This window comes from Sinohyriopsis cumingii, chromosome 11, assembly GCF_028554795.1.
Source record: "Sinohyriopsis cumingii isolate HCF-2022 chromosome 11, ASM2855479v2, whole genome shotgun sequence".
In the NCBI taxonomy this organism is placed as follows: domain Eukaryota; kingdom Metazoa; phylum Mollusca; class Bivalvia; order Unionida; family Unionidae; genus Sinohyriopsis; species Sinohyriopsis cumingii.
In genome coordinates this window covers 80,361,476-80,426,542 of record NC_142971.1, presented here as the reverse complement: position 1 = coordinate 80,426,542, position 65,067 = coordinate 80,361,476, and the positions used below count along the sequence as shown (strand labels likewise).

The 65,067-nt window shown below is 35.9% G+C and overlaps 1 protein-coding gene across 1 annotated transcript; it reads left to right on the top strand.

The window, feature by feature from the left end:
- The first annotated feature begins 5,510 nt into the window (after window positions 1-5,510).
- LOC149788825 (uncharacterized) lies at window positions 5,511-30,935 on the top strand. Its single transcript, XM_089975787.1, has 4 exons — window positions 5,511-5,671; window positions 20,930-21,059; window positions 25,139-25,335; window positions 29,362-30,935. The coding sequence occupies exons 1-4, from the start codon at window positions 5,629-5,631 to the stop codon at window positions 29,529-29,531; spliced, it is 540 nt and encodes a 179-aa protein (XP_089831913.1). The 5' UTR covers window positions 5,511-5,628; the 3' UTR covers window positions 29,532-30,935.
- Window positions 30,936-65,067: the final 34,132 nt, after the last annotated feature.

Here is a 65,067-nt window from a genome sequence, read left to right as displayed (position 1 = left end):
AAATCAAGCAACGCCTGCTAAATCAACAATTCAGCAAGAAAATTGTGCAGTTGGGGTCATTAGGGTAGTGCTCCTTTTTACTTTCAAGCAACGAATGTCAAACGCAAAACAGCATTAAACATAAACGTATCTTTAATGCTCGCAACGTCGAGAAGGAAGACCAAACTTCATTTCATGAATGGACAGTGTCATTTCGCCATCGAAGAATTCCACGATTCTAAGAAAAATTAAAGGAATAACCATAATGATCGCTAAACACATTTTTATGTTTGAGTCTTTTCTAGTAAAATGATATTCAAAATAAATAAGAAGGTAGTTTAAATGAAATCCAACATCTCGTCAGTCAGGTCTCCTTCGAGCTAATAAGACTGCCACATAATATGTTCCTGGTCAATGAATTTTTTCTTCTTCTGTTCATTGAATTAAGTCATGGTTTGGCTTAGGATGAGGAAGTTCATTGTAACACACACTACTGGATTCCAGGTAGATATGTATGAGGTGATGGATAGGGAGCAATAAAATACCCAATCAATGATTTTCACAGTTAACAATAAGAATAGCTTCGCCTTATTGTTTTGTTCAAGGATGTTTATCAACACAGATGTTGGACGTGAAACCTGTGTACTCTGCTGCAAGAACGCATTTCCTCTATAAAGGTGTCATTGGAAAGCTTAAACGGTCATTCACGTCGTTATATCACTCTTTCAAGATTTTTGTATCTGATACAAGATTGCAAATGTCTCCCAGATACATTTAACAAGCTTTTTAGTTAACTTATCATCATATATTAATGGTGTTGCTTTTGATTAGAACGATAGATTTGGTCAATCATAGTAATGTTCTCTGATCAGGAGTGTGAAACTTTTAATGGCATGGTGAAAACACAATAGACTCTATGATTGTCTTGTTCTATCCAACGTGACGCATGTGTCTTCTATCTCTTGTTCTTATACTGTTGGTAGAGTTTATGTCTTCTGCAGTTCATTCTAATCGATGTTCATGACGTTGTTTCTTATGTATATATATAATAGTGTAGAATACTTTCTCTTAGTATGTAGGGCCCCGATTGGCCGATTGGTCTAAAGCGCTCTCCGTTACGGATCACTGCCATCTCACATCTGTCTGCGTGGGTTCGAGTCTCGAATTTGACCAATGTGGGTATGTGAGAAAGCTCGCCAGTAGCTTCGCGAGGATTGGTGGTTCTTTCCGGGGGTTTCCCGGGTTCTTCCTTTACCATTAATACTGGCCCCCATGTATAGCCTATCGTGTGCTGCAAAATGGCGTTAAACACAACAACAACAACTTTTCTTAGTTTGTTAGTTTTCTGAGTATATTGGATTCAAGATACACGAATACGTTCACAACTTTATTGACAGAGGTAGGTTCACCGTCTAGTAAATTGTATTAAGGGGGAAATTCAACATCTCACATACGAGTTTACTACAATAATAAAAAGATATCTTGTAGCCACTCATAGCAAAGAACACTGTATATATAGATACATTAGGTTACTAATAACAGCGCAAACATGAATGTGTAAAAAGAGAAATTGGTAACGTTTCATTAAAATATTCTTTCTGAAATTGAAATGTATTATTTACTGCATTTCATAACAGTGGTTAAAAATAACAATGAACACAGTAACCTCTACTTACATCTTGATTTGCATGATCTAAATGTTAGTTTTTTCGTTGACATCATTATACCTCTTTCCTGACGCTGACATGAGTCAGAGAGGTAAAAGTGTATTCATTGATTGTAGTATTGGCATAATATATTGTTACGTATGTTTTATTAATATTGTTTGTTGGATTTCTAGACGATTATATGTTACGCACATCAGTATTTTTGCTATTGGCCCTTACCAGAAACTTGCTAAATGTATATCGACTACTGATATTTATTTTGTAAACAACATAATACATATTTAATATTTCGTGAATATTATAGGTTACATATTCAGATAATTATATTCGCAGATAAACATGTTTGCTTGAATGAAAATCTAGGACACTATCTTTACGTTTGGAAATTCCAAAACTTGTTGACAACTTCTGCATGTTTTAGAGGAGTGAATGAAATACATCATTGGTTTATTTTTGTGTTTTGCCTTATATATATATATATATATATATATATATATATATATATATATATATATATATATATATATATATATATATATATATATATATGACATGGTTTACCTGAAAAATGACTCATTCATAGTATTTTTCGATTTAGTCTCTCATTTGGGTGAAAGTATTTATTCCAATTCAAATAAACTGGAATCCCAGAGTCTTCCATCACGTGTTAGCACATAGCCATGCTCCAAATCAATGACACTATATAACGTTCGAGGCTACATACACGTCAACATATTCAATATTGAAACCTATTTATTCTCATTTGGACACAATGGAAAGTAGAGTACTTAGAAACAAATGTTGCGAATATAGCATAATTCATTGTGATATCATTCTATATGCCCATTCGATAGTCACAGTCAATATAGTTGGGGTACCCCAGCCCGGTGTTGATTTGAGTTGTCAGTAGGCATTGTTATATTTGATACGCACAAACATCATAGCATCAATATTACAATGTCACAGGTTGAACCTTATTTTATACATGAAATCTCCCTGCACCGTCACATAAAATCACCAGAAGGAAATAGATTACCGACATGTTCAGTTGTTAGTATTTCTGCCTGTTTTTGTTTATCCGTCCGATGAGTGAATAATTATCATCATATTTTTCCCAGGGGTACCCTGGATATCCGTAATACATGCATTTTCTTTCTGCTATCTCGCCATCTCATTCAAGTTCATGGATATTTTTCGAATTTGTTTAAATCTTATTATATTTCTGAAGATGCACACAAAAAGACGTTAACATTTATATTTCCCTTTCACGCTTTTGTAAAAGGGGATGAGTGTGTGTATTTTATAATGTAGTAATAGAGGTAAGGAATTTTGGTGTGGTCGCAAGTTTTTAAAGTAAAGCATTTTCTTATATTAATCTTATGTTTGCAAAGTCTAGAGGACAGACGTTATTTCCTGAGAACAGGTTGACGTTGCAAACTGCGTCAGATAGTTTGAATTCTTTAGTATGTGTATTATAAAAACCACCATTATTCCCTTTTGGAAACGTTATGAGAGCTAAGTGCCTGCATTAAAGTTCAGTGAGAATTTTCAGTTATGAATAGTGGTATATGGACATACTTTACTTGTTTGCGGCAATCAAAGTGTAATGTTATTAGACATGTCAGGAAATACGATTTTCTATAGACTTGTTTAAGATATAAAAGCCAAGTGGACAGGAATCTCAATTAAATATAGTTATGAATCGGGAAGTTGCGTTAATTGAACACAAACACAGTCGGAATATAACAAAAATGCTTAAAAAATGTTAGTAATTAATAGCCGATGGATGTAGCTTGGGTTGGGTATACAGCTATATGTAACGTCAATAAGAAAACATTAACTTAAGACAACCATTAAGTGCTTTAACTGCCACACTACCGAAGATCTACACCACGTATTCAATATATTTCCCCAAAATATCAACCCACTAGGAAAATATTTATCAAAAACCAAAAAGAGATTGGATCACAACACACATACCCAGAGTTACTTATGGACTCTAATAAAAATAAACAATCAGCATATAAAAACATAAAGAAATTCATAGACTCAGCAGGACTTAGGAACAAAATATAGTTAATATCCCCACAAAACCAAAAGACCCAGTAACTATATAAATACATTTAGAAGCCCCCACATAAAAACCCATAACATATCCGCAAAATCGGATGTCCTAGATGTCAGCTAGGACTCCGGTCCTAGATGTCCTTAGCGAACCGTATAATCGGCTAGGACTCCGGTTTCTTTTCAAATAAAGTATAAATAACATTCAGTCTCTAAAAAAAGTAATAAATAAATAACTTAAAGAGGCCATATCTAAAAACTTATAAATAACATAACGTAGAAAGCATACCCTAAACACCTCGACTAGTAATACCATGATAACCTTGAAAATATCTCTTCATACATGAGTTCTACTAACAACCTCTATAAACAGCATAGAGCACTCCCCCTTTTTGGAACATTTAGAGAAAGAGAAGAAAAAAAAGAAAGACCCCCCCCCCAAGAAAACCAGGCAAATGCATCAAGAAACCAGCGATGTGAATCTACCAGGACTGTTCCCGAGCTCTCCTTCCCACTAATGAGAGCCAACCATTCAACTCTAAGGGACCTTTATTGACCCACAGATTGAGGCCAAACTATTAGGGTTCCTTGAACCCATAAAGGCCTGGGGGAGGTGGCATCATTCCCTTCTCCAGGAACAACTAGCAGGCTGCGGTACAGTCAGAAAAAAGTGGCACATGCACAATTGTGCGCACGCCACTATAATCAAACTCAACACCAACAAGAAGACACTTATTAAAAGAAACGGTCCTTTAACAGTGAGAGAAATAATGATGTTGATATGAAGGTATAACAAAGCATAAAGTTAAAATACTTCGATATTGAAATGCTTCATAAGTATCTAGACATTTCCATAATTACCATTTCACAGAAAGATTCCTAACAAAGTGGTATTCCATATAAAAACGCCGGAAATGTTCTAAAATAGTAACACAACAACTTAGAAATATTCGCTGAGGCATGGTACAATTTTAAATTGTATAGTCGGTTTCATGTTATATATATATATATATATATATATATATATATATATATATATATATATATAACCACAACATATGATCATGGCTATGTGCATATTAGGACAAGAAACGTAATCGTTATAATGTAACCTCAGAGGATATTTGTACCTTCAATCTCAGCAGCCAAGACATTACGTGATTAATGTTGTATTTCAATTGCAGGGCAGAGCTGATGCAAGGAAGGATAATGATTTGTGATGCCATAATCAGAGAAATGTATAATTCGACATGTTGAAAATTGTCGCCAGTCGGTGAGTACCAATATCACCTTTGCGGATAATATAAATATTTGATGTGCAAGATTAAAGACAACGAAATAAAGGAACATGACTCGTTCAGTGCATAAACGTCCTGACAATTTAAGCATACAACCTATATTTTTACTTTTCTCTCTCATAATAGTTCTACTCTGACCTTATTCCTTTTAAATAATTCAATAAATGTGATAGGTAATGTTCCTTGGACTAGTTCAGGTTAATCTTCGAGTACATCGTAGCGGTCATTGTATCAGCTGTATGCCGTAGGCCGTCTATGATCTCAATAATGCACAGTTTCAGTTGTATTATTTAAAAGTTGCACAAAGGTATGCCAATAATCTCTCCATTGTGCATCTTGTCAATGTAAACAACCTCACATTATTCGTATATTTTTTGAACGGGGAAATTATTGTAGTTTCACCTAAGATACAAAACTCTTTTGTTACAAACGCTGAAAATCATTTGACAATTTGAAACTTTTGTAATTACGTCAAATGTCCCGTATTTTCGTCCTGTTACCCAGTGTGAAACTTGGACGAGAAGGAAAGCAGTCATATATACTTCAGCACATCCGAGGGAGGAAACTCAGATAAGGAACGAGGCAGTCATATAGACTTCAATACATCCGAGGGACGAAAAATGTTTGTTTACGCTTTTTTGAAGATGATTCTCCTACTTCAAGGTAAGCAATTTATGACAGTATAACATTATTCTCTCTCTACCTTTGTCTCTATCTCTTGATTCATCATATCTTGGTTTAAAATATATATATATATATATATATATATATATATATATATATATATATATATATATATATATATTTATATTTATATATATATGTGTGTGTGTGTGTGTGTGTTGTTTAGACGATGTATGCGAGGGGAATATGTCGCAAGGTGGGACAACCTACAAAGAAGGATATGGTGAATAAATCGAGGACATTATAGCGTTATTCTCTTCCGCTTTCATCATTTATCACATTATAAAATTGTTGATTTACAGCAGTTTTCGTTCCATAATGGTGTGGTCACCTCCTTATCTCTATATCCAGCCTCCACTCTAGCAGCAGAGAGGGCTAACAGACTCTAATTAACTTATATCTCAAATCGCAAAATACGCAAAAATGAAAATCTCAGAAACTCTAATTGGCTCACTCTCTAATTACAAGAAATAAGCCTTCCTGAAAATCGCAAAAAAGAGTTTGCGGTCACTGGTTGTCGATTATGAGATTTCGCCTTCGTTGCTGATGCTAATCACAAAGTGTATCAAGACCGACTCAGTATATCGACCTTGGGTCATGTAAGTCTATTGTTATAAATCCGTACGGGGTTGACTGAGCCTGACTAAATTACTTTCTAAACTTAATTATATCTATATCTCCGCTACACCAAGTCTGATGAATATTTCACAACGTATGTGCATCAGCTCCGTTAATCACAGCAAGAATATTACCGTTATCCCTGAACACGTTAGGAATTTTTGTGTACCGTTGAGTAACATAAATTACATCTGTCTTTTATGTCTACCGTGTGAAAATATTCAAGCTGAATTTGATTGCTTATCCAGCATTAAGTCGTCGTATACAACTAAATTATTAATAAACCCATCAATATCATCTACAGATGGCGTGTTATCGATATTAGTAATAAATTCAATAACATCATCACCGTTTTCATTTAACAAATTTGAACGTTCGTTAAAGTCTTTTAACACTTCGTATCATCGCTGAACATCTACAGATGGAGCAACTAAATACGACTTACCCCATTTCAACCACCTCATTATCCAATTAAGCAGTTGCGTTTTGCCACTCCCAGATGGACCTATGTTAATTATTCGGATAGAATTTGGTAAAGCAGTATGATGCTTGACCAGCTCTTGTTTTCTTGTTGCTCAAAAATCAATTACATTCATGTTGTAGAAATATAATAAATAATATGGATTTATATTGTGTGAAATGAAGGGCGCGTACTCACACAAGTGGACTAACAACTATTACAACACGAAATAACAGAATTAAGTGTGAACAATGTGGTACAAAGAAATTTAAATTTAATTCACGCGCTAAATTCCATGAAAAATAAATGTTTCAAAGAATAATTAACTAATTGGCTGGTGAGTGTTGGAATGTAGGGTAAGCTAGCATTGAGAAAAGGAGTTTCATGAGCTGGTAATTAATCAACATATTATTATCATAAAGAAATCGATTTATTATAGCCCAAGCTGACACTGGAGAGGTTAATAAACTCGCTGAAGCAGTAGGTGTCGTAAGTTCTACTGCTGAAAAATGGTCAGCACGACAGGCAATATGGGAAATTTATCTAAAACAATATAGTACCCGCATTTTGATTATTAGTGTACCAAATAAAGTTCATCAGGCGGATAGTTTTTGTTCTACCTCATGATACTATTAAAATATGAAAACGTCAATCAACTGTCGTTGATGTTACAAGTGGATACGAAGAAGCAGAGCCGTTACAAACAAAGACAGCTACTGAAGTAACTTCTGCATTTGAGCGAATTTATCTACAAGGATCTGGACTACAACGTGGTCTAAGATGACCACAGCTGCTACAGGTTGATCCTGGCAGAGAATTTTAAGGTTTAGTATCATCGCTGATGAAAAAACATAATGTCAAAATAAGACTAGGACATACTGCAATTTATCGTGATCAGGCAATTGTTGAACGATTTAATCGAACGCTTGCTGAGCGGTTATTTGGATATCAATACGCGAAGTAAATAATTCAAGACAAAAGATCACGCGAATGGGTTGCAAGATTACTAAGTGTGCTAGCTGCGTTAAGTAATGAAATTACTCGAATAACTGCAATGAAACCTATTAGTGTGATCACAAAAAACATATATCAGTACAACGACATGATGTTTCAAAACAAACAGTGCTGGGAAATGTGAATGTAAGATATTTATATGAACCCGGTGAACTTGTAGGTGGTAACAAAATAGCGACTGATCCTATCTGGAGTATTACCACACACACACTTTCCAGTGTGGTTACATCTACAGGTAGAACTGCAATATACAGACTAGATTCAACTGCTCCTCAACGGGGATTTGTGCGCGAGCAATTACAAGTAATTCCTGAATACACACAATTACCACCGTAATCACTTTTGTAAACTAGCGCCATTACGTCGATTACACTCAAGACAGGTCTGCATCACATTTACGCGCAAATGACCAAGACAAGTATATTTTCTATTAAAGGTAAATTGTCTTGGATTATTACTCGAGTACTGCCACAACATTATACAAATACAGCTTGCACAATGATTATTCTACTGCTGCTTCAACGCTATGACAAATTTAACATGTAGATCAAAGCCGCGTTTTATTGTAGTCAAAGTGTTTATAACCAGATATTTTTTTCTTACTACAACGCTGTCAATAACATCACTGATGGTTTTTTTAACGTCTATGACATTTCTCCGGAGCCGAGATATTCTTCTGACTGTAGATACTGCGAGAAAATGTTTCTTAATGTTATCATGAAGCTATTCTTTACGATACATTTCGTCGTTTGGTCGAATAAATTGATCATATTTTGCATCATCTGAACTTTTAAACAGAAATACTGATACAGGATCGTTTGTGCTTATTTTTTTCAATACAATCAAACATACCTCCTTGGTAAAATCTTGCAGTCCAATCTAGTGGAAATATTGTGACTACGCTGGTCCAGACATGAGGATTGTGATCATTAATTTAAATTGGAGATCCTCTCGATTTATGTTTTGCTTCGTATAAAATCTCACCTGTTATCGTTGCTACCTTTTTGGAAATTTTAATTTATATCCCAACTCGGCTACATCGGTTATTGTAGCTCATAGGATATGCTCGAGAGCGTAATATGGTCTATCAGTTTTAGTCAGCATTCCTGGCTTGGAATTTTTACTTAGCACAGCGGTTTCTCCATTAGCATGGACAGAGTCACGTTTGCCACGAATAATCCACCCATCAAAATCTGTTTCTGATAATACAATACACTGTATTCTGAAAACATGTTTTTGATCATTGCGATAATCGATAACCGTTTTAGCCCGCTCATCGTTCATTGTAGCATCAATGATTTCGTCTACACCATTGTCATCGCGTATAATTATAAATGTCGACCACGTGTTAGATGCCCCATCATTACAAAATTCTTTTTTAGCATCCCGAAAATTATCAATCAGATTATTCGTTGGATCCGCCAGAGATCGCATCCGCAAGTATGAGGTTCTTTTGACAAGATCGAAGTCGGATTTAGGAAACGAAGTTACCCAAGGCTTGACTGTAGATAATCTCAAACACTTCTATATTATATTTTAGACAAGTATTTAAATAATAATTATTACATATATGATGACTCAGATAAGAAATCAGTTCAAGTGGTTGGTGGTAGGGTCTTCAACTCCTTGTAACAAATCCCGCGCAAATTAAGTCTGCGGACAGCATTTGCAAAGCGTACAAAGTGGGAGTCTTGGTCCAAAAGCCTGTTTACGGTGTGGTGTTGGAGTTAGAGGGAAACGCATTTGTGTGCGCAACGTGGTGGTAAAATATATAGAGAATTAAATCGGTATTATGATAAAAAATAACAACGTTGACTCTGTCAAAGTTATAAGAAAGCATGGAGATTATATAGCTAGATTTATAAAGACAAATTATAATTTAGACAAATAATATTATATATAAATGGAGCAAAAAGAAATTTTCAGACATCCTATCAAGAATTATGAAGCATCTCTTCATGGTATAATCAAACACTGTCAGCGAAAAAAAAACAGTTGGTTTTGTTGATAATGCTGGTTATCTTAGAGTCAACGACGAAGGGAAGTGTTATCTTTCTCATAGGTTCATATTCGAGTGTTAGCTTGGGGTGATCAAAGATGGTCCTCTGATCCATCATATTGGCTCGGATAAAACAACAATTCTTTGGATAACCTGCAAGCTATTACACAGAGCGATAATTATGCACGTGGGAATACAGGCAAGTGTAGGACTATTGCATATCTTTCAATATTGGAACCGGTAAAGAAATAATATTTCAGTCTATGACCGCGGCTGGCAAGTATTTCGGTATTAACCCACGTGGGGTACAACGTGTTGCAGATAAAAAAAAACAAAAATTAGCGTTTTCTCACAGGTATGAAAAATGGATTTTATTTCTTATGTTCCAATTGTGTTAGATACAGACAATGAAGAGAGTTAAAACTGCTGCGGATATGTAACGCGTTTCATTTATTCCCCTTGACACTGTCCCTGATTTTATCATTTACTCTGTCAACGGAAATAAATTTCAAAATATTTGTAAATAAATATTTTTTGTGGTTAATTCTCACCTAAGAGTCCCTTACTGAAGTTACACTCACGGGGTCATGTATTCCTAAAGTCACGAAATCTAACATTTGAAGAAAAAAAATATGTAATAATGTAATGTTAATTTGACAAACGCGGAAGTAAATAACTACGGTCTGTCGAGCCTGTGTGTTACACCAGGAAGCGCTGGCATTTGTCTCCGTTGTTTTATATCAAGAACTGTCAGAACAGGTAAGTGCAATGGTTTATTTAAGATAAATGGAGGTTTTTTAAAGAAACAATAGACTCGTTTTGCTCAATCTTTCCGGGTTCCTGGTTCATCTGTATTTTTACAGCGATTGTATTTAATAAAAACAAACATCGAGCAGTCACACCATTTCCTGAATTATTTTTAGGTATATTTTATATCCAGAAAGTAACTAACTTTTTAAATTTGAATATGTTAAGTAAAAATACTTTTATATAACGTATTTCTTGTGAATTTGTGTATTCAGAAATAAATACAAGTTGTATCTTGCAATCCAACAGAGGTAACTTTATAATAATTTCTGAAACATATATCTGTCAGATGTCTCCGTAGCTCATTGCTAAAGCACAGAACTCTGATACTCGAAGTCTGGCGATCGAATTCCCGTGACGAATAGTGTCGACAGTTGAGAATATTTCTCGATTTCATATATATAATTTGAGGCCCAGCCTCCAACTCGAAACTCAACCGGAATAAAACACACTTCCACATGTCACTACGTGGTGTTTTGCCCTTTTCTTCTCTCTCGGGGTTGATTGTAGACAATGGCTTCCGTATATGTTGTGCTGTCCTTGTATATACTACATATATTTACCGTCCTTACTGTAAATACTATATATACTGTGCTGTCCTCCTTAGAATTAAGGTTTACTGTATCATTCCTGACTTGCTAGAATGCCATATGACACACTATGTGTTCAAGTAAGTTGATTGTGACGTCCGTATAATTAAGTTAATTAGGATTGATTTACTGTGCCGTCCATACTGGAAACAGGCCATATTCAGCCTGCTAGACTGTTGTTTGACAGGCTAGGGGTTCACATTGGTGGTTAGGTCGTCCACATAATTAAGGTATTTAAGATTTATGTACTATGTCGTCTTCCACTAAATACACCCTCTTGAGCATTATTAGACTGTTTTTGACAGGCTAGTGGTTCACATAGGAGTTGTGTTTGGTGTGCCCCTGAACCTGCTAGGATGTCATTTGGCACACCATACATTTTCATGGGTATTGTCGTCCAAGGTGTAAAAGAAGACACCCTTCTGGACTTGCTAGGATGTCATATGGCACCCTAGGATTTCACATAAATTTGAAAAACATTTTTCTTTTCAGCGTATAATATAAAGACTTACGAAAATATCAATCATATTATTTCTGCTATTAAACAATTAGAAAAATTAGAAAAAGACTGCATAAATATATTTGATGAACTAAATCCTGGAGTAAAAAAAATATTTCTGAATTTGAAACATTACAAGAACGTAAAGAGGAGGGGGATATACGATACTATCAGAATATCTACCCGTAAAAAATTCAAACGGCGATGTTTTAATCGCTGGCAGCTGTACAAGAAAATGACGCGAGGGAATTCGTCTCTCTTTCTCATGCAGTCGAAAAAATTAGATCAGAACTATTTTATGAAACGTAGCAAAAAAGACAGTTAATACTCGTTTAAGACAACTAAGAAAAATAATGTCAGAAACTGTTAGTGTTAAATAAAGTGAAAGTTAGACTCATTCGTGGAAAATGAAAGTGAAAGTGAGTCAGATTTAAGTCCATTGTCAGTAAATAAAATATCCCCGCGTTGATTTTATCAAGGAGGATAATTATTTTTTCTGCTGTTTTTAATGTGTATCAAGTGTTAGTGACTTTTTTTAAAGTATATCATTGTTCCCTTGTCCTTGATAAAATTAAGGGAGAGATTACACTCTACGTGGAAATCCTCGAAAATCGTATAAATTCAGATTTAAAACCTCACGAAGGTCAATAAAATTATTGCTTCGGTCAGTTAGTTAGAAATATATTCTATATAATAGCGGATTTTGATGTCTTAGATACACCAGGTTTTTAATTGGTTCCTGCGCAATGAGAGATGCAGGTGGGACTTGCGGGGTAAAGGTATAAAGATAATATCCTTGCTGTGCCTGTGCCTGCGCTGATATTTCTGTGTTTGTCTTATAGCTTCCATCAATTACATCACATAGAAGATTGACCACGATGGTTGAAGTTATATTTACAATATTTACAAATGTGACGTCCCTGTCCGTGTGGCTCTTGTTGTATTTGAGAACAGTGTTTTTCTCCACTGTTCAAGTTTTTAGAAAAAACTCATCAATTATATCATTTACTGATTTTTTTTAACTAAGGTGCGTTATACCCGGGAAATTGAAAATTCTGTAGATCTGCCTCTGTTATCGAATATGCATGAATTGTTGTTTAAAGCGATTTATGTCGTTAGTATACTTAATTGTTGTCTGAATTTCTCGCTTATTGATATATTCCATGTCGGATACAAGCTGATTTAATATTTCTATTTGTTTATTGATTTCCTTGCGTGAACATGTAATATCAAAATAATATTCAGTGAAACTTTGCCGTAGGTTTTCTAGTTGTGTTTTATGTTATCGATAATGATTTCAAAATATCCAATATTTGACTTAGGTGAATGCTAATAGATGCACTTCCTCCTCTAGAGTATTTTTCAATAATAAAATTCCACCACATATAATCCTTACCGCCGAAGCCAAAATCACTCCCCAACGTTGCGCTTTTTATATCAAGTAAATGTTCTCTGTATGATGAGGTAATTTCCCAATATGATTGTTCGTCTGAAGTAAAATCAGCTTGTCTTGGTTCAGGTATCGGTTGTGGTGGCTCCGTGGCAACTTCAGGCCATCCTAACACTGATCTGATCGATGACTCATGTATATTACCGGATAATTATTTCCAGCTCGTTTTCCTCCTATGAGAACTTGTAGTCGTTGCACGTCATTGATGGCATTGTCAGGACAAGCAACAAGACCACTTCCCGTAAAACCACTTCCAGTAGGTGTATCGTAAAACTCCCTTGGAAATTGTGGTCGAGTATTTTGTTGATGCCTCGCGTTGTTTACACACAGTTTACATTTCTTAAACTCTGGACCTTTTATATTAACCCGTGAATGTTGGGAGGCAAAATATAATGCAAGAATCCAACTTACAGGACCTACGTTTTCAACATAATCAGATTTTAAATAATCTTTTCTGGAATTATCTTCATGCGCAGCAATATTAATTAATTTAATTAATTAATTAATTTATCCCGATCAGAAAAAGTATTAAGAGCTTCACTGGTAAATATTACTGCAGGTTGTGGGGGTAACCCAGTAGACTTAGGTGTAGGCTGAGGTTCTGGTTGTGGTTTTTATTGTTCTGTTTGTTGCAGATGTGGAGAAAGATGATAGGATGGCTCTTGCTCAAGAGGTTGTGGTGGCGGCGAATAGGGATTGCATTTACCTCACAAATCCATTAAATTTTGGATCATCATTTCTGGCTTGTTTTTTGCTTGATATATACAATAGATCCACCTGATGAAAGTATCATTGTTTACGGTGGTAAATTTTGGTTTTAAAATTTTGTCTTTTTGAGCAATACTTTCCAATGTCATAGTATGTAAATATTGTTATTCAATTTCTTTAAGCTCCTTAATAACACCTTCGTTAAATTTTGCAATCAGTTCAATATGTTCTTCTGTTGATTTAGGTTTAGGTGCAAGTTTTTCTCTTAGGGAGGCGAATTCAGCACGAATTTTGCCAATACCCTCAAGTATTTCTTCGTCAACAGGCGGAGGTTGTGCGGCAGCTATATCAATTGCAAGTCTTCGTAATATCCTTTTTATTTGTTTAGCTCTTGCCACTATTTTTTCAGTTTGCTCACCGGTTTGTTTGACTGATGGAAGAAGACCTTCAGGAGCCGTTGCGACTCTTTTAGTAACTTTTGTAACGGATTTAAATAATTGTTCTGCACCTTAAGCAAATTCAACTTGGGCTTCTTGTCACGCTTGTAGTTTTTGTTTAACAGCATCTCGCAACGGATTATATTTAGTAATTGTTCTCGAGCTAATCGAATTGTATAAGCTTCTCCGATGTTTGCCATTATCTTATATAATTTTATTTAATTAATAGCAGCAACGAGGACGAAGTCTCATAATCGGCACCAAGTCACCGCAATACCTTTCTTTGCGATTTTCAGGAAGGCTTATTTTTGCAATTCGAGAGTGAGTCATTTAGAGTTTTTGCGATTTTCAGAGAAGACTTATTTTGCAATTTGACAGATAAGTCAATCAGAGTATGTTCGCCCTCTCTGTTGCGACCCTTGTGCTATTAAATTTCTCTTTCCATGCGCCTCTCGTCAGTTTTCGCTTGGCATATGCTTCCTGTTTTTTTTATAACGTTGCGTGATTTTATCAACATAACTTCCATATATAGAGAATATGTTATTTTCCAAACTTATTACGTGAAATGTACGCTCTCAGGTTAATCAAATCATGTTTGATTCCACACCATGGATTATATCCGGTGTTTAATTAGGACAGGAACACATTTGTATTATATACTTGCTTGCAATGTTTAGCTGAATATTTGGCACAGTACGCTCGTAAAAAAACAAACAAACTTACTCTTGGAAACTCATCATATAAACGTACGTGACTGAAGAGAGCAATATGATTGTTTTGGCCTAATCTGTAGATTATGTTTTGGACATTTTTTTAATATTTTAGCCCTATCTGAAAACAAAGCTAGGCCAACTTATTGATGCATCACCGCGTGTGTCTTTGTTATCGTCGAAGTAAGGGAAGCTAACTTCAGCAAGAAGCGAAAGATATTGTGCTAAATATTTGTTTTAATTTTCTTGTCTGAAATGTAAAGCAGTTTCTATTTCTTTGTCCTAGCTCAATAAGTAGGAGTTGTATACACTGCAGGTACAACGTTTTAGTTAAACAAAATCAATAGGCACAAGACAAGAGGAACAGTTCACAACTTCTCATGTAAAAATTTGAGGATATAATGGGACTATAATTCATCTAAATATATATATATATATATATATATATATATATATATATATATAGATAGATATATGTCTATTTACTTATAAAGATATATATCGAAATTAGAATATACATATATATGTGACTTTGCTGCTCGTAATTAATACACACACATATATCTATATATATATCTATACATACATACATATATATATATATATATATATATATATATATATATATATATATATATATATATATATATATGTCAGCGCGCCTGTCACCATCTGGCACCAGAGGCCTCGAATATAAATTTTCTCAAGACTTTAATACATAATGGGGAGGGGACTTGTGTCTGACATCTACTTCATATTCGATGATACGACATGTAAGCCATCGTTTGGCACTTTGGACATATAATTATCATTTTATTTAATTGAAATCCTACTTGAAACTTTAAAAAACTTGACAAGGTAATGTAATAATTACATTTTAACTTTGTATCGTAACGATCTTCTTTATTTTTTCTGATAGAAACGTTCGTCGAATCCCTTTAGATTGCTAAGACTTTGTTCAGATTCCTGTAAGTTATCATATTCCATCATCGGTGTAACATATGTCTTATATAGTTTAGATGCAGTTTGCCTGTTAAGTCTATATTTCAGTTTTTGGTTCAAATATAATCTAGATAATGCCGTTTTAAAATGCTCTCAATGTGATAAAACCATTTGATATCTGATTTACAAAATCATAGAAGTCGTCGATGAGAATTCACACAATAAATATTATCTTTTAAAAGCAAGATGATGACTACATTTTACATTCTTGTCCGTAAACAAAGCCTTGCTAGTAATGTAGGATGACATAATATGGTCTTTTCGAAGTTTTAATTGCACATATCGTTTCTACATGGTAACTGGGAATTTGAAATTATAACGAAACTTAAAGGAATTTGACTTGAGGGATTTATCTGAACTGTCGAAAAAAATTCTAATTTTGGACGTGGTCACTGGGTGGATCTAGGAGTCTAACATCCCTCTTCATCTTTTCAAAAAATGACTTGCTTTTGTAAATGACATAACTAGTGAGTGTATGATACCTAATTAAATGTATGTGTATGATATCAAATTGAAGGAAGTTTAATAGTAAGAACTACGAATTCTAAAACAATTGCTCATGGACATACAGGTTGAAGTTGTGCATGACCCATTCATTGCGACGGATACAGGAATTGCTATATAGCACGGGGATGCCACGCATATTAGGAGTAGCTGTGAGGTACTCATACACACTCCTTATTCAATTGAAAAGACAAAAAATGGACCACTAAAGCAACTCCTTTGCTTATATGCTAGCCCGAACTGCAAGGCAATTCCAGAAACTTCCTTGCTGGAAACTGTTTCGGCAGACTTGCTGCGGCTGATGGGATCATCCATAGTCAGAACAGACTTGAAAGTATGCCTCTCATCCCTATCGCATATTATAAACATATCGCATAAATGTGCCGCATGACATGCTTTACCAATCATATTTTGAGGTCGTTTGGAAAAATGTTTCCGTGGCGAGAATTTTAACATTCGCCGTCTTGTTCAAGTAACCTCTAAGAAACTAGAAGACATATTTAAGATCTCTCCGCATTCCGCGAACCCGATCTTCAACGCATCTGTAACGAGCTTGCAGATCTGCTGAATGATATAGAATGGCCTGTGAAAATTTGAAATAATTTGTCGTGTCCAGTACTGACATAAAAAGACTTCGAAAATGCTAATCTATATATGGGGGACGTGGAAGTCTTGCATGTGGAGAGGCGGACGAAATACGAAAGGTTCCAGGTCAATGGTGGCTTTGAAGTGGTCATCTGCATAAGGCAAAGAAAATAAACAGTCCAGAAACGCCATAGGTATCACAGGAGAAAACTGCCGTATATGTGGCGGGATATTTCATAGCAACGACAAATGCCGAACTAGGTCATCACAATGTAGAGATGTGGGTTGTAACTTTATTTACAAATCGGGAAATGGGATGAAAACGGGTTGATCTCCCAAACTTTCTGGACAACGTTCTTGTAACTTTGAAACTTCGACAAGGCGTAGTGGACATGGAAGCTATATGTTCTGTTTGTTAACAAAGATACTGATGATAGTGAAGATACTGAATATCAAGGTTTTGTATGCAAATTGAAAAACATTACACAGGCAGCGTGTATAAAGCCGGAATGGCTAAGCTCGACGGATGGCAGAACTACATAGCTCTTAGGATGGCCAGTCTTCCAACCCCAGAGTGCCAGCATTGCTTTGAATGTTATGGCCTAGCCACCCGCTGGCCATTCCGCTGACCTCTCTCCATTATGTGAATAAAATAAAGGCGACATGATGCAATGATAAATCTTTATACACAGAAGTGCTTCAGGTGCTGAGTTACTGTCTAGCGGGCTGCTTCATATGACAATTGCTCTGAAAATGGCATCGAAGGGTTTACAGGAGAAGACGAAGAAAACAGTGGGAAAGCTTGCAGCAACTGTGTTGGAGCCTCAGCCCCAACCGACCTCGGTTTATTATACGACAAAAAGAAAAACCTGAAAAGCTCTTGCGTGGAGCTCGTCTCCCTGCCTACTTACTAAATCAGAGTGGAGGCGCAAGGCATTATCACAGACCTGCAGGCCAATGTTGGAGAAACTTTACTTTGCACATGACACTTTTTCCAATGATGTCTATAAGCAAAGACGTTGAGCGTAAAGACTCTGTTTTCTGCAGCTAGAAAACAAACGTATGTGCATATTCTCTCTAAAAAAAAGGTGGCAATGGAGAGGTTAAACGGTTGTTCAAAATTGTTATACGACTCTTTTAAGATCTTACCCCCTGAGACGAGATGCGTACATTCTCCCAGATACCATTGTAAGTTTTCATTTTGATTAATCATCAAAAATTGTTGCTTTTGACTAGAATGACAGTTTGTCAACCATAATAGTGTTATCTGGTCAGAAGAAAGATCTTGTTAGTGACAGTGTGAAAAAACAGAAGACTAAATGTTTGTCATGTTACATGTAATAGTCTGGAAACAGTTATTGTAGACTAATAGTTTTCTGAGTATTTTTGGATTCTACATGGACAATTTTGTTCAGTGCATGTTCGAAGACAAGGGAAAAATAAAATTGTACACAGGGTTCACCTGGTACTGAATATTTAATATGTTTATCAATGCAATCTTCATCGGAGTTTAATCAATCGTCACAAACCAAGCCCAGCTGCAAAGCGGTGGTATGAAATTCTGTCGAAACGTTTATTTCACAACTGTCCTGTAATTAAAATCAGACAAAATAAGATTTTAAGTAAATCATGTGGGCAATGCTATGATACTTAGATGCAGTTATGGGCAGTGATTCATTGCTGTCCATGCTAGACTAAAAGTGTCGTCTCCATCGTGCCTACAACATCGACTCAAATTTCGCTGCAAAGAAAGACCCTTTCAGCAGGGTCCGCCAATCTGTGCAGAGGAAACTGCATGAGATACAGTACACTTGGCTGAACCGATAGGTTGATGATATTCAATCCTTTGCCGACTTTCACGACATGAATAATACATATATTGCTTTTCGAGATGTTTATGACCAAATGACACCAGGGACAACCCTACTATTGAACTCTGATTGCAGTACTCCCTTAACCGAGAAGTAAAAGATACTGGATCGCTGGGTGGAACGCTTTGACGGTGTCCTCAGCAGACTCTCCCATCAATGATGAAACGGTAAACCTTATACCCCTGGTGGAGATTAACGAGAGAATGGCTGACCCTCCAACAGTGCTGGAAACTCATAAGTCGAATGAATTTCTGTCTAGTGTGAAAGCTCAATGAGCAGAAAACATCATGAATGGGGGCACAACACCCAAATCCACAAACTGCATAACCATTTTCGGGATGGTGACTATTAATAATAATATAAACTACTAATGTTCGTTTATATTAATAATATTTGCATCCCTAAATATCTTCATATTCATATAATTATACAATTATTATTATGTAAACGCTGTAAATATTTTTGAAGGATGATTTGCTGGCCGTTTTATCGATTTTTATTTATTTTAGATAGGTTGCAACTTAGTGTCATATCTGCAAAGTATGTATGTATGTATATGTATGTATGTATGTATGTATGTATGTATGTATGTATGTTCGTACGTACGTACGTAGGTACGCACGTACGCACGTACGGTATTTATGTATGTATGTATGTATGCATGTATGTATGCACGTGTAAATGTATGCAAAGAGAGAAAAATAAAGAATCGTATTATCTTGCACCAGTGTATATTAAGTTACAGATGAATCGAAGTAGAACTGCAGCTTATTTTGACCGCACATAATATATTTTTTTCTTCTATCAAACGTTTATTTTAATTCTATTAAATTGGGAAGAATGGCAGATGTGATTCTATTTTGCACATAATATACTAGTATATGCAATAATATGTGTATATAGTAAGAGATTGATATATGGCTGTCAATATATCTGAAGAAAAAAATTAAATGACCTGTTAAGTTACCATTTTAATGTCTGCTTCATAATGACTGACTCATTTATCTCTCAAATATACATAGGGAACTGACCTGGACTAAAATAGCATCCAGTTAATTTTAGTTTCATATAATATCTGGTATATAACAAGTAATTAAGAGACGCCCCTTTATATGCACTGCCAATGGACGTAAAAAAGAAAACAATGTTTCTGATTTCAAAACGGTAATGAGGAAAATTATACCGCAAAAAGTAAGAAAGAAGACATGTACCTATCCACAACGGGCTGATGCCAAAACGATATAGCTAAACCGATGTACATACAAGTTAGAACATCTACAGAAGATGAACACTGCAACACAAATACAACTTCTTTTTACACGTCTCCCGCCCACATTCTCTCTCACTCTCTATCTCTCTCTCTCTCTCTCTCTCTCTCTCTCTCTCCGCAAAGACGACTCGATGTGTATAAGACACCTATATGTATCTTTGTGCCAATTTTGTATTATGTGTGATAAAGGGGACACGTATATGGTCCATTGTTGCTGTAGAATATATATATAAGTGCACTGACAGCAACATTTTACTTAAGAAAGGTCGATTACAAAAGTTGCCTCAGATGTACGTTGCGTACGTTCGTGAAACCGAATAAATGAGCTATGCATTTATAGTGTAATTTATGGTTACAGTGTAATTTATGGTTCTTCTTCCACAACTACAGTTCTATCATCAATCTTCACAATCTTCACAATCTTGTTCTTGCTGATCTCTCTCTGTCTGTCTCTGCATGTCTGTCTGTATGTTTCTCTCTTTCTGTCTCCCTTTCTCTCTCTCTCTTTCTCTCTCTGTATATATATATATGTATATATATATATATATATGTATATATATATGTATGTATATATATATATGTATATATTATATATATATATATATATATATATATATATATATATATATATATATATATATATATATACAGAGAGAGAGAGAGAGAGATAGAAAGGGAGAGAGAGAGAAATGATGTTAATGTTTCTATTTCAGCCATGCGGGTGGAAGCTGGCGCATCCTGTCAGTACGGTGACGACTACTACACATATTCCTACAAAACGAGATACTGTGAGTATGGCTGTTGTGGCACAAAATACAGCGAATACAGTGAAATTTGTTGCTCGTAAGTAATACACACACACACACACACACACACACACACACACACACACACACATAACTATATGCGTGTGCCTTGGTATTATTGGTACTTATGCCTTGTCCACACGTAGGGCACAATCTCAGGAGTTGACAAACACATTTCTGCTGTGAACCTTGTGTCTTTAGATGCTTTTGGTAACATTCATGGCTGACAAACGTGCCCTGACAAGCATGACAATGCACTCGTTCTTGTCCTTTGTCCAGACAGGGCTGATATGCCAAACATCCTGAGCATTTCGATCCACAATATTTGTGTTGTTCTCGATTTTTGTAGCCATAGTCACATTTCTAACAATAATAACTGTATCCCAGGAATCCAGTGATACTGATAATGGTATCGAAATGTTCATCGTGATGATAGACGTGAATGTATTTTCCATCTTTAACGTCTTGGCCTCGAAACAACACAGGTCCACGCATTTCTAGAGAGTGCACGTTGAAGGTGTAGCGTGGAGCTAGGGCATCTTGCAATTTTTGCATTTCAGGAATACCACAGGGTGTGTCTTTGGACAGGCCGGCTTGTTGTAACAGGAGTTCTGCTTCATTTCGTTATTTGGCTCGGTCAAATTTTCGAATGTTCTCCCAGGCTCTTTTCCATTCTACCGTGTCGTTCTTGTTGGCATACGTTCGTCCCACCACGATAGCTCTGGCTAAGCACATCTGATCTTGAGGGTTGTTAATTTGGACGAGGCTACGCTTAATGGGGAGGAGAGACGTAGGTCATGGACAGTGTCGCTTTTCCATCGGTGATGTCTAATTTGTAATTAGATTGTTGAACGTGTTGAATCTTGTCCATGACTTTGGAAGGAGTCAATTCTGCAGGGCTGCTAAACTCGATCCAAACAGGAGATTTCAAGCCGTCGTGTTGTATGGAAAGTCTCAAGCGATCGTCTTCTTTGGCCATTTCAGTGTGGTGAGCAAAGAATCCCACACCTCGGTGATGAAGCCTTCTCCTTTCTCCAACGTTACGTCGAACTTCACTGTGTAAGTGTAAGCCGTGGTTCTAAACTTTCTAGAGGAGCAATTTTCCGTCTCTCGAATGTGATAGTACTTTTCAGGGTTGAATAAGGGTGATACATTTTTGTTAGGTAGAGCACTCATGTCCTCTTCAAAATCACTGGCATGAATTTGTGCCAAGACTTCAGCTCTGGTACGAGGCGATAGATCACGTTTCTGCCACTTACGTTCTTCTTCTTCTTCCTTCCCGAATGGACTGGATCATTTTATCTTGACATCAAAAAGTCAAATGACTAAAGTTTAAACACTATGGGTCACTTTATATCCATGACAGGCCAGCGTATATATAAATGGTGTGTGTCTTGTCCTTCCACTATTCATTTCACTCTCAAACTGAGCAGAACAATGGACGAGACTACACAGATCGAACTTTTCATCAGAGGTTTGCAAGGGGTCGTCAGAAAAGTTTCTTCAGACAAGCCAACGGACTACTCACCCTTCTTTAGAGATAAAAGTCAAGATACTTGCTATATCTGTAAGAAGAAAGGACATTGGTCTTCAGAGTGTCCAGACCGTCAAAACAAAAATAAACAAAAACGGGTTAGAAGAGACAAAAGTCAAGATACATGTTATCATTGTCAAGAAAAAGGACATTGGTCTCCAGATTGCCCTAAGAAACAACATGAGCAAGAAGAAGAAGAGGGGAGTTATGGAGAGGAAGAAGAGGAAGAAAGACAGGTGAAGAAACAGAAACAAGAGAAAAAAGATGAAGGGAAGAAGTGAGGATGAAGAGGAGGAAAAACTGAAGACATTTAAAAAAGGAGAGAGTGAAGACGGACAAAGAAGAAGCCTATGAAGTTTTTAAAGTGCTATGTTGTGTTGTGAATTGGATTGTAAAATTTGTACCAGAACAGACAGTTTATAAAAAATAAGTGTCTCTTGGTTTTGAATTTTAGAATAAGAATCTACACTCAGGCACTCAACCATTCACACGTACTATATGGGTACAAAGGGGGTTTTGAGTTTTAATTGATGTTGGCAATTGAAATATCTCTTTTCGAGTGAAATAGGCGGCCCTGAATAGGGCCTTTGGGTATTTGTTGGTTTTAAGCAACAAACTTAGGAAGCAATCAACTTTATCTGCCTTAAGCCTTTGCCACGGCCAAGGCCTACTTCTACACTGCCTACTGTCGATGATGATTTGGTAGAAATCAGTAAGGGTGGTATGGTAGGTGTTGTCACAGAGTTGGGTTGTTTAGCTCGGGTAGGTCTTTTTCTCTTCGGTCGTAATAAAGAAGTCTGATACATTTGTTTCAGACTTCTTAACTCCGCTTAAATGTCTAACAGCATCTTAACCGTTTGACTTTCACGCTCTTGTTTCTTTGCTGCTTCTTCTTGTTGTTTCTTTCTTACCTCTTCTTCTTGCTGTTGTAGGAGAGAAGCTTGTTCTGCTTCCTTTTGCTGTTGTATAAATTTCTCCAATTAGTATGTCTGTCTCTGTTTAAAATTGTCCACGTGTGGTAAATAAGGAGAAGGTGGCGAAGGTAATGGTTCCATAACAAATTCTTACGAAAGAAAATCCACAAAATCCCAAATCACCTCTTCTGAACTTAAGTACCGTTTCACTTGGGTAGTCTCCACGGCCGGTGAACCCCAATTCATTGTCTTCTGAGTTTGCGTCATGTTTGTACTAACTGTTGTCCTATGGATTGACTGCGCACAAACGCTAGCGACTCTATACAGGGAATGTGACGTCACGGACTGCTCTCTTCCGATTGGACAAATGGTGACTGAATTTTGTAACGTGTGGTTGGATTGGTCAACCAACTTAATATGTTTCGATCCTCCCTTCCCCTATAAATAACTGCAGTTCGCTGCATTCCTTCACCTGTTCTTGACACCAAAATGTGGACCGACGTGGTATCATCTACTCTCGTCTCTTCAATGCAGTTCCGGTCGGACTTACCGATGTATGTCCGATCCTCGTGGACTATTGTCAAGATGACGGATACATATGTGTGGCAAAGAAGAATCTACGTAGAAAGACAAGGTTGTTTAAAGAGGGTTTTGATTTACGGACCAGAAGTGAGACAGAATTTAAGGAAAAGTAGGAGACCTAAGCGGTGCCCTCTATGTTAACAGTAGTGTATGTTAACATAAAACAAAAGGCCTTTTTCAGGGCCAATCATATGCCTCGAAAAGATATTAACTTTAATGCCTTATTTTTTTTTTAAACAAAAAAATGTCTGTTGTCTATTGTCTGTGTTCTATCCATGTCCCATGTTCAATTTCCCCATGTTCAATTCCCCTTGTCCCTAAAGTGCCGGGCCTGTATTCCCCATGTTAAATTCTCCTTGTCCCTAAAGTGTCGGGGCTGTATTCCCATGTTAAATTTATATTGTCCCTATAGTACCGCGACCCTATTTAAACATTAAAGTCCCCTAGTCCCTATAGTGCCCCATTATACTACTTATGTCTATATATATATGTATGTATGTATGTATGTATGTATGTATGTATGTATGTATGTATATATATATATATATATATATATATATATATATATATATATATATATATATATATATATATATATATATATATATATATATAAATGAACTGGTTCCACTGGCGTGGGAAAACGTTTAGTCAATCGTTAAAGTATCAGATCAATTAATTTTGTGTTTAATAAACTCTAGCAAATTGAACAGATATCGTTTGCCAACAAAATTAAGAGATATCGTTTGTATATTAGAGAGAATCCGAAACTTGCTGAGTCTGCGTTTGTATCAGTTTAGTTCGGCATTACATGCTATAGACGGAAACCATGACAAATATCCACACCTTTTTCAAGTCTAATCATCATCACGAAGACCACTACACCAACAACAGTAACAAGGATAAGAAATTTGTATGGTCGTCAACTCATCGTCCTGAAAACATCACCAGATGTTGAGTCACTCTCTTTTAATAAAATTGCTTACTCAACACGAGGGACTCAGGCATAATAATCTATATAGGTAGTTGGAACCTATTAGCCAATTGTGAAATTATTCCCTATAGATATGCCTCTACATTCCACAGTTACAGTTACACGAGTTACGACAGTTCCAGTTCAGCAGTTCCAATCGGTACCATTGTTGGGTCTGTGATTGGAAGTCTGGTTGGGCTCACTGTCCTGAGTATCCTCATCAAATGCTGCTGTGCTGCCTTAAACAATCCTAGCAGACGCTCAGGGATCGTTTTACAACCGACAAACACGAACATGCCAACTTTAGTCGGTAAGCAATCGAATAATGTGGCGATTACAAGTTATAAATGTAACGAGTATATTAATACAACCAATAAGTCGTTGAATTGAAATCAGATATTATGAAAACGAAGACTGCACTCTAAGTAAATCAAATTGGCAGCAAAACAATACTATACTGTAATGAATTGAATAGCAGTAAAAAACGACATGGTGTATGTGAAATTAAATTGAGTTTAACGTTGTTTTCTTTTTTACGTTTATCGCGGTATGAATTTTAACTTGGCGAATCGAACAGCAAATAACGCCGGTCAAGCGTTATAAAAGCTGTCAGTTAGCTTTGACAGTTGATCACACGATACAATCAGAAAAAATATCGCTAAGCTCTTATAATTGCAATTACTGATAAATATATTGATTTTGTATTGTTATTTTTAAGAACAAATTATTTCCTATCAGACCTAGAGCCTTCTTAAGCATATGAAGTCTTGTTAAGGCGGCTGATACATGCATATGTATAGAACCGAGGATTCTCCAACTACAACGTAATAGCTACATGGATATCAGACAAAAATGTTAGACTGTTATAATTGCAATTAATTATACTTTTAATGATTTTCTATTATTATTTAAAAAAAGATTTTTCCTGTACGATAACCTGCTTTAGCTTATTGATTAACTAAGGCGTCTGCTACCTAGCTATTTCTATAACAGAAATGTAATAGCTACGTCAATATCATACAACAATAAATAATACCATGGTATGAAATCAAACGTTTTTAATATTCCACATAACGGTTTTAATAATTTATTTACATTATATTATTTGAACTGAGCAGACGTTCACTATTGGTAGCAAAGGATTTGTTGCTTATTTTGATATACGAATGAGGCTCGGAGTTGATGACATCATGTTTTAATTGTGTCATGGTCGATTCGTTTTCCCAAAGCACATGATTAACCAATTGTTGCGTCCTTAAATCTATTTTTGGGTTGATTAACACTGTAGGCTAAATACGAGACCGATTTACAAATAAAATTCCGAAAATAGGTAACTGCTGACAGTGATTTGTGTCCATTAGTAAAACAATGCAAGACATCGACTTTGATAGATACAGCGGGTGTATAGCATATCACCCACCTACAACACTTCGTAACTGTCAAGGGGGGTGTCCTACATGGTAGGACTGTGAATCCAAGTGTTTTAATGCTAGTCTTTGACCTCCTCCTCGTAATCGATTTTTCTATGTATCGATAGTTTTAGATTCAATTGTAACGAGCTGTAATGAAAGTTATGTAGCCCCAATGTACTTGGCAGATTTTGAGTTTCAAAGCTTTTACTTCTCAAATCGAGTCAAAGAAAGACTTATTTATATTCTGAATAACGGGGAAGATGATTTATCTGATTCCAAATCAATTTATTCAATTTTCTAAATAAAATATATACCCACCTTTATATTTCGATATTTTAGGCATGCAGTGTGCATGCCTGCCGTTACGTTAGTTACTTTGCGTGTGCAATATGTACATTACTTACTTTGTGCGTGACTATTTATTGAACTTAGTATTAAGTAGTTATGCGTACATTTAATGCATATATAAGTGGAGTTGGGTATGATCACATGATTATGCTCTGAAAAATATAAATATTTCCTTTATTTTTCCAATGATGCAACTGCAATTATATAGTAGTAAAAAGAAGATTGCATTTATGTAAATCAATTAGCAGTAAAATAATAATGTGCTATGAATAAATATATTTATCAGATAGGATCAGTTTCAAGTTCATCTAAAAGCTAAGATTTGCAGCAGAAGATAAACACATGGACAATCATAATTAATAATGTGCTTAATACTTGGATATCAAACCCTTTGCAAGAATATCATTGCGCAGACAGTTCTTTTAAAATTGTATTGTATGTCGTTGTTGCTCTCCATACACATTCGATTTTATATGCTTCCAAGGATTCCGTGTTATTCCAATCATGTAAATATATGATATTTAATTGCTCATTTATGTTGTCATATGTCCTCATCTTCACAGAAGTAGCGTAGAACCAAACTGTTCTGTACAATTGTTTCTTAGGTAATATTAGTTGGGTGGCTTTGAAGGATGTTGGATTGTTGCAAATATATTCCAGCAATAGACGTCATTTACATACTTGTCGATTGAACATAGCAAACGTATTATAAGCTAATAATAGCTTTTAAAATATTGTTTGTTCCTCCACAAATAGTCAGCATTAGAGTATATCGCACAAAATGAACAAATGAAAATCTACTCTGATTGCTTACAAATTACCAGTGATTCAGTATTTCAATGCTGGTTTAACCGTAGCTTTGAAATTCGATGGAAGAATGTGATAGACTCCACCAGACGTCTCATTGACAGACGAACACAAATACAAAGTGAAAACATGCTGAAATATAAACGTATACTATGTCGTAGAGATACGTTGCCGTCAAGGACTGGCCATTTTGTTGGGTGAAAACTGTATTGTTCCAATGGGTCTAGCGCTCGTCCTACGCACTCATATATATGCAGAGAAGATCACAAGTGCTCTATTTTGTATATATATATATATATATATATATATATATATATATATATATATATATATATATATATATATATATATAAACAAACAATACTTATTTACGAAAATGTACAAACTACGAAATCCTCGCTCTAGTACCAATGTTTTAATGTTTACATGTATTGTATGCCTATAATAGCACTACTTTACGATTGTTCTCTTTCGTAAATTGTCCTGCTTATTCCAGGACGGGGGTTGAACGTATGTTTTTGTTGTTCTCAACAATGGTTTGATCAAATTACATTATGTGTTCTCCATTTTTATTTTCGATATCTAACTTGTCGTCAGTTAGCCAACGTCTTATAATGATTCGTTACATATATCAGCTGACATTTACACACTCCACTTGGAATATTTATCATGATTGGCTTTCTTTTGCGTAACCCAATATTATTTTGTATTTTCCCGGAAATGATTTATTTGCATCACCCACTCCTATTTCGCTTTTATTGCACATGGTATACCACTCATTAATTTATTTTCTTAACTGCATTTGTGACGTTCGATTTATAATCCTACCATTAATAATGTTGTAAAATAGCACATGTGTATCGTGTCAACATTTTTGCATTAAAAGGTGGAATGCAAAATATGTTTAAACTGTATCATATCAATTAACACATTCAATATACTATATGTTCTTTAGCATTATCACATTCACACTTCTAATTTTGCATTAAAGATTTTACAATTTGTGGCACTTTGCTATATCTAGTAGCATTTAGTAACGCGTAGCTTTTATAAAAGTTACATCTTAAGTAAGTCAGTTGATATGTATTTGTATATGATATGCGTTTGCCAAATTTAGTTAAGAGTTTAATGTTATTTGTTTTCTAAGTGCATCGTGGTATAAACTGCCAGGTGTAGATTTGTACAACAAAAACTATATAAGGGCGTTATGTAAGCTGTTCGAGTCGGCTGCTGACCGTTTTTACCACGAGAAGTTCAGAAAATAAAACGTTAAACTCCAGTAATTGCCATAATATGACAACACCTTTATGCAACTCATACGGTGTCATCTGGATTTTAAAAACTACATATAATTTACAGATACTCACACAGTTAATGAAATAAATGGTCTGATATCATTCAGCCATTGAAAGGAATGTCAGCAAGATTCGAATACAGACAGATGGTTCATGGAATTTGCGTGTATGTGCTATGGCGCGGAAAGCTTAAAATTACAGTTTCAGTTACGTCAAAATAACAATGGTTAAAATTCTAGTTTTCAAATATATATATATATATATATATATATATATATATATATATATATATATATATATATATATATATATATATATATATATATAAAGGGGAGAGTTGGTGGATAGATGGTATATAACCTACTTCAAGAGTGATATATATTACCATAATTATACATTCACTGGTATTATTTTCTATATTAACTTTATGATGGAATTATAATACCACCAAAAATATTATTTTGATAATTGCAGTCAATACCACGGCCTTACCCCAGGGACAGTCATCCATCCCTGCCCAGCAAGGAGCAGTCGGATATGGTTATCCATGTGCTGGTTATCCACCTCCATATGTCCAGCATAATAATGAGTCTAAGGAAAGTGCCGATCCGGCCAATCCACCACCACCAGAAGCAAAATATTAGGAGCTATATGTTTCATGGGGCCATTTATCAATTGTATTAAGACAGTCAGGAATTAGGAACTTGTTACAGTCGGTTCACTTTGCACGAGAGAGAGATATAGTTATAGAGAGACATAAAGAGAGAGAAAGAGAGAGAGAAAGAGAGAGAGAGAGAGAGAGAGAGCGAATGTGAAAGAGAGATAAAGCCTCAGTACCATAGCAAGACAAATAACACTTTATTATTTTGGCCCTATGCGTATTATTCAACAAATATCTCGATATTTCATTTGTTATTATTTTACTCCTATTACAATTAGCTTATCAACACACACTATTGAAAATAATACAGCCAACATCATCTAATACGTTAGACACTATGTCTTACAGACCTATATTTATATTCCTGAAGGCTTTGCGTATAAAACAATTCTCGTCTTTCAATATCGCTTGGACTTTTCAGCTTTATAGAATAATTAGTTGGTTTCTATCTTACACTATGTTCACGCCTTCAACAAATTTTCGTGCCTGGTTTGTCATATGGAACTAATGTTATTTTACATAAGCCATTATTGTTCTTCAGTTAGTGATTTTCTCTTTTTACATTAAACCATTAACAACACTAACCTTTTTCCTTAGACAAAATACGGAGTATACACCAACCATGGAATTAAGAATGTCATGTGAAACTAACTTCATCTCCAAACGCGATTTTAATTATTTCACATTGATCTATCGCTCATGCAATCTGCGAAGCTTGGAAACCGTAAGTGTTTACATAAATCATATTTATTTTGAGTCACAATTACACTGACATTTGACCCTGAGTTCCAAAGGATTTGTCTTTCTTAACCAAACTATACCAAACGTTTGTAAACTACTCGTTGTCGAACACATGAGCTATTGTGCAAATATCATTTTCCTTCTTCGTAGCAGTGACCTTGAACTTTGAAATTCTGATAATGAGATCAATAGGTGGATTGTATTAAACAGAGTGCACGCAATCCGCACAGTTTGATACCCGTTGATACTGGGCAACTCAAAGTGTTGTACAAGATTGAAAATGGTATTATACTAATGGTTGGACACTATGCTGCCTGTATACAAAATGTATCATGCTGTTGATAATTTCAGGGTCTTTCTGGTTATTTTATATCCCCAGTTTTACTTTAATTTTGCTTCTCGAAATAGGCGTTATTGAATTCCTTGCGAAACAAACTTTGATAAACTTATTTAATTAAAATATAAAATATCTAACTTAACAAATACTTTTAAAGTGATCATTCTACATGTTAGTTAATACAATCTTGGCTTATTTGCTTCACTTAAAATACAATATTTTACAATAATCTATTTTATTTGATATATTAAAGTCATTTTAAACAGTTCATACTGGAAATAAACGCTAATGTCAGCAGAGTGAATTTCATTATTTATTTTTTATTTTTTGCATTGACTCACTGGATTCAAAGCGACGATTGATTTGCTGGAATATCTGAATTGTATAAACATAATATAATAGACATTTAAATATCACAATTAATCGAGACCGGTTTAATTTATTTGAAACGTTTTGATCGGCCATGTCAATTTATCCAATACTCAGTCAACCACTAATATATACATATGTGATATTTATCATTTACTTTTTCTATGCAATGACATATCATGGGTTACGGGTAAATATGTGGAGTGAACTTGATTCGAGCATTCAGTACTAACATAGAAAACAAAGTGTGACAAAGATGAAAAGTGATAATAAAACAGCACATTTAGCATGTCTGGGTTAATTTCAAATAGCAAACAAACCCGTACCTCCATCAGACTAGCTGATCATAAAGTTGTACATGCCTGGCTTGGTAACTGAAATGTCCGGGACGTCGGATACTTGGATCTGATAAGCCTAAGATGACAGTGAGTTGATATCACTAAGCTTATATCTTAATAATATCATATTTATAATTTATAAATGATAATGAGACGACAAAACAACGAAAGATATATAAATGTGTATTAAATTAGGAAATAATTCGGACCACTAGAAGCATTCTTGATGGAGGTCTGCATATTGTATGTGCATAATTCAAATTGAAATTCAGTAATAAATATCGGCAAAAATCAACGCAATGGTGCCTTTGTTAAAGTTCCTCTTTATGGATTGCACATTTCTACTAACCACATTTGGTTGACATCGAATAATCGCTATTTATGTAGGAGGAAAATATTATTGACGTTTCTGATAAACAAGGCTTTTAACTTAGCTAAATAATAATGAAGAATGCTGACAAATAATGTTTACCTAATATTTATTAAATAAAAAAATCTATCAACCAAATTTAGTTTTTCTCCGATATCAACTAATGAGTTACTGAATTGAAGCAAGAGTGCATGTCACTGATAAAAGATGACACAGGAAGAAAATATCACGCAGAAACCTGATCGGTGGAGGCTTTGCTGATGTTATGGGAACGCCATTACTAAGCAGATGATAGGATGTACATTAGATCGTATATATTCTGTAGGAAGAACCCTGTAAAAACACGGAAGAACCACCACCCGAGACTCAAAAACAGTCAATAGTGATCTGTAAAAGATAGTGTCGTAAAATGTCATCCCACTCGGGGAAACGAAACTTGGCAATGAATACTAAGCAGCATGCGAAACTTGGTTGAGATCCAATATTGAATCAATGGAGATATTTTGCGGACGTTAATGTGAAAATTGTTACATCACATAATAGTGGATTATGTTTTTTATTCCGTATGTAACACGTAAAGATATAATACATGCTTCTTTAAATGGATATTAAACAATGATCGTAGTTGCAAATATTCAAATAACATCTGCATAATTATTAATGCTATTAATGCCCAGTACTACAGTTATGAATCGTATGTGTAGATGAGTACCTTGACTGCAGCAGTCATCAGATTTATCAGCTATTATTTCAATCAAACCGACTTGCTATTAACTTCTCTATACCGGAAAATGTGATGCCATCTATGCAATTATCTTAATGTTCTTCAAATCATAAATCTAGTATTCAGTGTTGAGCAAAAGCCGTTTTTGTTGATTAGAGCTTCCAGCGATTGACGTTTAAAGATTATGCGGTGTCACTAATGCGCTGGAGTGTGTCTATATAGGTTCACCACTCACTTTTCCACGATTGATGCAATTTCATCATGGTAAATAATGTTTCGCATCATGTAGCTGCTTTATTGACTAAAAATGGCGTGCGGGAGTGCTAGTCAGACATGTCAATATTCAATGTGACCAAGCAATTGTGAAACGATTTAATCACACTCTTGCCGAACGGTTATTTGGTCATCAATATACACAATCAGTATACACAATAATTGTTGAGCCAGCCAGATATGTCTCAGAGCAGTATACAACACGCACAATTTGATTAAATTGCTAATGCCACTCGGCATACGACTGTCACTGTTACCCAGATAATTATTTCACAGCCGGAACTGCCGCCAGGATTTGAGTTAATGCGTTAGAGTATGACATCAATCCAATGCCTTTTCACAATTGCACAATGGCCGATCTTGATAGTAATGTTAGAGGGGCTAGTTAGTCTATCGGTTTGTATCTAGTGGGGTCAAGCTCAATTTTAGTATATTGGCAAACGCCCATGTGATGTTATTGGAACCGCATCATATTTGCCAAATGCATAAATTCATGTCGGCCATACAAACATTCAACTCAAATTATTTTGACAAGCACATTATCTCAAACATTCAACTCAGGTTTAGTGTTTGTAACCTTTCTGCAGAAATAACCCGTAAAACGCCTTTTTCTTTCTTAATTTATTTTGGATTCCATTAAAGCACGTTAAAGGTCGCAGTCATAAAACAACAACAATATTATTAAAAACGAGCTTTCCTTATCCCCTTGACCTTATTAAGGATCCCGGAACCTTAATATAAATATTTTGTGATGTGCATCTGCGATGAAACAATGGATAGGCCGATCTGAAAACGTTAATTATCTAACAGGACTAATTTTCGCTGAAGTGAATAAAGAATTATTTTTTCAAGATGCTACTCTCAGATCGCTATGGAGCCATAAATTCCAAAAATCATCGCTTGTAGTGTCTGGAATTATCTCACCCATTATTAAACATTGAATGATACCCGGCTACAGTCTGATTAACTTTGTGGACACTTTTTGCGATTCATCAGTAGTGTTTGGCCATGATTACCACATGTAATAACAGTAGAAGTTTTCGTCATTACCCAATCTATAAACTTTTTCAACACATTTCGAGATATCTTAATGAATTATATCACTTCTGTTGTTTTATTATTACAGTCAGGCCTATTAAGATCAACAGTTGCATGTCTGGCCACAGGATCATATACCAATGGTGCTGATGATGGTTGTGACATTTTACCATTTTTATACTATATTTCAACACGTTTATGATCAACAGATTCAGAATAATCAAGTTTCATCTCATTCTTGACTCGCCCTTGTCTCCATGCAGCAACATAACTTCCTATAGCACATTCATCTAACAATCCTATATTTTCTTTGCTGATATAAATTGAATATGTGGTGACTCTAACTGCGGTATCAGGAAATTTACTCATTATCGACAGTAGGTTTAAGGAAACATTTGGAAATATCGAATATCTTTAATGAGTACAGTGGTTCCTTGACTTCCGAGTTTAATTCATTCCGTGACGGAGCTCGTAACTCAAATTACTCGTATGTCAAATCAGTTTTCCCCATTGAAATGAATTGAAATCCCATTAATCCTTTCCGGATCCCCAAAACACACCGCAATTTTTTGTTACGTGTTTTTAAATAAGGAAAATTTGCTTATAAATAACGAATATTGTATTAAAACACAATACTATAGAATGTACTGCAATAAACTGGTTTTGTTAAGTATAATGTACGGCATTTACCTTGGAGATCAGACAACTTGAATATGCTGACGGAGGTGGAGGAGAAAGGCTGAAGTGAATAACTGAATCTTATTCACTGATTTTTGCCCTTTTCGCCACGCTTTCCTCACTTTCATCTGCAGGGGTTTTCGATAAAAATCTGTCCAATGAGGTCTGTTTCATCCTCCGTTTCAGAATGTTTCTGAAATGTGTTAGGCAAGCGTCATTAAATAGCGCCGTCGCACGCCCAGTTGCAACATTTTCTGGGTGTTTCTTTTGAATAAAGTCTGAAAGTTTCTCCCACATTCCCAACATTTCCTTTATCTCACTTGTAGAGATTACCTCCTCCGCGTCATCTATTTCCTGCAAAACCTCCGTGTGCTGCTGCATCTGTAGCTCCTTTAGCTCGTCCGTTGTCAGTTCCTCGTAGTGCTCCTCGATGAGTTCGTTGATGTCACCTTCATCCATGTCCAGGCCCATGGACTTGCCAACGGATACAATCTCCTCCACCACTGCCGCTTCGCGTTCGAGTCTTTCAAAGTCCGTTTCAAACACAACCTCAGGCCACAGCTTCTTCCACGTAGAGGTCAAGGTCCTCTTTGTAACACCCTGCCAGGCCATAGTGATAATTCTCAGGCATATCACTACGTTATAGTGGTCCATCCAAAAACTCTCGAAGGGTGATGTTTGTGCTCTCCGTCACCTCAAAGCAGCAGCGGAACAGGTGCTTGGTGAAGAGCTTCTTGAAATTAGAAATCACCTGCTGGTCCATGGGCTGCAGGATCGGGGTGGTGTTGGGTGGAAGGTAGAGAACCTTTATAAACTGGAACTCTTCGAGGATGTCATCTTCGAGGTTAGGTGGGTGAGCAGGTGCATTGTCCAGTATGAGAAGGGCTTGCAGGTGTAGGTTATTTTCCTGGAGATATTTCTTAACATCAGGACCAAAGACCAAATTCACCCACTCCACAAAGAACTGCCTGGTGACCCACGCCCTCTGGTTTGCCCTCCACATAACCTACAGTTTTCCTTTCAGAATCTTATGTGACTTAAAGGCTCTGGTGTTTTCCGAATGATACACGATCAGCGGCTTAATCTTGCAGTCGCCGCTCGCATTGGCGCACAGTGCGAGGGTTAGCCTATCCTTCATGGGTTTGTGGCCTGGCATCCTCTTCTCCTCTGCCGTTATATAAGTCCTCCTTGGCATGTTCTTCCAGAAGAGTCCTGTCTCGTCACAGTTGAAGAATTGCTGGGGGATGTATCCTTCTACTGCTATAATTTCGGCAAAAGTTTTGAGGTAATCCTCAGCTGCCTTTCATATCCACTCTCGCTGCCTCACCATGCCTGACAACCGCGTGAATACCGGCCATCTTTTTAAAATTTTCGAACCAGCCCCGACTGGCTTTAAATAGCTCGCCCGATGCCTCGTCCGTCGAAGTGCCTGGGGTCTGCTGCAGCAAGTCAGCGTAAATAGCTCGTGCCTTCTCGCAGATTATAGCCTCCGTCACGGTATTTCCTGCGAGCTGCTTCTCTGTCAACCACACCATCAGCAGCTTCTCCATATTTTCATGGATAGATGTCCGTTGTTTAGAAATTATTTTAACGCCCTTGGCTGGCGTTATAGCCATTATCGACTCCTTTTGTTTCAGTATCCTGCAAATCGTAGAAGTACTACGCTTGTATTGCTTTGCCAAGTCGACTACACGCACACCTTGGTCATGTTTTTCGATAATTTCTTTCTTTAATTCAATGCACATCATCCACTTCTTCTTCTCAGCACTGTCCTTCGCACTCACTTTCTTTGGATCCAATGTTGGAAAAACGAAGTTTTTCAAAATGACTGCAAGCACAAATGCGAGCACAACACTGATGCTTCCACTACGAGCTAACCGCTTAAAGTGAACGAGTGAGGCACGGGATGCTGATGCTGAGCGGATGTTGCGACGTTCACTGTGGCATTCACTGCGTCAACTAGCGGTGGGGTATCTGAAGCTGGCTTGTAACCCGAATTTTAGTTCTCAACTCAAAGCAAAAAATCGGCCGAGAGACAGCTCGTATTTCGAAAAACTCGTTAGTTGGGACACTCGTAAGTCAAGGTACCACTGTATATTGTAGTGATAGCCGTCATAACATATTTCAATTTCTAGTTCAATCACGTCACGCAAATATGCATTTTCCCGCCACGCAAATGTACTATTGCTAGTTGCATAATCGGATACAAAATCAAGTTCAGGTCTTCAGTAATGAATCGTGTCCATCGTTGTCGATGATTAGATGATGATAATTTTGTAAAATTACAGATGATCTGTCTGCCCAGATTTTTGCCAGTTATATGCCATAACCTTTGTCACTTGCATATTCTGACATCCAAACATGATTTTCTGGGCGATATGAAATTATTGATTCACTCACTGTTAGCGATGTTAGCATATTCTTATAAAGCATACATCACTGGAATAATATGGGACCAAACCAGGCGAATTCTTTGCACAGCAGCCCATTGGAAGTATCTCTGGATTAGGGTTATTGAAATAAAGCCCAAACCAAACAAATAACAACATCAAGAAAATGCTCTGAAAACTCAAATGATCCAGTCTCCCCAAATCCAGTTAAATCGAAATCTGGTCCTATCGGAGGGGGGGTTACTTATCAATATCCTTGTCATCTTATGTGTAGGATGCCCAAATCTCTTATACCATTTCGCGCATTGTCTCATGACAAGAAAACTTCCAGGATAACATGCAACCATGTCATCTGAGATCACTTCGTTGAATCATATTTTGTATTCCAAAACCCTGCGTGATTGCTGAGCGCCTTCAAGAAATGTTCCACGCAACGGTCTATATGATTTTTTTTCCTGAGCAAAATGAACAACAACAAAAACAGGAACAGGAAAACAGTTACTCAGTAATCGTTCATTCTCGTCGTTATCGTCCGTTTGTCTCAATACAGTCTTGGTTGCCTGCGTATGAAGAGATTCCGCACGATAAAGATCACCAAACGGCAGCAGGAATTGATCGAATTTACTTTCCTCGTCAATCTTTAACAACCACACGGACACTGGATAATGATTAATACGGCTGACGTCATCTTGTTGTGCATGCCTGAAACACTGACGTGAAGGAAAACAGTCTTAAAATCAAAGCAATAACAAAACGTGAGAAATAAGTATCGCGCGGGCCTAAAATATAATATTTTTGAATTTAAATAAACATATTATACCATTACTACACCATTATACCATTACATACATATACACACTAGATACGACTAACTTTTGTTTTTTTTGGTTGGTAAAGGAGTAGGTTTTAACTGAAGGGGACGAGATCACACAAACATGATATCTAACACACCATGTAATGCATCATATATGCAATATCCCAAACCACTTCCCCATACCAGCTATCAAATAAAACGGATGTGAATAGAATGAAGACAATGAAATCGCTCAAGTACACTTTCCATTATACTACCTGTACAGTCCAGTACCCAGACACACTATGCAAAAGGATTTGTGTATCCCAAAATGTCTAAAAGAGAAACAATTAGTTAGTTTCAAAACGCGAACCAATGATGTTTTTTCAGTGCAGTTTTAAGTGTAACAAGAAAGATGCTACGACACAAGACACATGATTGCATATTCCTACCGGCTATCTCCCCTGCAGAGGTAGAAAGAAAACAATCAAGATAGTAGCTATTACATTACCTTATTACAATACAATTCGACTCTCACAGTAATGGCTCCTTGATTTGTCTGCAGCATTTGACACAATAGACCATGATATATTACTTCTCTGTCTCCAGCATGTATTTGGCATTCATGATACAGCCTTACTGTGGTTCAAGTCCTACTTTGTCAATAGGACACAAATTGTGTCTGCAAATGGAATACACTCCAGCCCAGTTAATATATGTTGTGGTGTTCCAAGGGGTCTGTTCTTGGACATGTACTCATTATTCTATACACTCAGCAGCTCTCAAGTGTCATAGATCATCATCCAGTGTATTACCAATTGTACGCTGACGACACCCAACTATACAAATCTAGCCACACAATTGAAGTTGATGCTACCATCCAAGGTGTAGAGAGGTGCATTTCTGATGTGAAATCATGGATGACATGTGACAAGCTGCAGATGAATGATGATAAAACTGAGCCATTCTGATCACAACACAAAGTCTTTCTCATTCACATCCTTTACCCAAAACAATAAATATCAGCAACACCAACATTAAATTCACACAATCAGTACGACACCTAGGCGTTACTTGAGCTGAGACGCATCAGATCTATTCGCAAATATATTTTAGTTGATGCCACTAAAATAATTGTGTGTTCATTAGTACTTTCAAGACTGACTTATTGTAATTCAATCATGTCTGGTTCGTCTCAATATCTACTCCAGAAACTTCAAAAAGTTCAAAACAAAGCTGCTCGGATCATACTTAGAGTACCATGATCAGAGTACACCTCCACGCTGCTCTGTAGCCTACACTGGCTATCCATTAGCTCCAGAATCAAACACAAGATTTGTTCTATGTGCTACGTTTCACTGACAGACTCTAGTCCAGCATTGCTCTTTTCCTTGACAATATACACCTTAATGCCCCAGAAACAATTTTTTATATATAAACTCGCTTAGTCCTTAAACACTTTCCAAGCTATTGAGTCTCGAGCATGTTATTTTCCCATTGCCTCCCAAGATTCCCCAGCATGTTAATTTTCATAGTGTTCTACTTAGTCTCTCAAGTGGCCCATATAAATGCTCTAGCTGCAGTAAAGACCAACTAACTAAAAAGGATAATAATGAGACATTATAATGAAACATATGACCTGTTCTCCAGAAGTAATGTAAAGTAGGAACAGGCTGTTAAATTGATGGCATTACTCATTAACTGAATCAAGAACGCTTATCAAGAATACACTTCTTGTATCAAAAAGTAATGTATATTTAGAACTATTCTGCATGATATACTGCGTATCTAAAATAAATCTCATTTTGGGAGAACCTGGAATTTGGAATTTTCTTTCGAATCATGCTGTGTTTTATTTTACAACTTCATGGTAATATATTTTTTCAACCAATATAAGGTATCTAACTATATTCATTTTCTCACAAATCAAAGCAACCTTTTGGTTTATATAATTGTTTCCAAACAAGCATTTAAGGCCCCCGTCCATAACAGTTAAATGTCCGGTCTCTTATAAAGAAGAAACATTAAGGTCAATAATATAAATATTAACTTTATGTACAGATGAATCTCCCTTTATTAATCAACGAAACAACTGTAAAGATAAAAGTTGTATTTTAAAAGCAGTTAATATAGTTTTGGTGTTGGTTTTGGCAATTAGACAACACAATAACTGAATGATATAGCTTTAACTGTACTAAAATATTTTAATATTTGTTTTGCTTTATTTTAGTAAACAAAATGTTTGAAAATGGCACTAAGGTGTTTTTAACTATTATTATCTAAGAGATATAAACGTATGTTTCTTTTCCTTAATCAACAGTGTGAATTCTTTGCTTCCTGACTGATGTGGATTATCAACAGGACGGTGTTTTTTCAGAAAGAAACACGAACAATGGTACATAAAATAAGTAGAGATTGTAGTTGCTTCTGTATTTTACATTTGAAAGTCAAAGACCTAACAGAGGAAACCTGACTTTTGTAAGCACCACATACGAAATAAAAAGGAAAATAGATACTGAATCATACTACACCATATGGTGCTTAAAGTTATCTCCTTCAATCTTCACCTTCGGGAAATATAGCAGGAGCATCAACATAAGCATGTTCATTAATATCATGTTTGCATGTGATGTCTTCAAAATCGGAGCTCGGTGAGACCATTTGTCTCTATTTTACTGCGAAAGAAAACGTTATCTCAGACTCGTAATTAGACTTATATTTTATCACTCCATTTTTGCTTGACTTACCCCTATCCAAATCGATCCTTACCACCTTCATTGCAAAGGTTAGTAAACTTGTCTGATATATATAACGTAAAGTTCACTTTGCTTGAGAAAAACATCAAAAGTAGACATAACATACGTTATGTCAGTTTAACATAGACACAAACTGATCCTTAGTGTAATCGCCTGTAAGCCCAATGCAAATTGTATATATGACATAGAGCTACATATCTGCCAATCCCTGTTAGCTGGAACTTTTTAAGTGAGTGATATATGGGGATCAGCTAGGTCCTAAAGGACATAGTTTAGCATATAATCCACCAGCATCCCCATAAACGTTTCATTTAATAGCACGAAGTGGTCACTGATGTCAGTCGCATTTGCGTGCGTTTTATGAAGTCTTAATTAAATAATGGGATAAGTGATATACATATTGGACAATCAATATACTTCAATTCCGATACAATAAATTGATGGTCATGTTATTTTATCTTTACCTTTTCGTTTCAATCAATCAAGTCACTGTAATGTAATTAAGGAAATGCAAGTTACATACACTAGTGTTGATATTTATTATGAACGTATTAAAATGGTGATATTGATTATATTGATACACAATACATACAAGCAGATACCCTCAATAAACTATGCAGAGTGTTAAAGTGGATGGAAAGTAGAAAGTATAGCATTACAGTAGAGCAGACAAAATTACACCTTACAACAGCGCAGTGTAAAGAGAGATGAATTATTTGCATATAAACACACTTATATGTTATCACAATTGAGATGTAAGGATATAAACGGGTAGAGGATCTCTCACATTTAGAAACCCAAAATATACTAACACAAGGGACAGGTTGGTGAAAGGAGGTTGGCGGGTGAACGTTTGGCTGTAGAAGACAATATGTAAACAAAACATACAAACTTACACACCTCAAACATAGATTTTGGCGATGGCAGAGTGCTGCTCCTGATAAGTACCAATGACACTGAGATGTGCCACTGGTGGTTATTCTGATGGTTTACATTACCAATATCCACAGCGATTGCACCTTTAGGATACATCTGATCTTATTATTGAATCATCAAGCAGAGAAATAGTCTAAATTTGGGATATGCGCTTCCAACTCCCAATGACCTGTGTGCTGAATTAGGGTATTTTTCTTGTTTTTCCCCTTGGCTCCTGCGGTTGCTGGACTTCGTCCCGCACTTTGTTCAGAGTAGTAGTTCCCTTTCCCTTGTATATGGCTAATTTATTTTCCGCCAAAACTATCCTGATTTTCCATGTTTCTTTATCGATGAATTATCCCTTGAGTTGCTTGTTCATACAGAAGCCGATCAGTTTCCTCATATTGTGCCCATCGCGGAGTTAGTGCACTTTTTTGTGTTTCCACCCCATGTTACGAAACTTTGTTTTACAGTTTAGCAAACTGGATTAACTGACCCATTCATGTTTTCTTGCTAAGTCGACGACGGATGACAAAACTGAACAAAAAACAAATTTACGCTATTAGCGAACTCACAAATTAATAGATCTCTAAGTTCAGGTGCGAGCATGAAAATAATATTCCCATTTGAACATTGAAAACAAATATAGAAGAAGAGAAAATCCAGTAATAAGACAACCCATGTTAAAAAGTCACAAATCAAGGAAAGTCCGCAAAGTCAGCTACGATACAAGAAACTAATGCAGTGAGATTATTAGTTCAGAGTTCCTCGTCATGTTCAATTGACGAGACTCAGATGCACAAACATGTTAAACGTAACCGTACTTTTAAGGCTGGCAATGTCGAGAAGTAAGACATAACTACGACTGATATGGGACAGTGTCATTGCCATCAAAGCTTTATACTAATCGGAATACCATAATGATCGCTAAACACATGTCTATGTTTGAATCATGCCTTAAGTGTGATCATTTCAGTGGCATAGTGAAAAAAAAAAAAACCAGGTGACTAAATGGTTTTCTTGTTTTGAAAATCTTGACCTTGCCCATTTGTTTTCAATCGTTCATTCTTACACTGTTGTTAGTGTGTATGGCTGCTGCGATTCCTGTTCTGGATCAAAACATCATTTTCATCGATGTGCATGGCGTTGTCTTTTATGTATATCTTTTAAAGTATATAATCATTTTTCTTATACTGTTATGTTTCTCATTATATTGGATTATATTCACAACTTCATTGACATTCATAAAGGAACAGATAAGTGTACTGTCTAGTCTAGCAAAGTGGATGAGGGGCAAATTCAGAGTCTAACAGGCGAGATTACGTCAATTAATCAGATTTTTTTTTGTATCCACACCACTGTTATTATAGAGAATCTTCAAGGCCAAATACACACAAATATAAATATGCTCACAACAGCTAAGAATGAACATTGTAAAGGCGGGGTGTGTTTTCCCTGGTGGGTGTCCCGCTTAATTTTTGGTTTTCGTTATCTAGGGATTGACCGCCCTCAATGTTATTGCCCGGTTCGAGTAAATATAAATAGAACTGGTTAAACATATAGGTGAAATAGATAGAGATCTGAGCAGGTATATAGAACAAATCAACACGAGCCCCCGCACATATAAACAACAATTTAATCAATTACATAAATCAACTGTGAAAATTCATTACATCAGGAATATGCTCTGCTTTTAGAAATTTAAACTTTCACCGAATTACAAAGAAGACGCAAACATATTAAATAAAACAGCCGAACTGTTTACTGGATGATTTAGTTCATCATATGATCGAGTGAACAATCGAAGTCAACGTCTTGTACGATTGCATAAACTGCTTATCCTCAGTTTGTTCTGCTTCCACTATAGCTGTTCAGACCCTTGGATCTCAGCATGATACTTTCCACCATCCGTCTCAGGATACTCTCACAACAGGTTTCAGAAATTAATACGTCGCAGGATTGCGTCACAGAATTATGCGTCTCACTGCACTTCTCTCTATACTTCTCAGTATACGTCTCAGACTAACATCACATCATACGTCCCAGAATAATGAGTCTCAGGATAATACGTCTGAGGATAATACGTTTCAGGAGCTATTTTCCCCCTAAATTTCCCGTTATTTATGAAACAGGAGATTCTTCATTATTCTCCCACGTTATCATATTTTAATATCAGTGTTAGACAGATGCTAAGGCTATCAATCGACTCCACAATGACCCTTGTTAGTCAAATGGCTAATTTGTTACGCCTTGACCTTACACATTAACGCACCATACACGAGGCATGGGGTTCTGAGCCAGCCTCAATTTACACAGCAAATAAATGGAATACATCAGATCAATTACTAAATCAATTCAGTCCATACACACTTACTCTTAATAATACGTGAAATCTTATATCTTCGGTGAATTCACACGAATTCTTGTAATCTCATTAACTAATGTAATGCATTCAATTCTTAGAACATAATTCTTATGCAAACAAGACGACAAAATTCAAACAAGTCAAACTTATCTAAAGAACATTAATGTACGACTATGCATAAACTCACCACAGTTATACTTCCTCAAGCAAAACACGAATGTAGAAAAAAGATTCATGCAAATACAAGTAAATAAATTCAGCAAAGCATTATATATGGTATAAACAAATTACATGGAATTGTCACACTACCTTTGCTTTCAACGTTCCTCCCTCTAATCGGCAAATTATTTCGTCGGTTCCTTTCGACAATAGTTCCCTTTGGACAACAGTTCTTTTACGAGGAATTTCTTGCAAATCCCAAGGAGTCCTATTTTTTTTGTTTCCTCTTACAGGAAAAGCTTAGACTAATTACAATTTCCGATGTGGGTGATATTAAAACCTTAAAAATTTGTGTGGGAAACACTCACCTTATTTAACGTAACCAATCAGAATCAAATATCTCTGCCGCCTTTTTTCAGAGGCGCCAAAGCCAGGGTCAGCTTGACCTAGTAGTCTGAGTAACAGAGTTTCTGCGATTTCTCAGTTGTGACAACTCTACCATGAAAATGAAGTTTCCGTGTCCTTAATAGTCCGTCTGACTGCTGTATAAACAAATGCTTAATTAGGAACAAAATTCTCCATCTAAAATACATTACCGTACACAGTAGTATGACGATATGATATGCACCTGTATCAATAAATCTAATTAATGGTTCTCTAGTCTCAACTAATTTATTCTTGTTAGATCGCCAGAAATTTGACCCCTCACAAACATGTAAATGTAATAGTTTGTTAATAACAGAGGAAATGTAATGCGTAAAATAGAAAAATAGGTAACATTCAATTAGACAGGTAAATTTTAAAAACTGCTTCTGATTTTGTAAATGAACACTGCATACTATTTCCAGTAACATATAATTAGTTAAATGGAATTCAGTGCATTCTTACAGAAATGGAGGTGTATTATGTCATCTATCTATCTACCTATCTATCTATCATTATATATATATATATATATATATATATATATATATATATATATATATATATATATATATATATATATATATATATATATATTATTTATTTATTTAAGTATTGTTTTACTTTCATAATATATTGTTGCATATTTAATTCACTTTATTTGATAGATTTTCCTAATGATTATATGATACTCCTATCTATATTTTCATGATTAGCCTTTACCAGGGTCAGGTTAATTGTCTACATGTCTACTGATATATATTTTGTAAACTACAGAATACATAGTTAATATTTCTCTAAGAGTATGGGTTAAATAGTCAAATAATTTTATTTGGACATAAACATGTTCACTTGAATCTCGGTCTAGACCACTAGCTTTTCGCTTGGAAATTCTAAAACTTTTTGACAACTTTCAATGTTTTAGAGAAGTTACTGAACTACATACTGACTCTGTTGTTGTGTCTGGCCTTCTAAACACCGCAGTTTACGTGAACAACTTCTAAATCTGTATGTATGATATGAGCCAGAATCAGTCGTATTGTTGTTGTCGATCTTTACTGTGGGTTGAAGTATTTATTCGAATAATTATCCTCTGGAATTCAGAGTCTTCGTGAATTTAACATAAATTTGGAATTATAGTTAATTCAGGAAAGGACTATTGTGAATATATTGATTTGAAATAATAAGAATGTTAGCAGATATACATACTCCATGTCAATGCCACCTTAGCATGTTCGAGACTAAAAACACCTCAACACACTCAATATCGAAACTTTTTTATTATCATGTGGACACAATGGAAAAAAGAGTACAAAGAAACAAGTGTTGAGAATACAGCAAATTGAATAATGATCTGATTATATTTGCCCATCTAATAGACATAGTGAATAGAGATGGGGTAACTCAGCCTGGTGCTGATTTGAGTTGTCAGTTGGCATTGTGATGTCTATTTTATAGTTGCCTTTTGATGCACACATACATCATAGCTGCGTTAATGAATGCTGTTTGATTTCGAAAATATAATGACACAGGTTGTACCTTACATAACCCCCTCCCCCCGTCCCACCCTAACACTTTGAATCACCAGAAAGAAATAATTATGCCAACATATTTAGTTTTTAGTATATCTGCCCGCATTTGTGTCGCTGTCAGGTGAGTGAATAATTATCATCAGATGTGTCCCACAGGTACCCTGGATACCCGTAATGTATTTGTTTCCATTATGCTATATTGCGATCATATTTGAGTTCATGGATACGTTTGGATTTTTCGAATTTCTTCTTCTAAAAGAATATTATATTTTATTTAATGAAGATGCATACTAAAAGACACTGTGTTATTTCATTTTCGTTTTTTAAATGGATGAAAGTATATAGGAATTGCAATAACAATCTTAGAGTGTAAACTTTTAGCATTAATATTTCGTGTATTTCAAAACCATTTGTATGATAATCGAAGTGGAAATAATATATAGCTTAAATAATATAAGTAGATTGCTATAAACAACAAATACTAATATATATGAGATCCACATGGTTATACTGCGCTTTAAAAGAGCCTCTAAAATAGTTTAAGACAACTAGACCGTGCGTGTTGGGCCCTTTCACATTTCTTACCGATAGCTAGAATTTCGTTACAGTCCACATTTACCTGTCTTCTTACTGAACGTTTATAAAGCAATTTAGATTCTGGTAAACCAAAAACTAATCATTTAGAATCATTGACATAACCTTTGTAATGTTATAAGTACAGTAGTCTTACGTTTTACCAATATTGCACGTATACAAATTGTTTACCTGACGTCCTATGTTTTATTTTGTAAACAACATAATACATAGTTCATATTTCTCTAAGAGTGTAGGTGAAATGTTTAGATCATTATACATGTATTTGGAGAAAAACATATTCACCTGAATCTCAGTCTAGAACAGTAGCTTTTCACTTGGAAATCCCAAACAGTGTTGACAATTTTGAATGTTTTAGAGGAGCGGCTGACCTACATATTTCTCAATGTGTCTAGCTTTTTATATAACGTTGTTAACTTATAAATTGCTCAGTCTTTCCATAATATCTAGATCAGAATCATTAACATTGTTGTATTCAGTCTTTAACGTGAGTGAAAGTATTTACTTAAATTATTATCCACTGGAATTCAGAGTCTTCAATAGCATTTCTGTCCTAAACATTAATTTGGAATGATAGTGAATTCTGGCAAGGACATGTTTTTGAATGTATTATTTTGAAGCAATAAAAGTATATTATTACGTAGCCATACTACATACCAGTGACACCTTAGAATGTTCGAAACTACATGCACATTAACACATTCAATTCTGAAATTAATTTATTATAATTTGGAAACAATGACACGTACAGTTCGGATACACAAATTCAGAGAATAAAGCAAACTTAAGTGTGATCTTAATTGATTTGCCCGTCCGATAGGGTGTTCCAGCCTAGTGATAATTTGAGTAGTCAGAGGGCATAGAAATGTCTATTTTATATTTGCCTTGTGATACTCATATACATCATAAGAAGAATAAAAAAATCAAGAAGTCTGATTTCAAACGTATACTGACACAGATTATTCTAAATATAAAATCTCCCTGTCCCACATTACACATAACATCAACAGGAAGAACTAGATATACTGACAGATTTCCTTTTTAATATTTCCGTTATGATTATGTTTCCGTCAGGGGAGTAAATATTTAGGATCAGATGTGTCCCAGAGGTACTATGGGCATCCATACTGTATATATTTCTTTCATTGTATATTTCCATCTCAAGTTTATGGTTGAGTTGTTTGGCATTTTATTTTTTAAAAAAATAATATATTACATTGTCTAACGATGCACACTAAAGGACAATAACATTTTATTTAATTTCACTTTCTTTGAGCAATGGATGAATATTGTCTAGGAAATTGCAATAACAATCTAAGAGTGTAAACAAATAGCATTATCCTTTATGTTACACAAAAGAACAACAATTTTATGATGATCAAAGTGGAAAAAATATCAAGCTGGAATAATGTGTGAGATAATCGAATCGCGCATGAAATGAAGTAAATCCTAGGGTGCCCATGTAACATCCTAGCAAGTCAAGAAGGGTTTCTTTTGGGGTTTTTACACTAAAGACAGCACAAAACCATGTACAACTATAGGGTGTCCATATGACATCCTACCAGGGGCACACGAAACACAACCCCCTATGTGAGCACCTAACGGGTCAAACAAAAGTCTAGCCTTCTCAAGAGGGCGTGTTACCCAAAGACGGCACAACACATAAATATTGTTTAACTAGAGCAGCAGAGGGTGAACGTCTCCTAAACGGTACTCACTCACCGCAATCACTTTTTTCTCGATCTCCAGGAAAGCTTACTTTTGCGAATAGAGAGTTAGTCAATTAGAGTCTGATCACCCTCTCTGATGCTAATTAAAATACTGCAGAACAAACAATTCTAATATATACGAGATCCCCATGCTTATACTGCGCCTCAATCGAGTCTCTAACATATCAATCTAGAGTATGCGTGTTTGGTTCTTTCGCACCTCGTTTCAGTAGCTAGAGTTATATTCCACAAATATGTTTTCTTAATTAACATTCTAATATACTTTTAAGTGCTGCTAAAGCAAAATCAAATAATTCGGATTCATATTGTAATAAGCAAAGAAATCTGATGATTTATCGATAAAACGCGAACACAATTGGTCACATTTAACATTATATATAACTCAATGTATTACAACACCAAATAACCTAATCAATATCATATTACATAATTTGTTTTAAATACAGCTAAATTTATTCTGTGTGGAAGAACATTTAGAAAGTCAATCTTCTTAATAAAATGTAATACCTTGATATTAAACTTCTGTCACACAAATTATTGACGACCTGTGTTTTGACCCGTGTGTGTCGTAAACTGTTTTCAGATACTTTGATTTTGTTTATGTTTAAGATTTAAAAAGCGGCTTTTTTTCCTTCTGCAAATCGTACGCCAGCTATAGACCTACCTTAAAGTTAAGTGAGTATTTTAATTAATGCGTAGCTAAGACATTTAGTGAAATTTATCCATCGCAAGGGCCTTTACGTAATTTACCCAAGATTTACCATACGCACTTTAATTGTTTGGACAGTACGATATTAAGCATTTCATTAGGACAGCACTTTGAGACTGAAGTGAAATTTTGGGCAGTGATGCATTGATGTCGTTTTCTACTTTGTGTTCGTCTTTGAAACGTCTCAACTGGAGTCCTTCTTGGATGCTTACTTTATACAAGCTAACATGAGCCACAGCCATACCATTCAACTAAGTCTTGTCATGCAACCAGGTATCGACATGCAAACGATCGTACACTTTCCAGGTTACGCATTTATTGCTTTGTCATTCGTGATCTTAATTGTTATTTACAATCAAATTTGTGTAGAACTTGTCCAAATTGCAAGGTATCCCCACCATACAAACTCGCAGGTAATTCAATTGTTGGTCAATGTACATTTATGTATCTGAACCAATAATGTATTACATTATTTATATCATCTCTTATTTGTCACTTCAGATACGTTTTAATGTTGAAAAAGCGTAGAATATTTGTCAGAAAAATGTTATCATTTTTTAGCAGCAATACATTTGGTAAATTTCCCTTATACATATTTCAGTAAGGCACCCTAATATGTATTTCCATTTAAATCTCCAAGTGGATCTCAACGTTAATTTTTTTTTTATATTTAATATTGCTCCAAAACGCGACTCATTTGGGCAATCGACATGTTTCTTATTGGTATATGTGATTATATTATAAATGGCAAGAAATACAATTTCATATACCTCTGTTTACGGTAAAATATCAAGCAGACATGAATCCCAACTCAATACAGATAATTATGGAGCAAGACGTAAAGTGAATTAAACAGAAGAGCATTAGGAATATAATACACTACTTAAAATGTATTGGGATAGCAAGGTGGATGTAGTGAGGGTTTAGAATATAGCTGTATGTAATATCGAAAAGAAGGCGCCTCTTGTACAGTAAAACGGTTCTTAAAACTGTAAGAAAAATGATTATGCATTATCGATGATATGAAGCTATATAAAATGTGTTAAGCTGAAATCTGTCTTGAAATGGTTCCTAATTATCCAAACATTCTTAGACTTAGTGTTTCACAGAAATAATCCTCAGGGAGTCATATTAGATATAAAGAAGCTGTTAATGTTCTAACATGATTAATGAATAAAGTTTGGGATCTAAGGCACATTCCTCAAAACGTCAAATAACACCCACGAAAAGTAGGCCTAAGATATTACTGAAGCATGGTATAATTGTAAATATTTGTACTGATACATTGACGGATTCTTGTTATATATTTATATATCAAGAATACAAATCATATGACGAACAACAGTCCTTTCAAGTGCATTGGATACAGCAAGGCATCACGGGTGTCGGGGTTTGATTAAGTTGTCAGAGATTGATTAAAAAGGTGCATTACCTGTTAACATATAAAAGAGGCCATGACATTTTCTAGCACAGTGATTAAAGAAAAAACAGAACACACATGGTCCATACAAAACGTGCAACAGTGTCGACCTTCACAGATGAGATTGGAAGATAAACAAGCTGTTCATAAGCACAGTCGCAAAAAGCTTCTGCCACGCATTCAGTGATATACCACTTATTGCAATTGCTCAGAACCCCAACTGGAGGAGAGAAACCAGGAAAGAAAAGGTTTATTACTGTTTACGCAGCATTAGAACATTGAACTCAAGCGGTGGAAAACCAAGAAGACTAGAAAATAACAGCCATGCACAAATACATTTATCTTTCTGCAGGCAAAACATTTTCGATTAAATTATTATCTCCAGAAAAAAAGCCTATACTTACTAATATAACAATAAAATATTCGGGATATAATTTGCGTTTGCATACAATTGCATAAAATAAGAGATGTTATGGCTTAACGATTTCTAGGTAAATATAAAATAATTTCCAGAACCCACAACAAGTCCAAAAATAAACTAGTTGCAACATAATACATTTTATTTACGTTGAAATAATCATGTCAAGGTTTGCAACCATAACGGTGTTTCTGTTTTATTTGTTTGTCTTATGTTTTTTATTTTCCTTTGAAAAAGACTCATTAAGATTCGAAACGTTTATTCTAGTTAGGTGCTGGTTTTGTACTGTTCATGTCAGTTTATTGCAGTTATACACACACACACACATACACACAAACACACACATACACATACACACATACAAACATTAAACTGACATTGACATATTCGTGCAATAGTTTACAATATTGCGCTCTCGCTCAACTTCATATTAAACTCACGTGTGCCAAGTAGTGTATTAGGGACCGCTTTGTTAACAAATCGTGTTCTGTTTTGAAGTAGACGCTTTACATTTTGATTGATTAAATTTGTTTATATGACCTAAAGCAGATGGTTCGAAAACTGCCATATACTAGTTGCTTTGCTACATCCCATGTTAACTTTGTTGATACAATGTTTCGAAATTACGTTAGCTATGGACGACAAAACTGGGTCCGTACAAATGTCATGCAAGTGACAAGGTATAAGCTGTTTTCTTTAGCTTGTAATAAAAATGGCCCAAAAATACAACTACAGTTTTACATCCTGAATTTCCTCATGATTTCCAAAAGCTTACTGCAATTTCAAGCATATTCCAAATGCGATTACAACCTCCTTACTGCACTCAAAATGAAATATACATTATACCCCATAGTGTCCTTTTGATAATTGCAATTAAAAATTTTTTTCCCACATTATGATTTCAAACTTTCGATGATAGAACCGAAACACACTTGCAAATGTCAATAGACAGCTGATGTCCGATACACTTCATGTATAATTGGTACATGCAAATCCAGTCCATAATCATGTAATTTTGTAAAATTGACAGAAATTCAAATATCTATCCATTCCAAATCAAATGGAAAAGTTGCTGCAATGCGCATTCATTCACAATATGACACATATGTTCATATTTGCCCATTCAATTCCAGTAAACTTTAAGGACTTGAAGCCTAATCGTCATACTATAGCCTCAAAGTATGTATATATAATATACATAAAACTTTAGCCTGATTCGAAAACATGATTAAGTTTATATTTCAATTGCAAACAAATATTTCGCTGTAAAGAGGAGCATATGCACGGGAGCAACATGATTAATAGTGTCATACCCAGAAAATGTCGTCATATTGAAAATAGCTTCCTGTTGATGCATACGAATATCACCTTTGCGGAAAATATAACAATTTTGATGTGCAACATTAAAAATAGCGAACGTAAGGAAAGGAGCATGACTGGTCCCAAAGTTAAAAGTCCTGACAATTTAAGTATAAAGCTTTTATTTTTACAAGATACTTATACCGTACAGAATATTTCGACTCTCGCAAAGCTCATTTTCATTAATTTAATAAATGTGATAGGTAATGTACTTTGGACTAGTTCAGGTTAATTTTCCAGTACATGGTAGCAAACAAATATTGAAAATAGCTTCCTGTTGATGCATACGAATATCACCTTTGCGGAAAATATAACAATTTTGATGTGCAACATTAAAAATAGCGAACGTAACTGTCTGCTTATGATAGTGTATGATTTCCATTATGACAAGTTTCAATTACATTATCGAACGTTGCACACAGGTTTGCCAATATTCTCTCCGATGTGCATTTTGCCAGTGCAAGCAACCTTACGTTATTCATATCCTTTTTCATGTGAACATAATAACTGTGTAGCGTCACAAAATAAAAAAAATAAAAAAATTATTTTATTACAGACGCTTGTAGTCAATTGATTATTAACTATTGTGTTCATGTTACCCAGAGCGAGACTCAAAAAAGGAACGAAGCAGTGTTATGAACTTCAATACATCAGAGAGAGGAAAAATGATTTTTTCGGTCTTTTCTAAAGATCATTCTCCAACTAAAAGATAGGCAATATAAGACAGTACAACATAACTCTCTCTCTCTCTCTCTCTCTCTTGGCTCATCACATCTTGGTCAATACAATATATATATATATATATATATATATATATATATATATATATATATATATATATATATATATGTGTGTGTGTGTGTGTGTCCATCAGCGGGATATGTCGTAGGGTGGGACTATAGGCATTAGAAGATTTGGTGGAGAAATCGAGGACGGTCTAGCATTATCTTCTTCTAATTTCATCAATATATACGTTATCACAGGGAGTGGGAGGTGATATCGGATTTACATAGTTTTGATACTATTTCCCTGTAAGTCTACATGTTAAGCCTCTGACTAAAGCCGAGAGTTTCATTAATTGCATTAGTTTATAATCAGTTGGACGTAGAGAAGGGTCCCGTGTATGTATTGTGCCGTCCTTAGAAATAAATTAATGTTGTGTCGTCCATAAAATTAAGTTAATTAAATTAATGTTGTTTCGTCCTAAGAAATAAAACTGTAATACAATCTTAGTGTTTGTCTTTCTCTTTACACACACACACACACACACACACGCACACACACACACAGACACACACACACACACACATATATATATATATATATATATAGAGAGAGAGAGAGAGAGAGAGAGAGAGAGAGAAAGACATAGAGAAAGAGGAAGAGATAGAGAAAGATAGATTGGTAGATAGATATTATGATTGATAGATATATAGATAGACGTATATATATATATATATATAGATGGCAGCACAAATACAGGTTCTTCACTTCAAATGACAGAGGTGATATCAAAGTGTTCGTGTGTCTGAATCAGCGACCTATTAGCACTACACATCTATGTATGTAATGTTATCCTACCTCAGAATATCACACTCTGTCACAGAGAAAAAATATGCGGCTGCCAATTTAGCAATCACAACAACTGTTACCTCATTGAATTTAAGAGAGATAACTCTGCTGGTACTAAACATGGGTTAGAGTTATTCATTTACAGTATATGCATTTTCAACGAACTTATGGCCATATGTTTTATAAAGGCTCAACTGATTTTTTAAGTCTGATATACACTAGAACTGTTAAATAATGCATCAATAAGAGTTATTATTTATTTTTATATTTGAAAATAATGTTGTAATATAGGTAAACAAGTTACAACGTACTGATACGGTTCTGGAGTGCCACCTTGTTTTTATGTACGTATAAACATCTAAGGACTACAAATGGCTTGTTTGAAATTATATTGCGGGATATTGAACAGTTATCAAAAAGTCTCCATTGAAAAATGGGTCTCGCATTGTAATACAAAACGATGTTGAAATGATAATCCAAGAAGTTGTTGTATGATAAAGTATTAAAAGTCGGATTCAGATATAAGATTTAAGGGTATTTAGTTGTAAAAAGAGAACGTTCCTGTTGGATAGTATATGAACAAGTGCCTGTTTGATAGAAATACAAATAAGTTTCGGATAGTGGTTTGCTGCTAGGTACTTTACGTACTTTAAAAAAGGGGTATTGGATAGAATAGCAACAAGTAGTGGTGTATAGTAATCAACAAGCGTGCGTGTGTTTGTGTGCTAGATAGGTCTCAAAATTCGGATAGTATATTAAAACGTGGATGCTAGATATAAATTAAAAGTGATACGGTGGACATAACTTATTCAAAGTTAAGTGTCGCGTAGTACTCAAAACGTCATTTTTCGGAATTTGTTACAAAAAGTGGTTGCTTGGATAGCATTTCTCAAGTAGCATGATATATACATGATCAGAAAATGGCAACACTTCATTTCCCGAACACACATATAAGTTGTAATATGCCCCTCCTATTAGAAATTTCATTGGATTCCTAAGGTGGCGTTCAAATTGATCTTCTGACAAACTTTCGCCAAATCCCTCTTTTTTGCTGAAACAATTGTCTATATTCCAGTACGTTGTCAAATTCCATCATGGGAGTGATATCGGATTTACATACTTCAGATGCCATTTTCACTGTAAGTCTACATTTTAGTTTCCGATGAGAAGTTAATCGAGATGATGATGCTTTAAAATTATATCAATGTGATACAAAATTTGATATTTGATGAATGTAGTCAACTTAGATGACGATGAGGATCTATATACAAACAATATTATATTTAAGCAATTTCAGAAATTCTTGTTAACTTTTTGTTCGTGAAGTAGGTAATGTTAATAGTTTAGGACGACAATATAAGGTCGGTGGGAATGTATAATTGCCCTTCTCATTATTTCATATCATTTTGGGAATTTAAAAGTATTTGGCATCTAATGGGAATTTAGAGCTGTCTACGAGGAATTACCAGGGTACTTGAGGAATCTATATGAATATAACCTGGAACTTTAACTCGCCTAATGAGAGTCTACGTAAACTTAATACATGAACGCCATTTGAGGAGTCTAAGAAAATGTTACATTTCAGCACATGTTACAGCACATGATATATGAATTTAACATGGTGAGCCACCTGAGAAATACGCATGACTTTAACGTAAACGTGACGTATAAAAGTCATCTGCGAAATTATTATTGAGAATACTGGGCAGCACTAATAGAGGTTCTTGAATATAAATGGTACACATGATATCAAACAAATAAATCAGAAAACTATTAGCTCTATATATTTCCTTGTTTCGGTCTCTCTGTCTGTTTGAGCAGCAAAGAGCGTGAACAGACCTTTTGAGAAAATAAAAATGATTCCTACGAAAATGAAAAATATAATGACATTAACGCCAAACCGAAGCCTCTAACGAAAACTGAGAGTATTTTTATTTGGATTAGTTTATACTATTTTAAACGTGGAGAAGGGCCTATATGTATTGTGCCGTCATTATAAATAAATTAATATTGTGTAGTCCATACAATTAAGTTAATTATGTTAATGTTGTACCGTCCTTATAACCTTACAAACACACACACACACACACACACACACACACACAAACAAACACACACACACACAAACACACACACACACACACACACACACACACACATATATATATATATATATATATATATATATATATATATATATATTTGTTTATATATATATACATATAGTGAGAGAGAGAGACATAGATATATACATAGATAGATAGATAGATTAATAGTTAGACTGATAGAATTATGGGAATTTTACATGGTGGAGCCAACTGAGGGTTATGCACGACTTTAACATGGGAGTTCCCTATGATACTAAGCGGAAAGATTAGCATTGAGAGTAATTGGCAGTGCGAATAGAGATTATTGATTTCAAATGACCCAGGTGATATAGAAAAGTCCGTGTGTCTGAATCAGCAACCTAGTAGCACTATACTTCTATCTATATAGTTATGTCCTTACCTCAGCATGAATGTCACACTCTGTCATAGAGAAACATGTCAGGCTGTCAATTTAACAATAACAACAACTGTTATATCATTGTATTTAAGAGAGATAACTCTGCTGGTACTAAACATGGGTTAGATTTATTCAGTTATAGTATATTCATTTTCAACGAACTTAAAGCCATATGTTTTAAAAAGACTCAACAATTGTTAAGTCGGATATGCTCTAGAACTGTTACATATTGCATGAATACGATCCAGTATTTATTTTAATATTTGAAAATAATGTTCATTTTCCCCTTATATGTATGTTAAGTATAAACATCTAAGGACTACACATGGCTTGTTTGAAATAATATATTGAAGGGTATTGGACAGTTATCAAAAAGTGTCCATTGAAAAATGGGTCTCTCATTGTAATACAAAACGATGTTGAAATGATAATCCAAGAAGTTGTTGTATGATAACGTATTAAAGTATATTTCGGATATCAGATTTAAGGGTATCTAGCGGTAAGAAAGAACGTCCCTCTTGGATAGTATATGGACAAGTGCTTGTTTTATAGAAATACAAATACGTTCTGGCTAGTGGTTTGTTGCTCGGTACTTTAGGTACTTTAAAAAAGAGGTATTGGACAGAATAACATCAAGTTCTGGTGTATAGTGATCAACAAGTGCGTGTGTTCGTTTGTGTGCTTTATAGTTCTTATAATCAGGATATTATATCAAAATGTGGATATTAGATAGAAATTAAAAGTGATACGGCGGACATATCTTATGCAAACATGAGTGTTAGATAGTACTCAAAACTTCATCTTTCGGAATGTGTTACAAAAAAGTGGTTGCTATGATAGCATTTCTCAAGTGGTATGCTAGATATGATCAAACTACATTTCTCGAACACACATATAAGTTGTAATATAGGTAAACATGCTAAAACGTCCTGATAAGTTTCTGGAGTGCCCCTCCTATTATAAATGTCATTACATTCATAAGGTGGCACTCACATGTGAACTTATCGCAAAGAACGTTGCTAATCAGGGCAGCAAACACGGAATCTTTATACCGGTATTACGATTTCTAAAGCAGTCGCTCATTGGCATACCGGTATATAAGCCACAACTACACCAGAGTTCAGTTGAAGCTGTCTATGATCCGCTGTTTCCGATGGATGCCGGCCTTGTTGTGTCGCAATTGGATGCAACGCCACCTGTTTGTAGCTGGAAGGCACCCATTTACTGCTGTTTATGATTGAACTTTTGAATGATTAGTCATTAGAACAAGCAGTTTCCTTGTTTGCCAGCCTGAACTCAACGGCACTAAGTTCTATTGCAGCTGACGAAATTTGGAAACATTAGAAACATATCGATCAGATTCTTGACGATATAAAAAAAGTTGAGAATTGTGCGCGACGCTAGCGCGTAAATGTGCCTCATGACATGCTTTACCAATCAGTACTTGAAGTCTTTTAGAACTCCGTTTCAATGGCTTGCATTTTAACAATGGCCGTCCCATTCCTACATCCTCGGAGAAAGCAGAAGATATACATAAAACCTCACACGATTCCGCGAACCTGGTTTTCAACTCGTCTGTAACGAGTATGTATCTGTGCTGACTGATATATGGCGACCTGTGAAAATTGAGCGATTCCCTAGCTCTACCGCTTATACCACCATATATCGCCGTTTCTCGACCATGATAGAATGAACTGCGTTATGTCACTCAATGCGTTGAGTCGCAAACCCGGTGCCGAACTCGCAAACTCGACTTTGTGTCAAAGTCGACACAATGTTTCCATATATCATAAATATCGTTGCGTCCGTCGATAGACACTGCTGCAGAAAACTGCGAATATATCAGAGACGTATAGCGTTACCTCTACCTAATAACAGCCACGAGACCAACCGTAGGCATGGAATGGACGTGAGGTTGGTAAAGATATCAACCTTTATTACACTCAGTTGGAAATAATTTGTGTGTTCCAGTATTGACAGAAAGAAGGCTACGAGAATGGTAATAGACATGTTGCGTAATTTGAAGTCTCGCTTAGAGTCAGGCAGAAGAAACACAATTGCTCCGAGGTGGAAGGTGGTTTTGACGTGGTGCTTTGCATAACGCAAAGTAAATACACAAGACTGAGATGCCAAGAGAACCTTAGGAAGGAACTGTTCAAAATGTACAGACTTGGTGTGCAACTTTATTGACAATTCGGGAGCTGTGAAGAAAGCGGGTTCGTCTTACGCAGCTTTCTGGATAACGTTCTTGTTCAAGTAATTAAGAAACGTTTACAAGGCGATGTCGACATGGAAGATATGGGTATGTTTTGCATAAGGTGGTATTTGTGGTAGTGAAAAAAAAATTAATGGCAAGGGTTCGTTTGCAAAATGGAAAACATTATTCGGGCAGTTTGTATGAGGCTGTAATGATTAAGTTCGACAAATGGCAGAAGTAAATAAATTGTAAGATTGCCAGACATCTTCGCTTCGACTTGTATGACCTCGATGCCAGCTGGCCATTCAACTCTCCTTCTCCATCTCCTGAAACGAAAACCGGCGACAGAATACCAATATGCCTGTAATACATATAAGTGCTGAATCTAATTTCCGCGACCTGCTTCCCATGGCACTTTGACAGGCAGCTTCGTTTTAAAGCTAACTGGATCTGGCCGGTAGACATATTCCGGCTTTCATACAAAAATGAAACTTGCCTAGAAGGGCCTAGCTCAGCATAGGACCTAAAGCATGGAAACGGCTTTCAGAAGCTGTGTCTGGTCTCAGACCCAAATGACCTCGGCTATATGATGACAATACGAGAAACCTAATATCTCTTGCGTTGAGCTGTTATCTCTGTTTACCCCCTAAATCTCAGTAGAGGCGAAAAACCTGAACTCAAATACTATCGTCGAAGCTTCCTTGCTCCTGACGAATTTGCAAGCTTTGTTGCGGGGCATCCTCAATAGTCAGACGGACTTGACAGTATGCCACTCAGCCTTTTCGTCCATTATAAACATATCGATCAGGGTCTTCGCGATGTACATTTTTTGACAATTGTGCGCTACGCTAGCGGGTAAATGTGTCGCATGATATGCTTTAACAGTCAAATCGTGAAGTCTTGTGAAACCCTAATTCCGTGGTATTCATTTTGACCTTCGCCGTCCCATTCCAATAGCCAAGGAGAGAGTAAAAGACATACCTAAGACCTCTCCCCATTCCACGAACCTGGTCTTCCATTCGTTTGTATCGAGCAAGCAACTCTGCTGACTAAGGGTGGTTTGTGAAAGTCGAGCAGACCCCTAGCTATACCGTTTTCTACTACAATATATCGCCATTTCTCGCCTATGATAAAATTAACTGCTTTGCGTCACTCCATGCTTTGAGACACAACCACCGCGCCAAAAAGCACAAGCAAAAAGATATGGTATTCAAGGTGGTAATGATATTTACATATATTATCCATCTCGTTGCGGCAGTTGCAAAACTTTGTCAAAGAACACCGCGAATATATCAGGCACGTAAAGCGTGAGGTCGCCAAACGAATGAAATTGATGGAGGTGCCAACTAGGTACGTGTACCAACTAGGTACGTGTACCAACGAGCAAACACTACACCAACTGTATGCATCCAATAGACGTGAGGTTGGTGTAGGTATCAGGTTTTATTCCGCCCAGTTGGAAATAATTTGTGTTGTCCAGTATTTATAAAAAGGCGACGACATACTAATCAACATATCACTTACGTGGAAGTCTCGCGTGGGGACAGGTGGAAGAAAAATCATTGGTCCAAGGTGGAAGGTGATTTTGACGAGGTGCTTAATATAAGGCAAAGCAAATACAAAATGCTTAGCCGCCATAGCACCAACAGGAGGGCACATGTACAAATATGGTTTGTAACTTTATTGACAACTCGGTTAGCTGCGAAGAAAGCGGGTTAGTCTCCCGCAGTGTTTTGGAAAACTTTCTTGTTCAACTAACTTTGAAACGTTGACAAGGGGTAGTCAACATGGAAGCTATGGGTTCGTTTTGTATACGACAATATTGGTAGTAGTGAAGAGAAATGAATGACAACGGTTCGTTTGCTAAGTGAAAGACTTTATACGGGCAGATTGTACGAAGCTGTAATTGCTAACCTCGACGCATAGCATAACAACATAACTCATATGATAGCCAGCTGTTTAAGCTCTGATTGGCAGCTTTCCTTCGACTTGCACGGCATCGCCGCCTGCTGATCATTCCGCTCACTTCTCTCCATCTTCTGTAACAAATAACGGCGACAGGATGCCAACATCCCGGTAATAAAAAGAAGTGCTTCAGGTGTCATAGCACTTTGTCGCGGGCCGCTTCATGTGTTACTTTCGCTGATCATCAGCTTCGTTTAAAAGCTGAATGGATCTAGCCGGTAGACATCTTCCGGCGCTCGCAGAAAAATGAAACTGGCCTAGAAGGACCTACCTCAGCATACAACCAAACCCTTGGAAAAGGCTTGCAGCAACTATGTGTGCTCCTCAGATTTTTTGCATAAGGAGGTTCTTGCATCGTTATTATTGTCAGTGGATGACCAATCAAGTGTTTGCTAGAAATCGTTTTGCATCAATTATTTATCTAACAATCCAAAAGGCCCCACATATATAACGATTCTTTTTATATTCCATTTATGAGGTCTGAATTTTGTCTTTATGTCGTATGCTTGTTGTTGTTTGAATGATTAAATGGTTTCCATATGATTGAGTGTGAAGAGATTTTATAGCGCTGTATTCCAAAGGGTTCCTTTCCTATCTGGATTCATTTATCGTAACTAACCTCTGTCGCTATCAATAAGGTTTTAGGTCCAGTAAATTGTAGAGTACTTGTAAGTAAAACATTATTTATTTTTGTAACATTGCATTTCCTTTTTTGCCCAGTTCATGATTCAATTTGGTACCTTAATAGTGAGTGGCACTTACAACCCATTTTCTTGAACGATAATTTCTTTGTATACCTATAATGTTCCCAACGCCGACTCGTAAGGACAATCAAGATATTTGTTTCATGGTATGGTCTGATTATTCTATGAGACATTACAGGAAAGAACAATTTCATATGCCTCTTGTTAAGACACAAAATCCAGGCAGACAGGAAGAGCAAATATATTCGGATATTTGTGAAGGGATAAGCTTCCTAAACTGAATGAATTGTATACAAATATACAATATACTAGATATAAGAATATGGAATCAGTGAGAGTTAGGAATAGAGCTATAAGAAATGTCAAGAAGAAGCCTGTTGTTAAAGTCAATGATTCGTTGACGGTGAGAGAAAGAAAAACATGAAGCTGATTCTCTTCATTTAAAGGTATATACAAACTTGAAGGTTATCATGTTGATCATGAAATGTTTCCTAATTATCCATACATTCATCGGTTCAAACTTTCACAGAAACGATTCTCAAAAGAACATAAATCATCTACAAAATACTCATTCTAAAGATCTCATACTATTTTAAAATGATCTTATGATATATTTTTAACGGTTGCTAGTTATATACATGCACATATATATAGATTACAGATAAATAATTGAAAAGGATGGGGGTCATGTCACATTCCACACTTAAAGGTAAAGAGAGGTCAAGTATAAACTTTTGTTTTTATTTGATAATTATACCTTACAGAATATTCATAATGGTGCTAAATCCTACATTACATAGTATTTCTAATCTGGCAAAGTTATTTTTTACTATTTTAAAAGAAATTTAGTAGGTAATGTACTTTTGAGTAGATAGGGTGATTTTTCGAGCTCATGGTAGCAGCCGTTTTACAAAATTTCTGCTTTACTTAGTGTACAGTTTTCATAATGACCCAACTGATTGAAATGTCATTTACATTGCATGAAAGTACCATAAAGATACGCCAACATTCTCTCCACTGTGCATTTTGTGAATGTAAACAACTTCACCTTATTTCTACACCTATCTCAGAAGTACGGTACAAATGTGTAGCGTCACCTAAGATAACAATTATCAGTAGTAAATGGGGGCACCCTAGCGTCAAGGGGAATTAGCATTACAAGACCCCTTGGGCAACTCTAGCGTCAAGGGAAAATTAACATGGAGAAAAATCGTGGGTCAGATTAGCGTCAAGGGAAATTAACATGGAGAAAAATCGTGGGTCACTCTAGCGACAAGGGGGAATTTAACATGGAACTATAGTGTGGGTCTGTCTAGGGACAAGGGGAATTGAACATATGGAAATTGAACATGGTGGGTCTGTATAGCGTCAAGGGGAATTGAACATGGTGGGATTGTCTAGGGACAATGATGGTAGAGGGTCAAACACAACAGAGACAGAAACATACATACACTAGTACAAGCGTGAGATTTATATATAAAGCATTACCAAGACCTGAAATCTTGCTGGGGTGTTCAAAAATTTGCATAATTGTAATGATGATATAAATAGCTATAATCAAGGAATTGCTCAAAGACAAAATGGATGTGACTAAAAAGTAACGCTAAAATGACCAAATTGTCCCAGAATTTAAAGGAAAATAAACATATCCCCGAAAATTAAGTTACAATGGTTTAGACTAAAATGGATAAAATTAGTAACTACTTACAATATCAACTTCTGTGACGATCGTGAATAAATACCTATGTATCTATAATCAGCTGAAATTCCTATGCAATCCCACTATCTATTTATAGCTCCAACTTGTGGGTTTTTTCCTTTGGAAAATCCCACTATCTTTTTATAGCCTCAGCTTGAGTGACGTTCCTGTTTATGAATTCTAGTATATATGTATAGCTACAAAATGTGGAAATCCCCAAGTCGATATTTATAGTCTCAAAATTTCCAGCGTCAGTGACGTCACTGTACTGAACACTAGGGGATAAATGTCAACAGTGTTGCAAGTGGCTGACCTGAATACACGCTACTGCAGGTAGGTAGGTAGAGTGTATCTGATAGGGATAAAGTGAGTTTTTATAGGGACAAACAGAGACCAATACACACACACACACACACACACACACACAACGTACGCGCGCAGACATACGCACACACACACACACACACACACACACACAGAGGGAAGAGTCAAAAACAAACCCCAAATATACTATCAATACAGAAGGGAGATAACACAAACCCCAAATAAACTATCAACACAAACGTACGCGAACGCATACAAACCCCAAATATACTATTCACACAACGTCGCTAACGCATACAAACCCCAAATATGCTATCCACACTCGGGAGGAAGAAGAAAAAACAACCAAATATACGATCTACACAGGTACGCGAACACACACACACACACTCACACACAGAGGGAAGAGAAAAAAACAAACCCCAAATATACTATCAACACAGAAGGGAGATAATACAAACCCCAAATAAACTATCCACACAAACGTACGCGAACGCACACAAATCACAAATATACTCTCAACACAGAAGGGAGATAATACAAACCCCAAATAAACTATCCACACAAACGTACGCGAACGCATACAAACCACAAATATGCTATCAACACAGAAGGGAGATAATACAAACCCCAAATAAACTATCCACACAAACGTACGCGAACGCATACAAACCCCAAATATGCTATCCACACTCGGGAGGAAGAAGAAAAAAACAACCAAATATACGATCTACACAACGTACGCGAACACACACACACACACACACACACACACACACTCACACACAGAGGGAAGAGGAAAAAACAAACCCCAAATATACTATCAACACAGAAGGGAGATAATACAAACCCCAAATAAACTATCCACACAAACGTACGCGAACGCATACAAACCACAAATATACTATCAACACAGAAGGGAGATAATACAAACTCCAAATAAACTATTCACACAAATGTACGCGAACGCATACAGACCCCAAATATGCTATCCACACTCGGGAGGAAGAAGAAAAAAAACAACCAAATATACGATCTACACAACGTACGCGAACAAACACACACACACACATACACACACACAGAGGGAAGAGGCAAAAACAAACCCCAAATATATTATCAACACAGAAGGGAGATAATACAAACCCCAAATAAACTATCCACACAAACGTACGCGAACGCATACAAACCCCAAATATGCTATCCACACTCGGGAGGAAGAAGAAAAAAACAACCAAATATACGATCTACACAACGTACGCGAACACACAAACACACACACACACGCACACACAGAGGGAAGAGGAAAAAACAAAGACGACGTGTACGACATCAAAGGCATTGTCAAACGCAGAATGCCTCAGTGCTAACTGGCTAGGTCTGCATTTCTTGCTCCCGCTGCTGTTGCTGCTGTTGCGTTAACTTATCTTCTTACGAAGATGTGCTCAAGATTAGCCAAGTTGAACGAAGCCTATGTGAATTTGCATAGGGTCATGACAAGTCTGATATCGAGACCTGAAGAGATAGACAATATCATAATGTTGAAATTCACCGAAGACCTAAAAGAAGAGCTCTTCAAGGATGAATTCAAGAAGGAGAAAGAAGAATGGATGGAGAAGTACAGTCTTCATAAACGGCAGAGAGAGCAGCAACAGCAGCAGCATGAACCTGACAGAGGCTTTGTCGATTGTCGTATCGACACCAAAGAGTTCTTCTTCTCTTTCCCGAAGAAGCAGACCTTATCCTGTGAGAAAGCCTGTCGTCAGAGGAGGCCGCCATCTTATAACCTAAGCGATCGCCATAGCTTCAAGTTCCCAAAAAAATTTCAGGGCTACCCCATACTCTCGAAAAGAAATAACATTCCATTGCCTATGATATGTTAGTCAGTTAGAAGAAAAAATACAGAAGTGAGTCTATCAGCACATGATTTCTTTATCTTGGTTAGAAAGTGTGACTCTAAGTTGTTCGTTTCCGTCGCTTATCAAACTTTTAAAAATAGTAATGTTCTGTAAAAAGTGAGTGAGTGTTTCTTTTAGGTCTGTGCGTTTTGTTTTTTTTTTTTTTGTTTTTTTTGTTGGTGATAATATGGATAATGTAAGTTCGGGTACAACGAAATTTAAAG

Excerpts from the sequence above, each read along its gene's own strand:
- LOC149788825 (XM_089975787.1), top strand. The coding sequence starts at position 5,629 with ATGTTTGTTTACGCTTTTTTGAAGATGATTCTCCTACTTCAAG. Across the intron at positions 21,060-25,138 it reads TACAGTGAAATTTGTTGCTC|TTACAGTTACACGAGTTACG; the intron begins GTAAGTAATACA and ends TACATTCCACAG. Across the intron at positions 25,336-29,361 it reads GAACATGCCAACTTTAGTCG|TCAATACCACGGCCTTACCC; the intron begins GTAAGCAATCGA and ends TGATAATTGCAG.